This window comes from Megalobrama amblycephala, unplaced genomic scaffold (assembly GCF_018812025.1).
Source record: "Megalobrama amblycephala isolate DHTTF-2021 unplaced genomic scaffold, ASM1881202v1 scaffold548, whole genome shotgun sequence".
Classification (NCBI taxonomy): domain Eukaryota; kingdom Metazoa; phylum Chordata; class Actinopteri; order Cypriniformes; family Xenocyprididae; genus Megalobrama; species Megalobrama amblycephala.
This window is the reverse complement of record NW_025953459.1, coordinates 1-59,881: the sequence shown is the minus strand read 5'-3', so window position 1 is coordinate 59,881 and position 59,881 is coordinate 1. Positions and strand designations below refer to the sequence as shown.

At 39.5% G+C, this 59,881-nt stretch overlaps 2 protein-coding genes across 4 annotated transcripts; both read right to left on the bottom strand.

The window, feature by feature from the left end:
- Positions 1-21,675: 21,675 nt before the first annotated feature.
- Positions 21,676-33,328, bottom strand: LOC125262001 (cytosolic phospholipase A2 gamma-like). 2 transcript variants are annotated; one of them, XM_048180563.1, is made up of 17 exons: positions 33,189-33,328; positions 32,710-32,735; positions 32,411-32,522; positions 29,590-29,732; positions 29,285-29,486; positions 28,029-28,140; positions 27,814-27,954; positions 27,560-27,625; positions 27,438-27,482; positions 26,546-26,803; positions 25,442-25,516; positions 25,388-25,408; positions 23,769-23,810; positions 22,971-23,048; positions 22,752-22,906; positions 22,489-22,654; positions 21,676-22,407 (listed from the first exon to the last, which is right to left on the bottom strand). In XM_048180563.1, exons 2-17 carry the CDS (start codon positions 32,733-32,735, stop codon positions 22,241-22,243), a joined length of 1,809 nt encoding a protein of 602 aa, XP_048036520.1. In that variant the 5' UTR covers positions 33,189-33,328; the 3' UTR covers positions 21,676-22,240. The 2 variants fall into 2 exon arrangements, with proteins under 2 accessions (XP_048036520.1, XP_048036519.1); XM_048180562.1 differs by having other exon boundaries at positions 25,388-25,516.
- Positions 33,329-55,762: 22,434 nt separating this feature from the next.
- Positions 55,763-59,653, bottom strand: LOC125262000 (cytosolic phospholipase A2 gamma-like). 2 transcript variants are annotated; one of them, XM_048180560.1, is made up of 7 exons: positions 59,530-59,653; positions 59,476-59,496; positions 57,857-57,898; positions 57,059-57,136; positions 56,840-56,994; positions 56,577-56,742; positions 55,763-56,495 (listed from the first exon to the last, which is right to left on the bottom strand). In XM_048180560.1, exons 1-7 carry the CDS (start codon positions 59,627-59,629, stop codon positions 56,329-56,331), a joined length of 729 nt encoding a protein of 242 aa, XP_048036517.1. In that variant the 5' UTR covers positions 59,630-59,653; the 3' UTR covers positions 55,763-56,328. The 2 variants fall into 2 exon arrangements, with proteins under 2 accessions (XP_048036517.1, XP_048036516.1); XM_048180559.1 differs by having other exon boundaries at positions 59,476-59,638.
- Positions 59,654-59,881: the final 228 nt, after the last annotated feature.

Below are 59,881 nucleotides of genomic sequence, written 5' to 3'. Positions count from 1 at the left end.
TTGTATCCTATTACACCTGAGCAGCTTCCATAATTTGCGATTAATACTCTTAATGTTTATTGATGGTTCCAGTGCTTGATCCTCTACGTATTCCTGTATTTTCTAATGTACTCAATATTATTTAAGTCTGTTTAGTTTATGTCAGAAATTTCTATTAGGATATTATTACATTTCTTGACCCTTGTGAAATTAATAAGACCATTTCAAACATTAATTTCAATAATATTATATAACAAAGGTAATATATAATATGGATTTTGTCGTGCCATTTCCTGGAGCCATTTAGCCTTAGTGACCGCACGGATCTGCTCCACCAGTTTCATTCTGATGTTTATGATGTTTTTTCCAGCGACCTTCATGAGATCAGTGATCATATATATATATTACCTTATAAAATATATAAGGTACGTGATCTGCAGGTATCCGGCATATTAGAGCTTAGATCGGGCCCAACAAATCGAGCCCGAGCACGTTGTGTCCGAGCCCGGCCCGGCCCGACACGTCCACTGTAATTATGAGCCCGAGCCCGATTTAAACCCGACCATTTTTAATATGTGGGCCGTTATAACCAGGGGCGGCGCCAGAATTTTTTTTTTTTTTTTTTACGCAAGTGCTGCTGTGCTAGATCATTTAGGCTACATGGGGGAGCTGCGCAGTTATATAAATTATATAAATACTATTAATAAATGAGCAAAAATTGGCCACTCAATATTAAATATTAAATTATTTTAATTATCATAATTAAAGTTTTAATTTTATTAAATTGAACAAGCTCAACATTCAGCATTCAATCAAATATTCTTAAAGATTAATTATTATTAATAATGTTACTTCAACATATTGTTATTTCAACATAATATGTGTGTGAGCAACAAGCAAGATGTGCATTTGTAAATTCGGTGACAGCGTGTGTTACGTTTCAAAAGGTGTGTGACCGCGGCGCGCCGGCGCCTCCATGTCATAATTACATTCTGCTATATTGCTTTTTATGTATTAAATCCAGGTAATTGGATGATGAAAAATGTATTAAAATTAAGATACAATTTATACTAAACGAAATTCACTTTAAAGAAAATCTTTCTTCAAAACAAAACTTAACAAACTTGAAACTAAATGTGCTTATTTAATGGCTAAAACACGTAGACTACAGACTCTCTTTTTGTACAAATTGCAGCACATTCATTTAATTCTGAATTTTGCACATGTAAGTTGAAAAGCATTTGTTTGTGCATAGTAAACATATCCGTAACATTTATCAAGTTCATAATTGTGCGTGCATGTATTAATTATTATCTTAATGAATAATACGACAAGGAAGAAGCATGTAAACTGCGTTGTTTATTAAAACTAGTTTAAAATGTTTCCATACCTCCGATTTTCCTCCAGACTTGCTCAAAGTTAATTCTCCTGTTTTAATTTTTTTCTTTGCTTCTTCAAGCTCCATGTTGTACTTAAGCCTCGTTTACACTGTTCGTATGGCTCCGACAAGGTTTTGTTCTGTCCTCTGAGCGGTGTCAACTCACACCAGAAGCATTTCAGAAGCGAAGTTTTCGTGTTTTTAATGGCTAAATGGTTATATTTTGTCCGGTTTGATTGTGTTTATTGCTATGCCATACTTTATTTTGCTGTAGCCATACAGATGAAGTTAACACACTTAAAATTCCAGTTATGGACAACAAAAACAAAGAAATTTCAAGTTTTTCAACTTCGAATCTCTTGTCTTCAGTTTCTGTCATTGTAGTGATGTGAAATATCAGCAGGAGTTTACAGGATTATTTTGACTTTATTTTGTATTTGAGCTGCGAGGCGCCTATCTTTAGCGAAGCGGCGCAGTGAGCCCCTTCTGGGACGCTTCTCAAACGCACCGCGGCGCGGCTGGTGTAAACACGAGCATTGACTAGAGTAGCCGCGAATCAGCTCCGGTAGCCGCGTCGCAGCCGTAACGTGCCGCACACGCGTGCAGTGTAAACGAGGCTTTAAGCTACTGAATAGTACAGCACGCACAGCAGGTGTGATGCGTCACGCGTGCGAGACTGCAAGTGGACGAGACGCTGCGCATGACCACTGGGGGGTCCCCGCAAACATGCAGCTGTATATTAGTATTCTTATGGCTTGATATGATAGAAATATGTGGCTGTGTATTTAGGTCACATCAATTAAAAAAAAAAAAAAAAAAAAAAAAAAAAGGTCGCTTTACAAACAATTTGAAAACTGCTTTAGACTGGATTACTGTAATGCATTACTAGATGTTAGTTTTGCATCCTAGATGAAACATTTACAGTAATCCAAAATGCAGCTGCTAGTGTTCTTACCAGGTCAAGAAAATATGATCATATCACCCCAATTTTATCATCTCTACCTATTGTGTTATATATCGATTGTAAAGTATTGATACTCACTGCTAATGGTCTAGCTCCTTTGTATTTAACCTTCTATACTACAATCCATCAAGGTCACAAAACTCTGGATTAGATACCTAGGATATCTAAATCCACTAAAGGAGGGAGAGCGTGTCTAGATTAAAGTCTTCATCCAAGCATTCTCATAACACATTTCATAACCTTGTTATTAACCCCAGTTATATCTGATGGAATTGTAACAAATGCACATACATGAATACATGACTTTAATTAACCACAAGACCAGTATTATCTTAGAGCTGTTACATTTCTGGCATTTTGACATTACATTCACAGTCACCAATGACTATAACAAATCACTGTTGATTGTAACATAGAAACATGAATTTTCTGTAAATCTGCTCTGAAACGATATTTTGTAAAAGTGTGATACACATAAACATACTGTATGTTCAAAATACAAGAAAAAGTAAAAATGCTAAAAGGTTATAAACAGAAGCTTGTGACTGGAGCTCTGGATTGACCAATCAGCATCCAGGACCAAACCAATCATCAATAATAAGCATTTGTGTTGTTTGCTGTGTGAATTAATGACCAGGACAAAACAGTATTTTTAGAGAACAGTTTAATTAATCGAAATAGAAGCAAAGTAATACAGTGTTTTAATCAGCAATCATGTTTCTAATTCAATCTGAGTTGTTGATTTGATTATTAATGATCAGCTAAAAATTCATGCATGAAGGAACATATTAAAGCATTTATTAAAAGGAATGAGGCGCAAACATGACTAACCTCTGATAACACAAATCACATTTAAAAAAGTAATAATGCTAATAAATGCTAAGTGATGACTAAGACAGAAAAATGTATTATTTTTTTAGTTTAATCTTTAGATTTAGCTTTAGATTGCCATTGGTTGCACATTCATTTTAGTCACAGTGTTGGATTTTGTCGTGCCATTGCCTGGAGCCATTTAGCTTTAGTAACCGCACGGATCTGCTCCACCAGTTTCGCTCTGTTGTTTATGATGTTTCTTCCAGCGACCTTCATGAGATCAGTGATCATCTCAGCGCTGTAAGGACCTCAATTTTATCTGAACAAAACATTAACACACTTAAATCAGAACACAGTTGATATTTCAGTTTCATTCGGGACATTGTAAGACTTTAACTTGCCTCCACAGTTGACCACATTAAAGAGAGGGATGTGGATCACGGTTGGAGTGTTTTGGCCTTTGAACAGGTCTGTCTGAGAGTTCATTGGCTATGTTGGCCTCAGGAAAAGGGATGTTTAGTTTCTTGCACGCCTCATCAGCTTCTTTCACTGTCTGCGGTAGAAAAGCATTGAGCAACATCACTCTATTAAAAGTGTTTGACAGGTATTTCAGCGGACATTGAAGTTGCTATTCACTCGGATCTTCTCCCTAAGGCTATGCTCTTCCACTGGGAATGCTAAGGGATAGCTCTCTAGTAGGGATGTTACATTTGTGACCAAAACAATGTTTTTGAATTAATCTTTTTCTGTGATTAAACTGACTTGGAACTACCTGTGAACTAAACTATTTTTCACCTTCCGGCCAATCAGAATCGGGTATTCAGACCATTATATATCTGTGGTTCTGGAATCACCTTAATCAATACCCCAATATCTCAAAGTGCTTTGAGGGTCATTGGAGGATCAAAAGGGTTATTGTAAGATCTGTAAACATTTAAGTGGTTTCTGAAAGATCTCTGTTGCTGGAGGAACCATGCTGGCATAATTATGACTGCCTTACTTATTAAGATGTTACTTACAAATGTGTATTAGTTATTTATTTATTTATTTTTACATTTATTGCATTTGTACTTTCAATTAACCTATTAACCTGTAAACCTGTTATTAGCAGAAAACTTTTTGGAGATTTTGATATTTTATATATATATAAAGTACATAATAGGACATTTGGGACACCTTTGGTCTTTACAGTGTTGTCAAGTTAAAGGTGATAGAGAGGATTTTTTCGTCGACTGAGAATCCAAAGACTGTTACTGAGTTTTTGAAATGAGCGCATGCGTAAGAACAACCCCCCTCCTTCACGGCTCATTTCAAAGGAACGCCTCCCAAAATTCGTTCACGAGTATTGGAACACGAGTGTTTACCACCGGCATTCGCTGTGTCGTGTTTTTTGGATTTATTATGTCGGACTCACTGCAGGTAACTCATAATCTGCAGTTGTTATTCCTGTCTCCTGACAAAAACATTGCATGCGGCGCCTGTGAAGTGTGGAAAGTTACTAGAGAGCGCAGCTGTCCACGTCTCTCACAAGGAACGTCACGGCAGTGATTGACAAGCCAGATGGCCAATCGTTTACGCGATGATCGCGTAAATGATTGGCTGATGTTTTTAAGGCCCTACCTCGTGCACAGATGATGTATATTAATATTATTACTTTCAGTGCACCTAATAAATAGTCTATTATCAGTTAGTAAAGACAGTTTCAAGTAATATTGCAAAACTTTATTAAAAAAAACATCCTCTTTAGCACCTTTAATGTTGTTGATCATAAGTCAGCCAAGAGTGAATTCCTCTCACTTAACTGTAGGGGGCTCCAAAGTCGCAAAAATACACAAAATTGCAGTTGCTTTGACTATTTAATTTTTATTTAAATTTGAAAATAAAATAATAATTAAAAAGTAATTAGATTAAAGGTACACTATGTAACTTTTTTGTAAAAGTGCATCATTAAAGGGTTAGTTCACTTTAAAGGGTTAGTTCACTCATTTTCAAAAATGAAAATTCTGTCATTTATTACTCGCCCTCATGTCGTTCTACACCCGTAAAACCTTCATTCATCTACAGAATACAAATTAAGATATTTTTGATGAAATCCGAGAGGTATATGACTCGTCCATAGACAGCAATATAATCAAAACTTTCAATATACAAAAAAAGTACTAAAGACATCGTTAAAACTGTGGTTCAATCTTAATGTTATGAAGAGATGAGAATACTTTTTGTGTGCAAAAACAAAACTAAAATAACGACTTTATTCAACAATCTCTTCTCTTCTGTGACATTCTCATACGTTGTTTACGTCCAGCACTTCCAGGTTCTACATCAGAACACCGACTAATTATTGGCCGGCTCCTGCGTCAGCATCACACGCATGTGTCGTGCTGATCACGTGATCTGCATTGGCCAATACTGAGCCAGCATTCTGAGGTAAACACAGAAGCTTCACTGTGCTTACTTCGTCACCTGCGTAAGGATAATGACAGGGAAGAGAAGAGATTGTTGAATAAAGTCCTTAATTTTGTTTTGTTTTTGCACACAAAGAGTATTCTCGTCTCTTAATGTTAAGATTTATATGATTTATGCTCTCATTTGTATTCATTTGTATTTTATTTGTAACTTATTTTCCCAGCTTTGCTTTTTCCCTTGTAACAGGCATTCCAATCACAGTGCGAGTATGTCATGTGACCTAATCATTGATTGAATGATTACACGTGCTTATGATTAATAAAAGTGTGCCAGTCAGAGCGACTGGAGGTATGGGAAAGAGTACACAGTTGTTTGTGTCTTATTTGCGCGTAGCCTACTCTGTTAACAGGTTATGGGCCCAGATAACGTAATATAGTATGATATGGCGTGAAGGTCGCAATGGTTACTGCGTGCACCTGAGTTTAACCCGAGACAAGGCCTACTTACAACATGAGTAGAAGGGAAAAGGAAGCGACCACAACAAGCCGCTGGTCAAGACTTGTCTTCGACGGTGATGAAAAGAATTATGAGTTATGGGAGACGAAATTTTTGGGCCACCTTTGTTTACAAGGATTGAAAGAGACTATTTTAAATGAACCATCTGACGAAGATGAGGAAGATACAGCGAAAAACACCGAAGCCTACGCGGAGCTTATACAGTTTCTGGATGATAAAAGTTTATCGTTGGTCATGAGAGAAGCAGCAGACGACGGACGAGAGGCGCTGAAGATTCTGCGTGAATATTATGCTGGCAAGGGGAAGCCCCGGGTAATAAGTTTGTATACAGAGCTAACTTCACTGCAGAAGTCGCCCAGTGAGAGTGTTACGGAATATGTCATCAGAGCTGAGACTGCAATCACTGCTTTGAGAAATGCAGGTGAGAATCTGAGTGACGGACTTCTAATAGCAATGGTTCTGAAAGGACTTCCAGAGACATTTAAGCCATTTTCTATTCATGTTACTCAGACCGATGATAAAATGACTTTTGCCGAATTTAAGACAAGACTCCGAAGTTATGAGGACATTGAAAATATGCGAACAACTGCATCCGGGGATAACATAATGAAAGCACGAGCGCAGCCTGGAACGAAAACCGCTTCAACTGATTGTGGGGCTACAAGTATTGACATTGTCTGCTACAGGTGTGGGACAAAAGGCCACAAAGCAAGGGCATGCCAACGTAAACAGTGGTGCAGTCAGTGTAAAAGTACCACTCACCGCAATGCAACCTGCAGACGGAGAAAGCAGAGAGACAACGTGAGAAAAGTTTCCGAGGAGGCTGGTGACAAAGAGTATGCTTTTCGGGCAAGCGACGCTGAGGTGTGGGGTCATGATGTCAGAAGGAGAGGCCTAATGGTGGATGCGGGTGCAACTTCACATATCATCACGGACATCGCAAAGTTTCAGAGGTTCGACAGCAGTTTCCAAGCCAGCACACACTGCGTGGAACTGGCTGATGGCACTCGGTGCAACGGGGTCGCCAAACACAGAGGGGACGCGGAAGTATGTTTGATTGACAGCAGAGGACGACGCTTCAAAGCAATGCTACGAAACGCGCTATACATCCCAACATATCCTCAAGACATCTTCTCTGTGAAGGCAGCCACCTCGAACGGAGCAACGGTGATCTTCAGAGAAGGGAAGAACGTTCTGCTACATAGAGACGGTACCAAATTCCCCATACACGTGCACAACAAACTGTACTATTTGCACACAATAGACAATGAATGTGGTGACCAATGTAAGAAGTGTTATGACTTGCAGACGTGGCATGAGATATTAGGTCATTGCAATTATGAAGATATAATTAAACTAGAGAAGGTTGTTGATGGTATGGAAATTAAGAGTAGAGGTGATAAAACTATCCCACTTTGTGAAATTTGCACACAAGGAAAGTTTGTTCAAACTAGGAACAGAGGGCCAGATGCAAGGGCCAAAGCACCTCTAGAAATGGTACACACAGATTTAGCCGGGCCTATAGACCCAGTGTCCAGAGATGGTCATAGGTATGCGTTATCTTTTACAGATGATTATTCTAGTGCTGTGTTTGTATATTTCTTGAAAAATAAGAGTGATACAGTGACAGCCACAGAAAAATTCTTTGCTGACATGGCTCCATATGGAAAGGTTAAGTGCATTAGGTCTGACAATGGTACAGAGTTCACAGGAAGAGAGTACCAAGCATTATTAAGTAGAAGTAGTATTAGACATGAGACCTCAGCACCATACTCGCCACACCAAAACGGCACAGCTGAACGAAATTGGAGAACTTTATTTGACATGGCTAGGTGCATGCTAATAGAAAGTGGATTACCAAAAATGTTGTGGACCTATGCAGTCCAGACAGCTGCTGTAGTGAGAAACAGATGTTTCAACAATCGCACTAAACAGACAGCTTACTTCATGTTAACAGGCAAACAACCTAACATTTCTAGAATGCAGAAATTCGGATCGTCATGTTGCGCTTACAGACATGACAAAGGAAAGTTAGACTCAAGGTGTGAGAAAGGTATTTTTGTTGGTTACGACAAGAATAGTCCAGCATACATGATCTACTATCCTACTAGCAAGAAAATACAGAGAAACAGACTAGTTGAGTTTGTACCCAAAAAGAGTATTGAGGCAGACATATCGATCGATGATGATGATTTTGGGGTTATGTATAATCCTAGAGAATCCAGAAAAAGCCCTGAAGTAAATTTGCAAAGTACACAGGAACAGGTCACAGTAAAAGAACCAGAAGTGTGCAATAACCAAACACAAAAAGATGAAGATGAAGATGAACCTGAACAAAGGAGAAATCCTGCCAGGGAGAGGAAAAGGCCAGGTTATTTAGATGATTATGTTTGTGGTTTTGAAGGTGATGTAACTTACATTGATTATTGTTACAGACTTGTATGTAATGTACCCCAAACATACAGAGAAGCTGTTGCATCAGTGTACGTGAATAACTGGGTTAAAGCGATGGATGAGGAGATGCAATCATTAAAAGAGAATGTGACCTTTACCCTGACCAATCTACCTGAAGATAAAGAATTAGTGGGGGGTAAATGGGTTTATGCAATTAAGAAGAATAGTGATGGATCAGACAAATACAAAGCACGATATGTTGCCAAAGGGTACAGTCAAGAAAGAGGTGTGAACTACGATGAGACTTTTTCTCCAACTGCCAGTATGACTAGCATCAGAGTGTTGATACAAAAAGCAGTGCAGGAAAATTTGATTGTTCATCAGATGGATGTGAAGACAGCATATTTACATGCACCAATAGAATGTGAAATCTATATTGAACAGCCAGAGGGTTATGAGGTAAAATCTAAAGACAATGAAAAACTGGTGTATAAACTGGAGAAATCACTGTATGGACTTAAACAGTCAGGCAGAAATTGGAACAGAATGTTGCATGAGTATTTATGTGAAATCAACTTTGTTCAAAATCCAGCTGATCATTGTGTTTACACAAAGGTTACAGAAACTGAGAAAGTTTTCATAATCATATGGGTTGATGACTTGATTATTGCTGCCAGTGATCTGAATGTGCTTAAAAATGTGAAAGTGATGCTCATGTCAAAGTTTAAAATGAAGGACTTGGGGAAGTTGACACATTTTCTTGGCATTGATTATGTACAAGATGTTGATTGTGTTAAAATGTCACAACATGGGTATATTGAGAATACTTGAGAGATTTGACATGAAAAATTGTAAGTCCAGAGCTACTCCATGCGAACAAACTAGACTATCCTGATGATGCTGAGATAATGAATGATGTCAGAAAATACAGGGAGGCAGTAGGTAGCTTAATCTACCTGGCAACATGTACAAGACCAGACCTAAGTTTTGTAGTAAGTAAACTGTCACAATACTTTACGAAGCCAACCATAGAACAGTGGAATACTGCCAAGCATGTTTTAAGATATTTGAAAGGCACCCAAGACAAAGAACTGTGCTACAGAAAAGGTGCAAATGAGAACTTGATACATGCATATAGTGATGCGAATTGGGCAGCTGATGTAAGTGATAGACGAAGCACTACGGGTTACTGCATTAGCTTAAACAAAAATGGTCCATTGGTCTCATGGAAGACCAAAAGGCAGCCTACTGTTGCACTGTCCACTTGTGAAGCTGAGTATATGGCTTTAGCCGCAACTGTACAGGAGTGTTTATACTTGCAACAATTGCTAGAAAACATTGGTATGAAGTATGAGTCTAGAGTCTATGAAGACAATCAGGGTGCTATAGCTTTAGCAAAAAATCCTGTGCATAGACAGAGATGTAAACATGTGGACATTAAATACCATTTTGTAAGATCGGTGATAAATGAAGGCAGAATTAGTCTGGAGTACTGTCCAACTGATGATATGGTTGCAGATGTACTAACAAAACCAGCAACAAAGCTTAAGTTAATGAAATTGTATTTGTTTATGTTCGGTGTATGAATTGTGTAATTATGTTAAAATGATGAAATGACAAATGTTCGAGCAAGTGGGGGTGTTAAGATTTATATGATTTATGCTCTCATTTGTATTCATTTGTATTTTATTTGTAACTTATTTTCCCAGCTTTGTTTTTTCCCTTGTAACAGGCATTCCAATCACAGTGCGAGTATGTCATGTGACCTAATCATTGATTGAATGATTACATGTGCTTATGATTAATAAAAGTGTGCCAGTCAGAGCGACTGGAGGTATGGGAAAGAGTACACAGTTGTTTGTGTCTTATTTGCGCGTAGCCTACTCTGTTAACACTTAACATTAAGGTTGATCCACTGCAATCACATGACTGTTTTAACGATGTCTTTAGTACCTTTTTTGGACATTGAAAGTGTTGATTATATTGCTGTCAATGGACAAGTCATACACCTCTCAGATTTCATCAAAAACATCTTAATTTGTGCTACAAAGATGAAGGTCTTACGGGTGTGGAACGACATGAGGTTGAGTAATAAATGACAATTTTCATTTTTGGGTGAACTAACCCTTTAATTATTAATGCTAAGTAAATAATACATAAAAAGCATAAGCATGTAGCTTTCAAATAGTTTTCAATTAGGTAAACATTGCCTTAAAGTCAGTATTAAGAAAAAACAAAGAGTGTAGATGTTTATTAAAGCTACGTACTGAGCCAAGACTGATTTATTTAATGCACAGATCTATTTTGAAGTTAGAATTAGTTTTTTTTTTTTTTTTTGTCCATATCCGCTGTCCTATCAAAGCTTCAAAAAACACGTTATAATGCTTACAGGACACATTGGAGCATTTAAAAGCAGCACCAGTCAGCAGATACTGAATAAAGCCAGTACTCAAGACTACCGGTACTGTAGAAAGATTGGTTTCGATATATTTTTAAAGATGTTTTTTGTAGATTTTTTAGAATGTGACACTTAATTTGTCAGTGTGTAGCTTGAACATTTGCTTGGCCATGAAAGATTGATCGACACATTTTAATACATGGAACTTATCAATAAATAAATGCAATACAATTATTAACCTTGCCTCATTTTTTTTTTTAGATTTCTTTTTTATTTCAGCTAGTAAAAGATCTGAAAACAAAATTAAATGGAACCATGAGTTCACATGATATAATAACATAACCTGGAGCAGAATTAAATCCTCAGAACAAGTACACTTGTACCTTTTATCCATTTCCAGAGCTCCTCTTCATCAGCTAAAACGCTGCTACACAAAGCTGCAGAAAACACACAATGACATGTTGAAACTAATTGTATCTCCACAACTTCATGAAACAGCTCACTACTGTACTGTATTTTAGTCTGTACTGTATTTTTTAGACTATAATTTAGGTCAATACAATGTAATGTGTACTAGTAAGTTGATATTACAAATAATATAAACTCTCCTTTGCTACCTTGCAGGTACAGCATGTCAATTTCATCCTGCGGCTTCTTCTTAGAGCCATTGTCAAACTGCCTGCCAAAGCTGGAGGCGTCCACAAACAATTCAGTGAGAGAATAACTAGTTAAATGTCACCATAGGCTGCCATTCAAATTCAATTTTTGATATCAAGAATTGATTTCTTACTAGTTGAAATACCAATTCCACATATCAGAAATACAATTCTTACTAGTAAAAAAATCATAATTTTTGTTATCAATAATTATTTTGTTACTATATAGTGCATATGTAACGGTGTGTAAAAGTGTTAAATTAATGCATAAATGGGGACAGCGCCATCTGTCTGCTACGTGATGGCATATAGCACGTGAAATAGGGACCACCCACAGCAGAGATAATGAGACATGCTGTGGGTAAAGGCAGGCATACACTGTGCGATTTTCGTCCGATTTTGAGCCGAATTCTGACTCGTGCGACTCTTTTTTGAGTCGGGCCGATTTTCAGCTTTGTCGTGTGTCGTTTGTCGTGCAGTGTTCGTGCAGTGTACACGGGGAAACGAGTGGCGATAATCCTCTCCCGACTGGCAATCGCATGGTCGGATGAATTTCTGGCATGTCAGAAATTTTGGTCGCCCCTCGTGAGGATATCGCACAGTTGAAGCAGAGCTACGAACCGACTTGCCTAAACTCTGTGTTTCCCCCCCCACTGCGCCTGCGCGAAAAAAGAAATTAAACCAATATTCAATGCAGCAAGAAAGAAAACGAAAAGAGGGAGATCTTTAAGTTCTGTAGCTATCAAACTAGCTGCAATTTAGCAAAATGTTGCTTACCTCCAGTTCGTGTTGCATGATGGATAAACCCACGTCTTTCAAGCCACCTGGGTGTACATAACCGGTGCCTCTTGTATTAATTTACTTGATCATTAAATTACATGTTTCGCTTTTCACGTTCTATTTACTCATGTAGGCTATTTAATATTCACTTAATTTTATTAAATGCGGAATGTGAGTTGTCCATCATTTGGCAATTGGTGATAAAGAAAAATGTCACGTCGCATATAGGAATTTTTTTCCATTTTAAACCAGGAAGGCGAGTCAGTGTCTAGGCTACTTTATATCACACAAGCAATGTGCAAACTTTGCGCAAGAGTTATGCCGATGAAGACGTCTCAATCCCCTGTCAATTATTCACCAGTCTTTACAAAAAAATAAAAGTAAAACCGACAAGCTTTCGGTGCATATTCTCTCAGAGACAACGAGAGATAAATCCTACTTCAACCTGATAACGGTAGGCTATATGTCTTAATTTATTTTCTTAATATTTCTCTTGTGGCCCATAAACTGTATGTAGTGGGTGAAAAAATGAGAAGAGAAGTATATCGTATTTAACATTGCGTATCGTTATTTGAAGTGAAGCTGCTATTTCATTGACTGATTATTGCAGTCTGCGAACACATAGGCTACTGTTAATAATTTTAATTATATGCCTTTAAATTCATTCTATAAATGTCTTTAAATAATTTTCAGTGAGGAGTAATTATAAGCTAATCAAATCTTTTATTATCCTCGCAGCGCGTCAGTTATGCGGTGATGCGCTATGAAATATTGCGGGCCAAATGAGTTGTAGCTAATATCAATTTAATATTAAATAGGCCTACCCTATACTATTACTACTACTACTACTACTACTACTACTAATAATAATAATAATAATAATAATAATATAGGCTAATTATTATTATTATTATTTAATATATGAATTGGAAATGCTAAATCCTCTTGATATCCATAGCTGATGCTTTTGACAATATCTCTGGAAACATATTGTCTATCGGCGCATCCCAGTACGTGGGTTTCATCGTGCATATTTCAAACGCATAGTGTGAGCAGTCAAGTCACGTCTCGACCATCGGACCGCATGGTGTGAGCACATAAATCGTGCGTTTTGGCTTTCCATCGCACGCGATCTACTCGTACAATGTGAGTTGGTAACCTTGCTGAAATCGCACAGATATCTCACAGTGTATGCTCGCCTTAAGTCGCACATTTTTAGCAGCTGGAGATTTAAAAGTTAAAATGATTAAAAACGCATAACTAACTGCTTTATTGCTGATTTATACTGCAGTGAACTTCTTATACAACTGTTGATATGTGTTTGGCGTCGAATGTGTTGTTTTATGGTGAGTTATTTTTAGTTTGTAATACCAGGCCTACTCGTAATTAATTTGTGCACTGTCTTTGTTTTATGTAGAAGTGATTTTAATTCTCCGTGCTGTTTCCTTTATTTCTACGTGTTCCCCATTGTGCAGGTATGTTGTAAGATGTGTTGTTTTAATGTTTAATGTATTAATTAATAGTTCAAATGCAATTATATAAATTCGCCGCTAGGTGGGGATGTTTACCATTCAAATCCATCTTAATTGAATTGAATTGTTCAGTTTTTCATTTATTTGTGATAAATTCATTGAAAGTCTATTGAAGTTCTCAAATTGAAAATTGTTAACACTATACGATCACAACGCATAAAGATTTAATTGATTTAAAAAGATTTAAAAAAAAGAAAGAACTGTTTTAAATAAAAAGCAGAGATAATGAGACATGCTGTGGAAGTGATTTTAATTCTCCGTGCTGTTTCCTTTATTTCTACGTGTTCCCCATTGTGCAGCAGGAAGACCACCCAGGCAAGACCGTCACACATATATCTATTCTTGATACCAACTATTGAACTGCTACTAGTTTCTGATATCATGAATGTGATTGTTACTAGTAAGAAAGACATTTTAGATATCTGAAATTATATTGATATCAGAAATACATTTTCAATTGAATTGTTGATATAAAGAATTCATGTCCTGAGAATGAATAAAAGACAAAACGGCTTGCCATAGACCTACTTCTAAACGCACATATCCGATTTCCTTTGGACTTCCAAGCAGCACAAGGCGAGGGCGACACGTTTGCTCACTGAAAAGTTGCTTTTATGTTGTATTATGAAGCAAACGTGCCTGTATGCACTCGCAGCTTTATTATTGAGGTGGGAACTTTGTCTATTTTTTTCTTGAAAGAAATTGCGTGCACACGCACACATTAAGCATGATTAACACATGAATTTCAACCTCTGCCCGGTTAATTTGGGGTGCAAACTTGGAGTCACGGTGAATGACATCAACGCCTATAGTGGTGGAAATTTTGATTCATTCATTTGATTCGTTCACTGATTTGTTCGTTCTTCATATTGCATAAATACGCCAGCAGGTGGCGAAAAAGAGTATCTTATGTGTTATGTCTTAATTTAACTAACGTATTAATAAAACTTTTTATTAAAATGTGTGCCTAATCTAGACCCAACTCATTAAATAAATAAAATAAGTTGTTTAGATGACTAAATCACAAGGTTTATGCATAATTAACATTTTAAAAATGGATTTACAAAAACTACATTTACATTTATGCATTTGGCAGATGCTTTTATCCAACGCGTCTTGCAGTGCTGTTATAACAGGGACGATCCCCATGGATCAACCTGGAGTAAAGTGTGTTGCTCAAGGACACACTGGTGGTGACGGCTGCAGAGATCGAACCAGCAACCTTCTGCTTACCAGCTCAGTGGTTTAGCCCACTACACCACAAAAGAAATGAAGTTCCAACTAAAGTGAAAAGCAACTGAATGCTGACATGAATTGTAAAACATTTTAATGTGTTTAATGTTTTACAGGTAGTCATGCTGATGGAGAGCACACGAATGTTTGGCGCAGACACAGCAGCAGTCAGATTGTCCCGTACATCTTCTCCCACTCTTGCTTCAAGGTTGTGGGGTTCAGGGGTCCATCATCATGATCATCAACGATGTCCCCATTGAGAAAAGCAGCAATGCTCGAGTGTAACTGAACTCAGACCACCTCCTCTAGGTAGTCTCGGGTTCACCCCGGTGTTCCCGGTTCCCATGACAGCTTTCACATTAGCGACTTTTCATGAGAAACGCACCCCGTTTCGAACTAAACTGACAGTGTGAAAGCTCCCATAGTCATAATGGTGTCAATATTGTTCTCAGAAGCATGAACTCAAAGAGTAAACTTTTAGTGGAAGCGAGTTACTTTCTGTTTCCAGTGAAGTAGAGTTGCATGATCCAATGACATACATTTTTAAGTCACTTGTCCAGTGCTGATATGATCTTGGTAAGCATGTGATTTAGTTTCCATCTGCGTTTCATCAAATGATGTTTCCCTGAAAGTGTGTCAGTGTGTGGAAACGTCTCTGGTTACTTATGTAACCCTAGTTTCCTGAATAAGGGAACGAGACGCTACGTCATATGACGCTATGGGAACCCATATGACGTAGTGTCTACAGTTCCTATAAAAGGGAACTTCACACGACTGTCCTGACAACCACATTTTTCCTTTTAAGTTTAACAAGTTGCTTGAAAGAAGTGGGCTTATTGCTGAATCAATAGGTAAAACAAAACTTTAGAAAACAAAAGCAATTCAAATCTGAACCTTTAAATTTAGTAGGCCTGTATACACACACACACACTACCGTTCAAAAGTTTGGGATCAGTAACATTTATAATGTTTTATAAAGAAGTTTCGTCTGCTCACCGAGGCTGCATTTATTTAATTAAAAATACAGTAAAAACAGTAATATTGTGACATATTATTACAATTCTAAAATAACTGTTTTCTATTGGAATATAATGTAAAATGTAATTTATTTCTGTGTTGGAAAAGCTGAATTTTCAGCATCATTACTCCAGTCTTCAGAAGAAATAATTTTAATATGCTGATTTGCTGCTCAAGAAACATTTATTGTGTACAGATGTACAAAATATTTGTGTACAATATTTTTTTTCAGGATTCTTTGATGAATAGAAAGTTCAAACGAACAGCGTTTATTTGAAATATAATCCGTTGTTACATTTTAAATGTCTTTACTGTCACTTTTGATTGATTTTAATGCATCCTTGCTGAAAAAAAAAAAAATTAATTTCTTTAAAATTCTTCTCAAAAAAATAAAAATAAAAATTCCTACTGACCCCAAACTTTTGAACCGTAATGTATAATGTTACAAAAGCTTTGTATTTCAGATAAATGCTGTTCTTTTGAACTTTCTATTCATCAAGGAATCCTGAAAAAAAGTATACAACTGTTTTTAATATTGATAATAATCATAAATGTTTCTTGAGCAGCAAATCATCATATTAGAATGATTTCTGAAGGATCATGTGACACTGAAGAACTGGAGTAATGATGCTGAAAACGTCTTCGGTTATGTATATAACCTTAGTTCCCTGAATAGGGAACGAGACGCTGCGTTGCCGCTATGGGAACGCCTTCTGCGTGATGTTGTCGTGAAGCACGTATGCAATCTGACCGATAAGGGAGACGGTACGTCATAGGCGGGTGACGTCACCGACCAGGAACCATAAAGCCGCCCTAAACACACTCGCATTCAGCTTCTGAAAAAGGTCTGAAGCAAGTCGCTTACGGGACATGCAGGGAGTATGGCATAGCAATGCAGCGTCTCTTTCCCGATTCAGGGAACTAAGGTTATATACATAACCGAGACGTTTCCTTTCAAGGGAACTCGCGCTGCATTGCATACATACGCTGCATTGCATACATACATCCCCATATGAGCAAGTGACCGTACGTGTGAAGCCGAGGCGCACACATTACAGAAACACCTGCACCCCTAGAGCGGAGCCTGAGGTCTAGTTCATAGAACCTCATGAATGTATGCGGCAAGTAACCAACCTGGTACATCACAGATGTCAGATAGGGAAACCCCAGAAATAAAAGCCTTAGAGGCAGCCATACTCCTTGTTAAGTGAGCCCCAACAGCCAATGGTGAAGGCTGTCCAACCGACTCATAAGCAAGTGATATGGCCTCGACCATACACTGCTCATTCTCTGCTTAGATGCTGGGAGACCTTTCTTAGGTGCACCAAAAAACAAACAGCTTAACAGCCTTTATCCACATGACAGGTCTGTGGACATATGCATCTAGTGCCCAAACTGGACACAGCAGATTAGCTTTTCCTGGTCCGATGACTTAAATGGAGGACAGAAGGCCTGCAGTATAGGTCTCGCAGTATTAGTTCACACACATTTTCACACACATTTATTTGTATAGCGCTTTTCACGATACATATCATTTCAAAGCAGCTTTACAGAGAATGCATGTCAACGTTACAATTTAAAGAATGCAGTTAGCAAATAATGTAATAATTTAGGCAATTAATTTACAATCACTGTTAGCAGTTTAACTGAACGTAGAAGCAATGAGTTCCTGGAAAAATGAATTACATATTAACAATAATTAGGATGTAGAAATTGTGCAATGTTCATGTTGATCCAGATGATTGCGTCTTCTGAAATCCTCGCAGGAGTTGGCGCCGTCTCTTCATAGGTGTTGATCATCTGAGGTCTTCTTAAGAGGCTGGATCCAAACTGAAGCTGAAGTCCTCTCTAGTCACCTTGGGACGGGCGTCCCGAGGCAAAACAGAAAAGCAAATGTAGAATAATTAGCGTAGCTGCTGTTCATACCGTCTCGATCAGGCTCCTGAAGTCCTGCTTCAGCACCTCCGTCTCCCGCAGCCTGGTGTCGTTCACCCCCGCGTGCAGCACTACAGCTCCGATGGTCTCAGCACCGTTGAGGATCGCGGGAACCTGCGCAGCGACATCGAGAACACCGAGCACCAGGAGAACAGTGACTGCGCACCTTACCTTTGGCTGTGGTAGCGTGGACGTGGCGGACGATGGAGTCTCCGATGACCACGGCGTCGCGTTCCGCCTCGTGAAGAGGGGAGAAGCGGTTCCGCGTCGAGACCTCGAAGATCGGGGGCGGCGGAGGAGGAGAGGTCCTGGTCCGAGGCCTGGCTCGCGCCTTCCGCTGCTGAAGAACCCAAGGTCCCTGGTGTGACGGCGCCGGAGTGAACGAGGGCTGGGATGAACGCGTTCTGGGTGCTCGGGCCCTGTGCAGAGAAACACACGGCGTAGAGGAAGCAGGAGTGTTAATATCGCTCTGCAAACTTACCAAGGAGCGGTGAGCATCAGCACGGGAAGCGCTGTCTGCCGCTCGCGTAGCTCGGCCTGCTTCTCGAGAAGGGTCCGAATCTGTCGCTCCACGTCCTCCAGTTCCAACTGCACCACATGCAGCTCAAACGTGTCCTCACCTGCACACAAAGGTAGAGAAACATCCGATACACTCGCCATTAGAATAGATGAACAATAATATAGTGAGAGAAGAGCACAAACGCTAGACTAGAGTGACCACGCCGCTATTGCTAACGGGCTAAGGCTAATAACGAATGTTCGGGAAGTCGGATAAAACTAGCGATATCAAGGTAATCCGAGTGTTTTTATGTAAAATATTGTTGGTGATGTGTTCCCCTGCCGAAAAAGAAAGCGTGATATGTTATAAGTTTGATTTTAAGAGACAAAAACAAGCAATTAGGAATCAGCTCGACGGAGCTCTAGCTCAAACAGCGCGGCAGCAACAAACAGGAGTTCAAGGTGAGAACCTTAGGAATGTATCCCGGACTGGGATGGAGGAAAACCTTTACAGGCGCAAATTAGAGGCACGATGGAGAAACCGACAGGGCTTGAATGTATCCAGTTCTCTTGAGAGACAAAAAAGTTAATAGGAACACTATCTTAAGTGTTAAACTTTTCTGACACTACTTCGAAGGGTTCGAAGGGAGTCATAGAAAAAGGCCTTGAAGGACAACGGCCAAATCCCAGGTCGGAACTCTCATGCATACTGCAGGTCTAAGCCTCAAAGTGCCACAGAGGAAACGGTAATAAACGGGTGTCCCCAAAGATACCCCACTTAAAGGAGCGTGGTAAACAGCTAAGGCCGCCACGTACACCTTCAGCGTGGAGGGGGATAACCCTAACGAAAATCTGTCCTGCAGGAACTCTAGTACTGCGCTAACTGGGCAGTTGACTGGACCCCACTGGTGATTTTCGCAGCAAGAAGTGAATAATCTCCACTTTAGTGCATATAGTTTCCTCATGGAGGGAGCTCTGGACTGGAGTATGGTCTCAACAACCTCAGTTGAGAGACTGGAGTGTATGAGACGTGCCCCCTCAGAGGCTACGCCCACAGTCTCCATAACTCCGTGCGGGGATGCAGTATTAGACCGCCCGCCTGAGAGAGAAGGTCCTTCCTGATCAGAATTTCCAATGGAAACCCGTCTAGGAGAGAGACCAGGTCCGAGAAGATACTCTGGTCGGCCAGTACGGGGCTACTTAGTAAGAGGGCCCTGTCCTGGTGAACTCTCTCCAGAACACCCGGAAGCAGAGCAATCGGGGGAAATTCGTACAGCGGTAGCCTCAACTACGGCTGTACTCTAGGCCTATTTTTCTGTTGGAGGTCCTGGACATCTTATTCAGATACATGGTATCATGGATTCTATCAAATACCAACAGATAAAAAATCAAAACCTGATCGCTTCTGCTAGAAATCTGCTATAATGGGCTGTTGATGAATCTTCCATCAGGACAATGATCCAAAACAAACATCATAACCAACACAAAAATGTGTCATGAAGCTTCTGCCATGACCATCCCAGTCCCCTGACCTGAACCCTAAAGAAAATGAGTGGAATGAACTGAAGAGAAGAAGCACTAGCATGGAGCTGGAATCTGAAGGATCTGGAGAGATTCATGAAGGAATGATCTCTGATCTCTCGTCAGGTGTTCTTCAAACTCATCAGGCATTATAGGTGAAGACTCAGAGCTGTTATCTTGGCAAAAGGAGGTTGCAAAAACTATTGAATAAAAGGGTGCCAATAATTGTGGCCAACGTGTTTTGGATATAAACATTTATTTCATAATGTGATTTTCCTCTCACTTTCAATTCTTTTCCTTCAATGAAAGGTTAGATTTTTGGTAATTGTATGAATTAAAGATCAAAAGGATAAACAATGCAGATTTATTTTTACAGTCATCTTTGATTATATTAACCAAGGGTGCCAATAATTCTGACCACTACTATTTTTTTTAAATACAGAGATAGTATATTAAAAGCACATTTAAGTGTCATGGTGTCACTTAGATGTTCTTAAGATGAAGTACTAAAGAAGAATTTTTAGTATATTAAGTACAAAATTAGTGCGCGAAAATAGAGCACTTTAAGTACATTATTGAAATGTACTTTTTTTTCACCTGGGTTACAAGGTAGTTTGTGGCGTCACATAGCCTGGGTGCCAGCCCGAACCCCGCCCACAACATTTTTTGGACGGGAAGTTCGGTCTGGACTCGATCCATTGTGGAGTAATTATGCTCGGCTCCCAGAAGGCCGAGCCAATCAAATTGCCAGGGCGGGCTTTAATCGATGATGGACAGGCTATCTGCGGTTCCACGTCATCAAAGAGCGCTTGGGTTGAATTGGTTTTCACCAACGATGACTGCAGCTGGAGAAGTAAGATGTTTAGATTCCGCTATCACGTCTGTAATAAAAGAAATCGACAGCGCATTAATTTTAAAAGACGAACAAAGAACCACAATCAAGGCATTTGTCGATGGGAAAGATGTGTTTGCCATCCTTCCAACAGGATTCGGCAAAAGTTTAAGTACAAGTTCAACATACGTCACTTACTGCGTTGCTCTGGTTGTAGGTCTATCCAATTGAGTGCAGAGTTTTTTTTTTTTTTACTGGTTCGGTTAAGACACGCCCCATAATTCAAGTGCAATGGAGCAGTATCAGACTCACATTCTGCCCTAGAATATGAGTATGACGAAGTCAGGCTAGGTGTCACACACACCAGCGATTTCAAATCGTGTTTTTTTCATTTCAGATTTAAGGACAAAATTCTCAGCAATGGTGTTGACTGATGAATTTGCACATGGTTTGTCTTAAAGCATATTAAAAACACCACATAGATTTACATTAGATTTACATTAACATTAAGAACTTTATAAAAACTTTAACTGATTCAATTTGATAGTTTTCACAAATGGGCTGGTTTATACTGATTATAAGGAATCAAATACAGTAGATGCATTTTTGAAAATATGATTACTAAACTAAAATCAAATAGATGCAAATACTTAACTTTTTTAGTGTATTTAACTGTTAAGGGCATGGAAGAAATTTCTTGGAAATTTAATTATCACACTGTGTTTAGGGAAACCAAAATCCTAACCCTTTTGGAATTAATAAGAACCCATTTTAAATACTGTATGTCCAAAATACCAGGGGGGGGGGGGATGATGAAACTCTGAATTGACCAGTCAGCATTCAGGACCAAAACTCTGTTTTATTATAATCAGCTGGCATAATGATGAAACATTGAAACATGCAGAAACATATTAAACAGAATTAGCAGGAAAAAAAGCATTTTGCAGAAGAAAAAAAATGCTGACAGAAAAATAAATTAAACTGACTGAAATAAATTAAAAATAAATTAAAATGACTGATATGCAGTGTTGGGGAAAGTTACTTTGGAAATGAACGCATTACCGCCATAAAAAGTCACTATTGCATTACTTAGTTACTTTTTAAGGAAAGTAATGTGTTACGTTCCACACATCCTCTCAACATGGCGACAGGAGAGGCGTATATAATAATAATAAATAATAATAATAAATAATAAATAACAAAGTAACTTGTGCTACTTATTTGAAAAAGTAACTCAGATATTACAATGCACATTTAAAAGTAATGCATTACTTTACTAGTTACTTGAAAAAAAGTAATCTGATTACATAACTCATGTTACTTATAATGCGTTTCCCCCAACACTGCTGATATGCAAATCAGTTTAGTCTATATTCAGATTTTAAACATTAACGCCTGGATCCTTTTTGCCCAACGGCCGCACGGATCTGCTCCACCAGTTTTCCTCTGTTGTTTGTGATGTTTTTTCCAGCGACCTCCATGAGATCAGTGATCATCTCAGCGCTGTAAGGACCTTGAAAGGTCTTATAACTTTTCCTCTTGGCCTCAATTTTATCTGAAGAAACATGAACACACTTAAATCAGAACACAGTTGATATTTCAGTTTTATTCAGGACATTGTAAGACTTTAACTTGCCTCCACAGTTGACCATATTAAAGAGAGGGATGTGGATCACAGTTGGAGTGTTTTTGCCTTTGAACACATAGAAGTCCTTCGGTTTCTGTAAGTCCTCACTGGGAATGTTGACCTCAGGGAAAGGGATGTTTAGTTCCTTGCACATCTTGGCAGCTTCCTTCACTGTCTGCAGTGGAAAAGCATCACAATTGCTCTTATTTTTTTTAAATCACTAACATTTTCTTTTGAGTGAAACTGTAGAGAATGAAAAATGTGTATAATACCATGAAAGGATCACCCTCACTGAAATCCAGTGAAATGATGAGGTCGATGTCTCTCTCTTTTCTCAGCACTGAGAAGTAGGGTGAGTTCAGCAACAGTCCGGCATCTTCATAGTCTCTCGTCTCAGTTTCCTGAAGAGTGGAGGGCACTGCTTCACCTGAGGGATCACAGCATTATTATATTATTCACACAGAATTTCCAGTCAGCAGGTCTGTTCTTACCTGTCATGTCGTGGAGGAAGTTATAATTCCTGCCCCAGGTCCAGTGATTCATGCATTTAATAATGCTCGTCCAAGCACCTGAAAACAAATGCACTCTTATTAATTAAGGTCTTCAGTTTTCAGGCTGAGTAAATAGTTCTTTTGGCCTTCTAGTGGTTGAAGCATAAGTTTCCTGCCACTTGTTTGTCTCCTTGGTTACAGATTGATTAGTGTTTGAGTTCAGCTGTGTCTTGTTAATTACTATAGAGGGTATGCATTGACCGGAACGCGCTCCCTCAGCTGGACTGAGTGGCAGAAGAACCTGCTGCGTGACTGGATTTAATAGGGGGAACTGCGAAAACGCGAGTAAAACAAACGATTACACTAAAGGTTGGGCTCGAAAGTGTTCTTTATGACATGTCAAATAAACCTAATCCATGGATATTGACATGCAGCCAGGAGTCGTGTTTCCTGACATTTATATGTGCCTGATTTCGATGCCGGGGAAATGCATTATATGCTTTATATAAATACAATGTAGTTAGGTTTAAATCCGAGTAATCACTTATATCAATTTTATATATATATTATACATATACAGGGATGGGCAGTATTTGATACATGTATTTCAAATACAAAATAATATTTTTGTATTTGATAGGGTTGATGAAAATGGCTTTGTGTTTTGTATCACTTTATACTTTAGTGTTTTGTATCACTTTATACTTTAGTGTTTTGTATTTTTAAAATACTGTAAAATACTTTGTAAGAAGTCTACATGATGACATCATGAAAATGCAGCCTCTGATTGGTGCTTACTTAACCGTGGAAACTCCACATGACTTTGGCCTCCAGAGAGCTCTGTAAAAAGACGGGACATGTACATGTTAGTGAGTTCTTCTTATTCTAGTATGCATCTTTTTTGTTTCATGGTTTGATTTTCATAATTGTTTTAAAAGATTGCCAAATAGATACTGTAATACATTTTTAAAATTAAAAGATAATCGTGGAAACTATAACTCATGCTGCGTTCCAGATGAGGTTGGATGAAATGAAATGTCCCACTTCAGACCTCAGTGAGTTCCAGTCACTCATACGTCACATTCACATGTTGACCACATGACACAATGAGAGCATATTGCGTATTTGTGTTGATTATGGCAAAATAGAATAAAAATGACATAAAATCGCTTTGAAAACTGCTGACGAAAAGCAAAATGAAGGTAACATTACACAAACTTAATGTCTAATGTTAAAGTTTGTTTTTACATTCATATCCATTGGCGTCAGGACACAACATCTTGGAATTGACTCAAAATGACACATGTCGCTGAGGTCGGGGTTGATCGATGTACCCCGAGTTCACGCAAAATGGCTGACTTTGAGTGGCGTTCCAGACGTTATTTCCTAGAAGGAGGTGAGAAAAATCTAAAATATGATCTATCTGGAATATAGCGCAAGTAAGGATATTTATAGGCAAATACTCAAAACTGGTTTAGAGATTGTTACCAGCATAAAGATTGTTTTCTGAACTTAAGAAAGAACTGCTACTCTAATTATGTTGATTCATGTTTTATTACTGGTTCTCTCTCTTTCACTTTTTGCTTGTAAACTCATTTAGTTTCAATGTTCATTTGTCGTGGATTCAAGCTATTATGACACCTTCCACTGCATATAGTAGCCTGAACTTCTTTCATTTATTTATAGATAGACATAAACACAGAAGTAAGCAGTTTCATGCAAAATCCATATCAACAGCTTAAATATAAATAGGCTGATTATTATAGGTTTACGACAGTGATTTGGGGCAAGGCAAAAACACGGTTTGACAGTTGGATTTGTAATATATTCCCTTGTTATTTTGTTCATTTTGACAGTGTAGTTTTGATTTTGAGTTCTTATCGAGAACAATGTTGGCTGTATAGACTTCTTGACTACATGTTTCATTACAGGGTCAGACAAGTATTTTGTCTTTTAATAGAACTAACTGGTTTTCAAAAGAACTAGAGGATAAAAATATCTGAATCTTGAATCTTAAATATCTAAAATATTAAATGTACAGTGGTATACGTATCAATCTTGCTATAAAATCAAAAATTGCATTTAAAATTTCCATCCATTTGAATTATACAGTTTTAACACAAACTAATAAACTTAATGTAATGCATATTTGTCAGTCGTACATGAATGAATCAGTTTTCTATAATAGTGCTAAAGTGTTTTTTTCTTAATTCACAATAACCAGGTTGAAACAGGTTCTGATCTGTTTTATTGATGTGTGACTGACAAATATGCATCACATTACGTTTATTAGTTTGTTAAAATAATAGATGGAAATTTTGGTAACACTAAGGTACACTAAGGTGTAAATCAGCATCCCCACAACTCTAGAAAAGTGGTGTGGAGAATGGATGGATATTAGAAACAGTTCAACCTACCAAATGGCCAACCAATCCGACCTCTAAAATTGTTGATTACATCCATGGTGTAACTCTTCATATTCAGTTTTTCTGCTTTTTTATCAGAAATTCTCAGGCTTTCCACACGAATTTTGCCTCCAGAGAGGTCTGTAAAAAGACGGGACATGTACATTAGTGAGTTCTTATTCTAGTATGTGTATCTTTTTTTTTTTTTTTTGGTTTGGTTTGATTTTTCATAATTGTTTTAAAATTTTGCCAAAGAGCAAAAATTGACTAATACATTTTTTTAAATTACATTTAATCATAAACAGATGCTTTTATCCAAAGCGAAACTTACAAATGACACATTTTAAACACAGATATGATATGAAATATGGCCTTTTGTGTTTTTACAGTATTTCATTTTTTTTTTTTTTTAAGTTTCCTTCTCAAATCTGTCTCAAAGGCCCGTTATAACGATACTATTACGTATCGTTATAACGAACTATATAACGAACTATAACGATAACTATTTTAGCGTTCACATCGTCCACACCAATCCACAATATCATTCTGTTTATTAAAGGGTTAGTTCACCCAAAAATGAAAATTCTTGTTCTAAACCTGTATGAATTTCATTATTTTGAACACAAAAGAAGATGAAGAATGTCTGTAACCAAACTGTTGATGGACCCCACTGACTATATATATATATATTTTTTTTTTTCCTATGGAAGTCAATGTCCATCAAATGTTTAGTTACACACAATCTTTCAAATATCATCTTTTATGTACAAAAGAAAGAAACTAATTGAGGGTAATTGTTATTTACTTTATTTACAAAATATTAATCTTGATATTAATATTAATATTTTTAGGTGAACTAACCCTTTAAGCACAAGATGCAGTTTTGTCATCTGTCACTTTAAATGCTTGAGCTCTTTAAGCAGGATGGATTCTGATTGGCTGTCAATGTTTCTATTGTTCATCAGCTGGAAAAAATCATTCTGAAAGTGATTCCAATGATATTGTTTCTCTGCGCCGTTACAGTTGTGGTGTGGACTCTGCTATTCTTTTATATTTAGAGCGATTTTAGAACTATATCTAGTTATCATCCCTGGTGCAAATGGGCCCTAAAACTTTAAGACGTGAACACAAGGCTGTGATGGACATACAGACCAATCAGTGGCTTGTTACCGTTCAGTGATGTCCTGATGGATTCATCAAAAGCAGAAGGATCTTTGCCAGTCAAAACAGAGAGATTCATGTCCACGAGGTTCATGAGCACCTGGTAACACTCTTCTGTAGCTGGAGCGTTTGGATCTTGTTGTCTGCGCTCTGATAGAGGGTGCAGTAGCACTTCTCGCGTCCCGGGTTTGAATCCCGCTGCAAAGACTTCTTCCGACCCTGTTCCGCTCTCTCTTGCCAATGCTTCCAGTCTCCTCTCATGCGGTTCTATAGATTAAATTTACATTTTCAGCATCACTTCAGTGTCACATGATCCTTCAGAAATCATTCGAATATGTTGATTTGCTGCTCAAGAAACATTTCTGATTATTATTGATGTTGAAAACAGTTTTGCTGCTTCGTATTTTTGTGGAAACTGTTGATGCACTACTATTCAAAAGTTTGGGGTAAGGTAAAAATAAATTTATTCAACAAAGACACATTAAATTAATCAAGTGACAGTAAAGACATTTATAAAGATTTCTTGTTCAAATAAATGCTGTTCTGTTGAACTTTCTATTCATCAAAAATCCTGAAAAAGTATCATGTGTCATTTCAACATTGATAATAATCATAAATGTTTCTTTAGCAGCAAATCATCATATTAGAATGATTTCTGAAGGATCATGTGACACTGAAGACTGGAGTAATGATGCTGAAAATTCAGCTTTGATCACAGGAATAAATTACACTTTACTAAATATTCACATAGAAAACAGTTATTTTAGGTTGTAGTAATATTTCACATTATTACTGTTTTTGCTATATTTTTGATCAGATATGCCTCATGGGAAGAAGAGACTTCTTTAAAAACATCAAATCAGGGCTGTTAAATAGTTTTAAAACTTAAGAAATGCTTTACCCTTTCCCATGTCCTTAAGTATTGTTTCCTTGTGTTGAAAGAAATCTGAAAAACAAAAACAAAAAAATCAAATGGATGGTAATTAAATAACTGGTAAACTTAAGTCAAATTAAGGTCAGAACCTTTTATCTTTTGCCAGAGAAGTTTCTTAATCTCCACTTCATCAGCTAAAGCGCTTCCGCATAGAGCTGCAGAAAAACAGACAGTAAAACACTGGACACAGGTACAACATAACACCCTAACACAACATAAATAGCACATATTATTACGCAATAAGCTAATACAGACCTGAAATTTAGGTAAATTTTGTACAGTGTGCGATGTAGAATATAAACTGATATTACAAATATTAAACTCCCCTTTAAGAGTTTGTTACCTTGCAGGTACAGCATGTCAAATTCATCCTGCTGATTTTTCTTGGAGCCTTTGTGAAACTTGCTGCCAAAGTTGGAGGCGTCCACAAACGCTCCAGTGAGAGAATAACCTGCTTCATGAGGAGTGATCTCAAACCAGGGGTCTGCAGACAGAAACACGTCTATATAACAGCTGAAACAAACACATTATCTCTCTCTCTTTCAGACAAACACAGACCTCCGATATTGCGTTGTTTGCACTTCTTGTCGATCACGGTGTAGATGGGAAACGGGACTTTACCGTCTTTACTCTGCTGGCTCCACTGCTCTGTGAGTGTGTGTTCGTCGATCTACAGAGAACACAGTATTCACAGCTTCATGTTATTGTAGAGACCGGGGACAAATACATTCAATTTCTTCAATCACCAACAAGTTCAACTTAAAACATGTGCAACAACAGTCCTCTTGACTCAAAGCCTCAAGTATCTTTACATTTATGCAGTGAGAGACTTTATAAAGAGAATTTTACTGAGAAAATTAGTAAATTTCATCATTTCATTCATGCTTGAGATAAAGAAATATGACTGCTGAAGTACAAAAGTCATTTTGGAGATTTTACTTTTCATGTCAGTTTTATCTCTGATGTTGGTTCAAACGAGTGAATATGCTTTACACTGTCTGTATTTTCAGATATAGTCGATGTAAGCCAGATTTTATTAACAATTTACGTACAAATCACTCTTATGAAACTGTTCTTTGTAGTGAGTCAAAAACACACAGAGGGAGCAACATGTGCATAGACCAATTCATGAACAAATGACTCTTATGAACCGGTTCTTTTTAGTGAGTCAATACACAATACACCCGATTCAGTGGACCGCTTTTAAATCACTTAGTAAACTGCAAGATATCAATAACATGTTCTCTGTAAAAATGCTACTTTTCCCTGAGTAGTTTCGAGAAATATTTATTTCCTGTTTTTTTTTTTCCTCTTCACACAACCCCTGAAGAACTTGGTCTTACTTCCGACGAGCTGCTTTAAAACGATATGTGTATTGTGAAAAGCGCAAATTTGACTTGATTTACTTAATATTATACATATTGTTAATAAATCACATAAGTCTTATTTCAGTGGATTCATTATTCATAACATCATGTTAATTTTATCACCTATCTGTGTATTAATTTTGTGTTATATTCTCTATGTAGTAGTCTAGACCTATCCCTATAAGATCAGAGATGTTTAGAATAAATTGATATGCTTAATAGAAAATGTCTGTTATTTGATTTTTATTTTTTAAAGTAAGATGATTACTTTGTGGTCCCTCTAAAGGAATGCAACTGTTTTGCATATTAATATACTCAAATGTCCATAAATCCACAAGAAATATGAATAACTGCTTGCTTTGGTGTTGTCACTCCTCATAGTCCTCGTGCCATCCTATAAATAATTTTCTAGATCTGTCCCGGGTCACGAATAGGCTATTTACAGACCTCTTTCACATATGACGTGATGACCATCACTGCCCAGATGTCAGTCAGACTGAAGTGGTCTTTCCCATAATAATATTTTTTCAGTTTGGCAAATGCTTCTTTCCAGCTGACTTCAGGACCGCTGAGTCTCTTGATGATCTTGTTTTTCACAGTCTCTAGTTTGGTGGACCAGTCTGGTTCCTGATATACGGAGGCCATACACCTTCAGAGGAAGAATATATGCTCTTATTTTTGGCATTCAACCTGTGTGTGTGTGTGTGTGTGTGTGTGTGTGTGTATATGTGTGTGTTTCTCAGTGTTCATACCAGGTGGATCCAGAGACTCCGCTCAGATAAAGGATGGAGTCCAGAAGACCTGTTTTCTGGAGCTGAACCAGGGATCCCAGCAATCCCACCATGGCTCGTTGTCCTCCTCCAGAACCCAGTAAGGCAATGTTTGGCACCTCATCCTGAAACACACACACCATTCAAAGCATTAGATTTATCCACCTTATTTTTAAAGTAAGAGCCCAGCTAACAGAAAGAATAAAAGATTCTTAGAACATACATTGGTTTGTTTGCTAGCAGGAGCCTGTTACTTTGTAGTTCATCAGATCTCACTCACCATGTAAAGAGAGTCAGGAGAGATGGCTGATAGGACAATGGTGAATAGTTTGCAGTTCCTGAGCATCACTGTCAAATATCCAATCTTGTGAAATGTGTAGTAAGTACTGACACTCCCTAGTATAGAGGGTATGCACGTGACGTCACCGTCGACCGTTACGACTGCGGCCACGCCCACTGAGTGGCAAAAGACTGAATGGGCTCGCACACCGGACGCGAAGCTCAGCGCCTCGCCACGTCTTTAAAATTCGAACGCATTGTTACACTGGCGGCGACATTCGGCGCCTGTCCGCGGCGCCCAGCTACGACTCAGAAAAAATATAAAACAATGCGTTCGAATTTGAAAGACGTGTCGCGGCGCAGCGCGGCGCTGAGCTTCGCGTCCGGTGTGCGAACCCCTTGAGCGGCAGCATTGGTTTTCAGCGTGAATGTCGTGAAAAACACACAAAACACATCCAAAACGGGAAAGAGCTTTGTGATTGACTGTACAAATAGCTTTGATACAAAACCTGAGGTATATATTTAAAAACTGCATAAAGCAACGACTCCAGGCAGAGAAACGTGGATTTGCAGTTATCATTTTGTGTCAAATTGTTGCATTTTGAGGTAAAATCATACCGTATATTGTATTGTTATATATTGTGTTGACAACTGATCAATTAAATATTTTCCATCTTATATTCTGCATAATTGGGTGTTTTTCAATAAACAACAACACTGACAAAAACTATACTATAAAACTATATATGTTTTAGGGCTGGACAAAATGACGATATAACATTGATATAAGTGATTACGCGGATTTAAACCTACCTATATTGTAGTTATATAAAATATTCACAGGCAGATTTGCTTTATGTATTTCCCCACCGTCGAAATCAGGCACATATATAAATGTCAGGAAACACAACTCCTGGCTGCATGTCAGTATCCATGGATTAGGTTTATTTGACAAGTTGTAACACATTCAATTCCAACCTTTAGTGTAATTCGTTAGTTTTACTCGCATTTTCGCAGTTTCCCCTGTTAAATCCAGTCATGCAGCAGGTTCTTTTGCCACTCAGTCCAGCTGAGGGAGCGTGCTTTCGGTGGGAAAGTGACGTCGATGCATGCATACCCTCTATACACACAGCATGTGTGATTGCAATCTCGAAAGGGAAAATGAAAGCGATTTCAATAGAGGGTATGCATCGACGTCACTTTCCCGCCGGAACGCGCTCCCTCAGCTGGACTGAGTGGCAAAATAACCTGCTGCATGACTGGATTTAAGAGGGGAAACTGCGAAAATGCGAGTAAAACAAATTACACTAAAGGTTGGACTCGAAAGTGTTTCTTACAACTTGTCAAATAAACCTAATCCATGGATATTATGGACATGCAGCCAGGAGTCGTGTTTCCTGACATTTATATGTGCCTGATTTGACGCCGGGGAAATACATAAAAATATGCCATAAAATACATAAATCTGCCTGTGAATATTTTATATAACTACAATATCGGTAGGTAATTAGAATTAAATACAATTTCTGTAGCTGAAAATCTCCTGCTTAAACCTACATAAACCTGAAAAGCACCATTTATTTCATTTATGATCTGTTGTATTTGTGCCATTACTTGTATTTTGATTATTTGTTCTCGTTTTATTACTGTTTAACTTACTTACATTTTAAATATGAGTAATCTAGTAGCTTTTGGTTTTCCTTATTTATTAAGGATACATGTATCAAAAACAACAAAAACAATAATTAGGCTTATTTTATAGGCTCATTTTCTTTTCTATTACTTTATAATTTTTTTTTGTTGTGGGGCCAGTGAAAATTTTGGCAGGGCAAGTAAAATTAACCACCAGCTCAACTGGGCCAGCAGAAAAAACTCCTTAGCATTGAGCCCTGAGTATGCATTAAGCAATCCACATATGTCCTGTGTTTCCTTTAATTATAAAACACTCAATTTATAATTTGTCTAGTTTTAAACACGATGCGTAACTAGTGTCAAACCCTATAAAAGACAGCTGTGAAAAATGTTGGCAATGGCTTATCTTGCATTATTGGAAGACTTGGCAAACAATGCGCTCTGCAGAGTGCAAAATGTAATTAAACCATTAAAATAGAATCCAGAAAATTAAAACACAAAACAGAATTTGGTAAAACAAATAAAAAAATAAAACTTTTAAAAAATAAAAAATAAAAAAATTGAGGGGAAAGAATAAAATGTATATCATAGGGCCCTAAAAATGTTTTTTTTTTTTTTTTTTTTTGTTAAAATTTTAATAGTTGGTAAATTGGATAAGTTTCATTATTTCAGTTAATTAGACATACTTTTATGATTGCTAAAATTTAATTTAACCATTAAAATGGAGTCTAAAAAAAAACTGAAAAAAAAAAAAAAACGGAATTTGGGGAAAAAATAAAACGGATTTCATAGGGCCCTAAAATATGAAGTGACTTAACATTTGATGTTCATCGGCCACAGCACCATTCACAGGTCATCTCAGATATATGAAGTATAAAATAAGAAGCTTTACCTGACTGCACTTTATCTGAAGCTTCTTCAGGCTTTGTAGAACAGATTTTCTCCTTCCGTCTATAAACTCTGCTTCATTCTTATTCAGAGAGGGTTCGATTCGCACCTCACCGCTGCAGCGACAGATAGAAAAGTCCTGAATTTAACTTATTTGATATTTAGATATTGAATATTCTAGATTTCAATGCAATTAAGTCTGCCGTTTATTTTGAACAGTTATTCTCAGTTAGAATTTAATTGTGTAAGTAATAGTACAAAACTTATTTTAATGCTTCCATGAATCTGAGCAGGATTACATACCTTTCCTGGGGTTTGGATGCACTCATCTGTAAAACAATAGAGTCCACAGTTTCTGTTATTTGAGATTATATATATATTATATATATATTACTGTCTATAATACAGCTGATTGTTTGGGACGTCATGCAAATTTACATCCTTTAGTTTTTATTCTTATACAGTCAGATAAATAACATGTATGGATCAAAATAGCAGCACTGTAAAGTTTTTTTTTTTTTTTTTTCCTTTTAACTTAAATTAAACTGACTTAAAGTTTGTTCCAAACATACAATTATTTATTGTATATTTAAAGAACATTACACAGATTTTGATGCATAGAAAATTGAAAACTTTGTCATTGAAATACGATAATTGACTGTTTAAATTGGTTTTAAAGCAAATTACAGAAACATAGAATTTATAATGCCGTGAAACCTTTTAACTGCATTGCTATTGCTGAAATGACATTATATATTTTTAAGCTTAAAGTAAATACTTACTATTCCTGTATATCCTGAATCTTCACCAGCAACACCACAGCAGCTGTTATCTTGACATCTGGACAGAAGATGCTCTTTATATGGCTCTGAAACTACACTGCAAGTCTAGACATAATCATGACGGTGAGGTTGTGAATGATAAATTATACAATCATTCACAGTAATACCACATTTTGATATTTCCTTGTAATTTTTTTTTAGTTTTAGTTTTAGTTTTAGTTTTTGTGGCAGGCAACAGGTTGATCTTATTGAACATTTTTATCTAAGGCTCTTTTTACAAAGAAAAGGCAAAAGACTTCAGACACATTACCAGGGATAGGGATGCTTGCACATGTTAAATTAATAATGTTGTGTGATGTTTAATTTATGTTTGTTTCTTTAACACACATTGACATTATCATGTAGGGATATTCTAGAAAGTAATTCATAGATGTGAGTCAGTATAATGATCCATATATACGGGCAAGCAGATGTGCCTAGAATATGAACACACTCGCTAAATTGTATGTTACGATTTTTCCATATAAAGAATATGCTGCTAAATGCATTAAGACGGTGATTTTGGAGGACCAAATTCCATTCCAAAAATGGCTCTTCTGTGGTATCGCTGCAAAAAACAAACTTTTGGAACCTTTATTTTTAAGAGTATAATGTAAAAATATTGTCTTCAATGTCATTGTCTTAGCAGTAGATAGACCTAGTGTTTTTGACATGAGAAATTAGTTTTTGCTGTATGTTGTTTTAGAACATTTGGTCATGTTAAGAAACCAGGTTGATCTGGTCTGGCTGGTTTTAGGAGGGCACCGCCTTCAAAGATGTCCTCTTTTGAACACAAAACCACAGTAACTTTAGAATACTGATCCTTCATTTAATGAATAACTACACAGGAACAAATGTGTAATGCATTATTAATACTCTAGTAAATACTATAAACTAACAATTGATGAATTAGTAAGTAATAGTGCTCAGTTGAAGGTGGTAGTTCACTATTAGCTAATCAGTAACTACTATTTTCTTTCATACCTCCCAGAGAACTACAAAGAATTATATAGGCTCATAATTAACATGAATGATGCATGTATAAATAATTATAAAATGATGTAATGACTGAAGTATTACCAAATCCTTCAGAAGAAATTCCTGTTCAAAACTGTACAAAAACCTCAAAAAAATGACTTCAGTAGTTTCTAGAGAGCTATCATGTTTTTCCCTTTATAACACTAGGGGTTACCATGACCTTTACTTTTGAATTAATTACACATTATGCATCATTCATGTCAATTATGAATCTGTATATAGTAGATCTTAGTAGTTCTCTGGGAGGAATGAAAAAACAGTAGTTACTGAACTACCACCTTCAGCTGAGCACTGTTACTAATTCACTCATCAGAGTTTCTTGTTAATAGTGGTTACTAGAGTGTAATTAATGCATTACTCATTTGTTCCTGTGTAGTTATTCATTAATGAAGAATCAGTATTTTAAACTGTTACCAAAACCACTCTCAGTGTGATTCATTTCCACTGATTGTTGGTAAATATCTTCATCCTCCATTTCAGGAGCTTCAAATGGAAAATAAAAAATAATGGACACAGCTAACTAAAAACTGCATCGCTCATGTGAGAGATAAAACCACTGTAATAGCAGTCTGGGATTATCAGAAATAGAGATGTGTTACAGTTCACAGGTTACTGTACTGCAAATTACAAATCCAGCTTTGTTGGCATCTAATGGGGACATTTTGGTACTGTGCCCAAACAAAATCTTACTGAAAGCTCATTTTTTGAAATATCAACCTCAAATTTGGAACACAACTTTATGGCTTTGATTTTCTAGCAGTTTTAGAGTTTCATAAAATTTAGATTTTTATATAAAACAATGTTCATAAATCATTTTCATAAACTCCTCTATAACTTTTTACTTATTTTATTTTTTAAACTTTTTTTTTTTTTTTTTTTCCAACAATCTGCTAAGGGTCTTCTTTAGAATTAAACATCACACACATGCATCGTTGTCACGATTCCTGACATTTCCCAGACTCAAATTCCCATAATCCTCCCTGCCAGTCACCTGCACACACTCCACACCAATCACCAATTACCACATACAGCTGAAGCTCATTAACTGGACTATTTAATACTCACACACACTTACACCACCACGTTGCGAAGTCTTGTTTCACCCTTGTGTACAATTCTGAGCGTTGTTATCCTGTCTGCCTGTCTGCTACCGATCCTGTCTGTTATCCGTTTACGATTACGAATATTATTTCTTTTATTTTGTTACAATTTTTCACATTTTCACAGATTCTGCAAGGGGTTCACAAACTTTCAAGTGACAATGTATATGGCCTTAACTTAAAAGCAAAAAAAGCAAGCAAATAACAACATTGAAATGGGTAAATAGCAATATCAATCTCAATATCCAAAACAACGTGTACAGCATCAGCCAATACTGAGCCAGCATTCTGATACAGAACCTGGAAGAGCTGCACTGTTACTATGTCAACAGCACAGGAGACTGACAGAGAAGAGAAGAAATTGCTGTATAAAGTTGTTATTTTTTTGTTTTGGCGCACAAAAAGTATTCTTGTTGCTTCATAACATTCAAGGTTAAACCACTGTCACATTAACTATTTCAACAATGTCTTTCAAAAAACACACCTTTCCTTCCCCCTGACTCAAGTCATTGAAAGTTCTTCAGGAAAGCATATTCTATGTATAATGTAACTTGTGTATCTATTAGTTTTTTCTTTCATGTTTGGTATCATTTTAAATGTCTCAGTGTGATTGGTAAAATGGTCTCAATTTCACAGCCGTCACTAGTATTATGCAGAAGATTGAAAACTAAGGAGAATTCTGTCCTCCTTTTGGGTGTTGAAACACCCACTCCTCTTCCCCAAAACAGGTGTTGGTGTAATAAATATTTACAATTCTTTTGTTCTGGTCTGTATATAAGGTAAAGTGCAAAGCAGTCAGGCGGGATCTTCTGTAGCCAGAGGCCCCCACACGGTGATGGACAAGTGTCTTAAAACACAAATCCACCACTGTGTGCATGTGCATTTCAACTGATGTTATGCATTTATTATTTATGAATTAGCTTCTAATTGTCCAACTATGAAATTGACATGATACATTTTTACTTGACAAATAAAATGTTATATTTGATTTACTCTGCAATCATTATGACCTGTAGATTATTGAAGTCTATATTTCCGCAAATCTGCGTCAGGATAGATTAAAACTAAAGGCTCAATGAAAGGAGCATGTTGCACATCATGGGACTTTTTGAATGGCATAATATGACGTTTACCCTCAGCGATCCTTCAAATACGTGAGCAGAAGTTGTTGAAATGCCGTGAATTTCAGTTTATCCTTCATTTGCCTCACGTAGCTAACGGTAAAATAAGTTTCTATTAAATACAATAGCCTACTACTTAATCATGAAAATGTTTTTATATGTAAATAAATGAATAAGGATCAATAAATAAATACTGATACAAAAAAACATAAGAAATGACATTATTGATTATGATAGATTTTACTTGACATGCACCACACGGAGTGATGGGACCGATGCACACAGCGGCGCACTGTTTAGGACGGGTTTGTGTTGAAGAGTGGCTAACAAAGTAATCTTTTCACATAATGTTCTCTCTCTCAAAATGTAAGCGAGTGTAAATGTCAGCAGCATCATAACGTTATATGTCTGAAGTCTGTCAGGTAAAACAAGAGCTTATTGATGCAGTTCAGTCAGTTTGCTATTTTATTCTAACCGTTACTCCTGATAGGAGGCTTCTGTAAATATTTAGTGTATACGTAGAGTTACGCTTCAACTAAGTTTAATGGTGCAACACAAAAATATTTAGTAGTGCGTAAGTTGTAACTTAGTGCCCATTTATGTCAAAACTAGGCTACGTTGTATGTTACGCAGAGCTGGTGCCTCTCAGGAACCTGATGATCAGGTCGGGCTTTCCCACAGGCCTACCGTCTATTGCATTGTGATGTGTTGCTATGGTGGCAACACCATATTTATTAGTCGCTTCCACGGATCCATGCGAACTTGAATCATTTTGATAACGTTTTATCTATACACAGGGAAAGGAAAGGGAAGGAGGCCTTCGCAGGGGATAGTTTAGTTGACACTTCAGGGCTGCGTTGTCGTCGTGTCTAGGCGCAGGTCTTCCATCTCATCTGGATACGGCCTGGATCTGGCAGACTACGGTAAACCTCAGGATAAACAGACGCTTCTTCTTATGATGTAGCGAGTACATCAGGTGTTATGGGAAGTGTTCCTGGTATAATTCATGCAGCCTAACAATTTACATGATTTGAATTATAGAAGTAGATAATATGTTATGTGTGTGCCAGAAGTTATGTAGATAAATATTGATTAATAACTTGATTATACATCACTCAAAAGATATACATTGAAGTGTTGAATAAACTAGTGGTGGAAATGTTGATTCTTCCAAGAGATTCGTTCATTTTCATGACGTCAATATTGTTCTCAGAAGCAAGAACTCAAAGAGGAAACGTTCAGTGGAAGCGAGTTACTTTCTGTTTCTAGTAGAGTTGCATGATCCAGTGACATACATTTTTAAGTCACTTGTCTAGTGCTGATATGATCTTGGTAAGCATGTGATTTAGTTTCCATCTGCGTTTCCTCAAATGATGTTTTCCTGAAAGTGTGTCAGTGTGTGGAAACGTCTCGGGTTACTTATATAACCCTAGTTTTTTTTTTTTTTTTTTTTTATTGCAAGATTGAACAAGAACAACTTAATCATATCAATATAACAATGGATGACATCAATCATAAATAATAAGGAAGACAAATACATTAAGTAGTGAAAGGAAAGCAATCAAAAAAAAATAAAAAAATACAGAGGTAATAAAACAAATTATGTAACATTCATCAGATCATTATACAGATTTATAAGTTTGACACTTTTTTTGTTATTAATCTTTTTTAGTGTTATAATTAAATAGTTAAGGTCACAGAGAAAGTGGTTTAATTTGGGCACTGTTGAAGAAAATTTACATTTATGAATGTAATATTTTGCAAACAAAATAACTAAATTTCCTATATATTCTATATTTTGTTTACAATGTGAAAAATAACAAAATACATCGCACATATTTAAATCAATGACCAAATTAGATTTCGAAGCCAAAAAATTTGCCAGATCGGACCAAAATTCTTTAACAAGGGGGCATTTGAAGAAAAGATGATCAATTGACTCAATACCAGATTTACAAAAATTACAATTTAAACTAGTGTTACTAAATTTAGAAATCATTTCATTAGTGGGGTATATATTGTGCAAAATTTTTAAATGTACTTCTTTGACTTTATTAGAGACACAAAATTTATAGGGTAAGAGCCATGCTTTTTTCCAATTAATCTTATCTATTAAAGAATTCCAGAAAAATTTTCCCCTCGGAATAATTCTTTTTCTAGACTGAAATACATCTCTTATCATTTTGTTACTACATTTTGGGTCATAAATACTCCTGGCTTCAACCAAAAATTTCTGTTCACTCTTTACAATCTCTTTAAATGATAAATGACATCTCATTAAATGAACAAGGCCATTTGGTATAGCTTTTACCATTGTAAAAAATTCTTTATGAACCACTGGAAAATTATGTTTAGACATGAAATCATAATAAGAAAGAACATTCCCATGTGGATCTAGCATATCACATCGATAATCGATACCTTTCTCATGCCAGTTCTTAAAAAAAATTGACTTGTTCTTACTTAGAATGCTTTCGTTGTTCCACAGTTTCACTTTATGTGGAGAAAAATTGTGAACAAAGCAAAGTTTCCATGCCAACAAAGCCTGTTCATGAAATTTAGAGAGTTTTATAGGTAGTTTGGAAGGGGAGAAGTTACAAGTTAACAAAAATTTAAGTCCACCCACTTTTTTATAGATGTTGTGTGGAATAAAGTACCCATTTTTTTACCCAATTTACTTTGAAGGTATGATTTACGTCAAAAAAATCAAACATGTCAAAACCCCCATCAGATTTCTTACCACAAATAACACGTCTTTTCAAATGCTGATGTTTGTTTTTCCAAAAGAATTTAAACAATAAACTATTGATTTGTTTACAAGAATTATCATGGACAAATAATGAGAAAGATGGGTATATAAAGTGAGATAGTCCTTCAGCTTTTATTAAAAGAACTCTGCCAAGAAAGGATAAATCTCTTTGAAGCCAATTGTTGAATATTAGTTTTGCCTTTTTAATTTTAGGAAGGAAATTCATTTCTTGCCTAAGTGAAATTTTCTTGACAATATAAATACCGAGATATTTCACATTATCCTTAATAGGTATACCATTTACAGAAGTCTCAAGGCTATCATATAGACAAAGAATTTCAGATTTGGGAATATTTAATTTTAGACCAGAAGCCTGTGTAAAGGTATCTATAGTTTCAAGAACCCCAGCAATCTGACTAGTATTTTCTAAAAACAAGGTTGTATCGTCCGCAAGTTGCGAAATTCTAATCTCACGGTCGAAAATTGACAACCCTTTAATATCAGGATTATTTCGAATATTCAAAGACAGTAGTTCCACAACTAACAGGAACAAAAAAGGGGAAATTCCACAACCTTGCCTAACTCCCCTGTTAATAGGAAATCTTGTAGAAGTATCAAAATGTAAGAGAACTGAACTATTAATATCTTTATATATCATTTTAACCTTCTTTATAAATGTCTCTCCAAAACCAAACAATTCTAGCGTAGAAAATATAAAGTTATGTTCGATGGTATCGAACGCTTTGTAGAAGTCTAGAAACAATATGACTGCTTCTGATTTAACATGAGCGGCATAATCTATAAGATCTAAAATTAACCTAATATTACAACTTATATGTCTTTTAGGCATAAAACCTGTTTGAGTTTCATTAATTATTTCACATAGACCAGATTTTAATCTTTTTGCAAAAACTAATGATAAAATTTTATAATCTACATTTAATAGTCAAGGGTGAGAAGATCTTTACCTGGTTTAGGTATCAGGGTAATAAGGCCTTGTTTCATAGAGGTGCATAATTCTTCATTAATTAAACATTCATTATACATTTTAAGTAATGGTCTCTTAATTATTTCCCAAAAGTGTTCATAAAACTCAATAGTAAGGCCATCTGAGCCAGGGGATTTACCTTTCTTCATAGATTGCATTGCTTTGGTAAGTTCTTCTAAAGAAAGGTCATTATCACAGACTGCTTTAAATTCACTTGAGATCAATGGAATATAAGGTTTGATTTTTTGTAAAAATGATCTTGCATAGTTTTTATTATAATTTGAGCAGTATAGTTTGTTAAAAAAAAGAATATACATATTTATTAATTTGACTAGGGTTTTCAAAGCTGTTAGACAATTCCTTTTAATATTTCTCTTTTCCAGAGCAAAAAAATAACGTCTCGGTTACAAAGGTAACCCTCGTTCCCTGAAGGAGGGAACGGAGACGTACGTCGGATGACCGACGAATAGGAATCTCGCTAGAGAGGCCAATCTACTTCGAGTGTAACTAAACGAGCCAATGCACATTGGCATGCAATCATATGCATCAGCTGCTCGCCTCGCAGCGCGGGTATATAATGAGCAGCAGGTGCGTTGCATCTTCAGGTTTTCGCTGAGGAGCCGAACCCAGCAGGTGGCAGCATCAGCAGGACAGCGCCTGTGGCGACGGGACGTACGTCTCCGTTCCCTCCTTCAGGGAACGAGGGTTACCTTTGTAACCGAGACGTTCCCATTCAGTCGGTCACTTCGACGTACGTCGGATGACCGACGAATAGGAATCCCTACCAAAGCGCCACAGGAGGTGCCCTCTTCCAGTGCTCTGTTGTGAGCCACCTGAACCCCCTTGCCTAAGGACGGTGGGACCGGGCTCACACAGAGAGGGTCGATCACTGTTGTTCCCAAAACCCACTCAGTGAGACTATAGATACCATGGGAGCGTAACCTTACGTCAGATAAGGAACGCTGCGGAAGCCATATCCTTCCCCGAAGGAGTTATATGGATAAGTACATATGGACTAACCTTGTAGGTTGTACAACATATGGAAGAACTGGGGTGACTCCAACTTGGTGGGTTCTCCCAGAGGGAAAGACACGGGCTTCGATTAGGAGCAACCGTGGAAAGCCGCATATGGGATCCCCGTAGGGTCACACATATGGAACCCAGCCTAAATCCGGTTCTCAAGGATTCAACGGAGTAAGGCCTGGCGACCGACGCTCCGCCACGTCGGCTGCCGAAGGATTCGGAGGACTCGAAGGGTCTGCCTTGTAGGGACTCTCTGGAGAAAAGAAGCGCATGTCGCGCAGCAAGCGGACACTAAGCCGGGGCCTCTCCGTGCCTCTGACCTGAGGCGAGAACACGGGAGGAGACCGGCTCCACACGAAGGCTATAGTACCTAGCGAACGTGTTAGGTGTCGCCCAGCCCGCAGCTCTACAAATGTCTGTCAGCGAGGCGCCACGAGCCAGCGCCCAGGAGGATGCTACACCTCTCGTGGAGTGAGCATGCAACCTGAGCGGGCAGGGCACGCCCTGAGCTTGATAAGCCAGGGCGATGGCATCCACTATCCAGTGGGCCATCCTCTGCTTGGAGACAGCCTTTCCCTTCTGCTGGCCTCCGTAACAGACAAAGAGCTGGTCTGAGGTCCTGAAGCTTCGAGTTCTGTCTATGTACCGTCGCAAAGCGCGGACTGGACAGAGCAAAGCCAGGGCTGGGTCTGCCTCCTCCGAGGGCAGCGCTTGCAGGCTCACCACCTGGTCCCTGAAGGGAGTGGTGGGAACCTTGGGCACGTAGCCAGGCCGGGGTCTCAGTACCACGTGGCTGTCGCCCGGCCCGAACTCCAGGCACGATTCGTCGACCGAAAATGACTGCAGGTCCCCTACCCTCTTGATGGAGGCCAATGCAACCAGCAGCAAAGTCTTCATAGACAGAATCTTTAAGTCTGCTGATTGCAAAGGCTCAAAGGGAGCAATCTGGAGTGCTCTTAGCACCAGAGCGAGGTCCCAAGAGGGTTGGAGGGAGGTCGAGGAGGATTTAACCGTCTCGCCCCCCTAAGGAACCTGATGACCAGGTCGTGCTGACCAACAGATTTGCCATCTATGTGGTCGTGGTAAGCGGAGATAGCAGCAGTCTGGACTTTGAGGGTGGAGGGGGACAGCCTACGCTCCAACCCTTGCTGCAAGAAGGAAAGCACGACTCCGATCGAGCATCTTCGGGGGTCTTCTCGGCGAGAAGAGCACCACTCGACGAACAGGTTCCACTTCGAGGCGTAAGCACGTCTTGTAGACGGTGCACGTGCCGAAGTGATGGTGTTAAGTACCTCAGGGGGTAAGTCACCTAGAACCTCCGCGTCCCGTCCAGGGGCCAGACATGGAGTTTCCAGAGGTCTGGACGCGGGTGCCAGAGAGTGCCCCGTCTCTGAGAAAGAAGGTCCTTCCTCAGAGGGATGGGCCAGGGAGGGGCTGTCGCGAGGAGAGAGAGTTCTGGGAACCAGGTCCGGTTGGGCCAGTAGGGCGCAACTAGCAAGACCTGCTCCTCGTCCTCCCTGACTTTGCACAGTGTCTGTGCAAGTAGGCTCACTGGGGGAAACGCATATTTGCGCAGGCCCCGGGGCCAGCTGTGTGCCAGTGCGTCTGTCCCGAGTGTTCCCTCGGTCAGAGAGTAAAACAACTGGCAGTGGGAGGTCTCTAGAGAGGCATACAGGTCTACCTGAGCCTCTCCGAACTCTTTCCAGATCAGCTGAACCACCTGGGGGTGGAGTCGCCACTCTCCTGGCAGCGCAGCTCGTGACAGCTCGTCGGCCACACGGTTGAGCACACCGGGAACATGAATGGCGCGAAGCGACCTCAGATGCTTCTGACTCCAGAGGAGGAGATGGCGGGCGAGTTGCGACATGCGACGGGAGCGTAGACCACCTTGATGGTTGATGTACGCAACGGTCGCAGTGTTGTCCGTACGGACCAGTACATGCTTGCCCCGTAGCAGGCCTTTGAGGCGGCCCAGAGCAAGACGTACTGCCAGCAACTCGAGGCAGTTGATGTGCCAATGCAGATGGGGTCCCGTCCAAACCCCTGACACTGCATGCCCGTTGTACGTGGCACCCCAGCCGGTGGCCGAAGCATCTGTGAATACCACAGCATGCCGGGACACTTGTTCTAGGGGCACTCCTGCCCGAAGAAACAAAGGGTCCGACCACGGGCTGAAGGCTTGGCGGCACTCCTGAGTGATTGGCACCCGGAACGTGCCGTGTAGCCACGCCCATCTCGGGACTCGGCCGTGAAGCCAGTGCTGAAGCGGTCTCATATGAAGCAGACCGAGCGGTGTTACAGCCGCTGCGGCCGCCATATGCCCCAGGAGCCTCTGAAAAAATTTCAGTGGGACCGCTGTCCTGCCGTTGAAAGTATTCAGGCAGTTCAACACCGACCGAGCACGTTCCTCTGTGAGGCGTGCTATCTGTTCGACCGAATCCAACTCCATACCGAGAAAAGAGATCCTCTGCACTGGGGCGAGTTTGCTCTTTTCCCAGTTGACCTGAAGCCCCAACTGGCTGAGGTGACTGAGCACCCAGTCCCTGTGTTCGCACAACTGATCCCGAGACTGTGCTAGGATAAGCCAGTCGTCTAGATAGTTGAGGATGCGAACACCCTGTTCTCTCATGGGAACAAGGGCTCCCTCCACGACTTTCGTGAAGACGCGGGGAGACAGGGCGAGCCCGAAGGGTAGGACCCTGTACTGGTATGCTCGACCTTCGAACGCGAACCTCAGGAATGGCCTGTGTCGCGGAAGAATCGAAACATGAAAGTACGCGTCCTTCAGGTCGATCGCTGCAAACCAATCTCGGGGACGGATGCATTCGAAAATGCGTTTCTGCGTGAGCATTTTGAACGGTAGCTTGTGGAGGCTCCGATTCAAAAGACGCAGGTCCAAGATCGGTCGTAACCCGCCGCTTTTCTTGGGTACAATGAAGTAGGGACTGTAGAACCCTGACCTCATATCGGCTGGAGGGACCGGCTCGATCGCGTCCTTCGCCAGTAGGACTGCGATCTCCGCACGCAGGACAGGGGCATCGGCAGCTTTCACTGTAGTGAAGAGGATGCCCCTGAACTTGGGGGGGCGCCGGGCGAACTGAATCGCATAGCCGAGCCTGATGGTCCGAAGGAGCCAGCGAGACGGACTGGGGAGCGCTAGCCAGGCTCCCAGAGACCGAGCAAGCGGCACCAAGGGGACCACCGGCGTACCCGCCGCGGGGCAGCGAGGTGGAACGCAGGGACGCGGCCCGGGGGGCTCTCTGTATGAGGCGGCCCGAAGCGGGGTCACAGTGTGCTGTGCAACACTTACCTGCTTCCACAGGTGGACAGAGGGAGCAGTCGAGGTTTTGTCTGCCTGCTGCTCGCTGCTGTCCGCTGGCGACAGAAGAGGTGGATGAGAGTGGTGAGGTTCTTGCCCTCCCACTGCCCTCCGAGCCCTCTTCGGACCCGGAGATAGAGGAAACTGCTCTTTTATTGAAAATTTGGGTACCGCTGGTCGTTGGGCCAGCGGCGGAACAAAAAGGGGAAACAAAAGATTCTCCACCCGGCCCTCCTCCGGGGGAAGGAGCGGTGCGGTCACCACCTCCTGAAGAGCAGTCCCATCCATCTCCGGGTCGCCCGTCCTAGGGCCGCTTGGACTTGGCCTTGCCACCCTTCTTTTTAGGGGGTGGCGGGACGGGCTGGGCACCCCGCCCGCGACCGGCTCCACGACGCCGCTTGGATGGAGGCTGCTGCTGCGGCGTGGGAGCGGGGGCGGCCGCAGGGGGGCGCCCTCGGCGACGGGCAGACTGAGGTGCCGCCGGCGGTGGGGGTGCAGCAGCTGACCGCCTCGGCAGGATGTGACTAATGGCCTCAGACTGCTTTTGTACAGCCGAGAACTGTTGGGCAAAGTTCTCGACCGCGTCGCCGAAGAGGCCGGTCTGGGACACGGGGGAATTAAGAAACCTGACCTTGTCGGTATCCCTCATGTCCGCGAGACACAGCCAGAGATGGCGTTCCTGGACCACCATGGTGGACATCGCACGACCCACTGACCGCGCCGTAACCTTCGTCGCACGAAGCGCGAGGTCCGTCGCGGTACGAAGTTCTTGTAGAACTTGCGGATCATGACCACCCTCGTGTAGGTCCTTCAGTGCCTTGGCCTGATGGACCTGCAACAACGCCATAGCGTGTAAGGCAGAAGCGGCTTCCCCACAGGCCTGATAAGCCTTGCCGGTAAGATCCGACGAGTGCTTACAGGCCCGGGAAGGGAGAGACGGCTCCCCCCGCCAGGTGGAGTTAGGGCACAGTTGCATAGCAACGGCCCGTTCCACAGGGGGTATGCGCGCATAACCCTTCGCCGCTCCGCCATCAAGGGTGGTGAGGGAGGAGGACCCACCGACACGGTTTCGGGCAGTAAAAGGTGCCGTCCATGTGCCAGTGAGTTCTTCATGCACCTCCGGGAAGAAAGGCACTGGGGTGGGGGACTGAGAACCAGCCCTTGCCACCCCGAGAAACCAATCGTCCAACCGCGAGGGCTCGGGACACGGTGGAGGATTCCACACGAGCCCGACCCTGTTGGCGGCCCGGGAAAGCATAGCCATCATTTCCGGGTCTGAATCGGACACAGATGTCACTCCCGAAGGAGGCAGCTGCGCCGAATCGTCATCCCCGAAAGTATCAGGCTCACCCTCCGATGCAGCGATCGACATCTGGTCGTCATGGGGAGCTCCGAAGGATACGGATGGTACACACCTCTGGGGTGGTCCACCGCGTTCCCCCGGCAGCTCTACTGGCTGCGGAGTGCACGAGGGATGAGGGTTCCTAGGGGGTTGGTTCCCCGAAGGAAGCGCGCTCACCATGATCCTCAAGTCACCAGTCCCAGCGCCCGAAGCAACCCTCTGAGGAGGATTGGAACGAGGCGCCGGGACCGGGACTCCACCCCTTTGCAGGAAGTGGAGTCTCGACCGCAACTCGCGACGGTCATCATCCCACAATGGGTGCATGACTCGTCCACAAACGCCGCCTCAGCGTGCCTTAAGCCCAAGCACGTGATACAGCGCTGGTGACCATCCCGAGGCGCCAGGTAACGACCGCATCCAGAAACACACAAGTAGAACGACATCTTTAAAAAGACGCGAACTACTCGTGTAAGCTCTTTCAGGAACTGCTCTTTCAAGTGCCGAAGCACGCAGGGGAAAGCCGCTGCAGCACAGACAGGGAAATGTGCAGCCTGTCGTGTGCACTCTCTTTGGAGATGCCGCTCTTACCAGCCGTGAAAACAGCTTTTCAGCGCTCTTTAAAGCGCACCGTACCAGCCGTAAGAACGGCTTTCACAGCTGACACACAGCTTTCTTTGCTCAGTGGGCAAAAAAAGAAAATAAACAAAAGGAGAGAATCGGCCCCGCTGCTGTGCTGTTCCACCTGCACCAGACGAGAGAGCAGTAGAGAGAGCTGGCTTGTTCCTTTCACACTCGCTCGTAGATACTACCATGTGTAGTTCGGCTCCGAAGCGAAAAGCTGAAGATGCAACGCACCTGCTGCTCATTATATACCCGCGCTGCGAGGCGAGCAGCTGATGCATATGATTGCATGCCAATGTGCATTGGCTCGTTTAGTTACACTCGAAGTAGATTGGCCTCTCTAGCGAGATTCCTATTCGTCGGTCATCCGACGTACGTCGAAGTGACCGACTGAATGGGAACTGGTGTTTTTCTCTCCCATTTCCAACCATTTAGCCCTAGATCTTATAAATGCACCCCTAACTAATTCTAAGTAATGATCGTCTATTTCGTTTCTCAGACTAGCCAATAAATTTTCCTCCTCTGTATTAAGAGTGTTTTTAGATAATAACTTGTCAAGCTCGTTGAGAATCTCATGACATCTTTTAGAATTTGCCACTTTAAGTTCTTTACCACGACGCATTGCCAATTGTCTGACTTTGAATTAAAAAAATTCCCATCTTTGAATCTGACTCATTGATTTATCATCTAAAACATAAGCAGTTTTTTTTGACAGAATCCACAAATTTTTCATCTAAAAGTAGTTTATTATTGAATTTCCAATATCCATGAATTCTTTTACAACTGTCTGCCTTACCAATCAAAGAAACTGAAATGAATCTATGATCTGATAAAGGTGAGTAACCGATTGAGGTATCTGAAACAAATTGAATTGCATTAGTAGATAAGAGCCAAAAATCAATTCGTGACTTGCGTGTCATATCATTATTTGTCCATGTATAATCTTTATCATAAGGATGTAAGAAACACCAAACGTCAGTAACTTGTAAATTATCACATAGCAGATCAAAAATTTTAGATGTACTGTTCTTTGGAGGGATTCTATCTATGGAATCATTGGGAGTTTCATTGAAGTCACCTCCAATCAACAGATAAGCATCTAAGTATTTTCTTTTTAAATCTAGTAATAACTGGCTAAGTTTTTTAAACATACATGCATTTAAAGAGCTATTATTGTGTCCATACACATTGCAAATGATACATTTCGTATCATCTGTGTTTAAAATTATAATAATCCACCTCCCTTCTCCAGAATAAATTGTTTCTACTACATCTCCCTTCAATTTGTTTAATAAAACAGCGACCCCCGCAGAATGATTTGTTCCATGACAGAAGAATAAAGAATCGCCCCACTGCGATTTCCAAAACTTTAGGTCACTATCACAAGAATGTGTTTCCTGGAAAAAAATAATTTGAGCTTCTCTGTGTTTAATAAAAAGAAAAAGTGCTTTCCTTTTATCTATATTCCTTAAACCTATGACATTAAGAGAAATAAAGTCTAATTTCCCAAAATAATGAATCTGTCATCCAAAAGATAAAGAAAACAAAGACAAAATACAGACAAAGAACAACAAGGAACACGACCTCCTAAATTAACTTAAGCTATTTGTTACGATGAAAACAAATAGACCCATCAGGATCTCACATGTAACAAGAAGTCAACCAATATTACAAGTCCACATTGTAAGATTATAGGGACAATAAAATTGTCTGTGTGTCCTTTATTCACTCAAGGTTAACTAAATGTCAATATTCCCTTTTTTACCTTCGATGTAAGCGAAAGCACCGATGAAAGACGCTCTTTTGCCTTCTTCTCTGGCTTTTTGAACCAACGGCCATGCCTTGGCCCGTGCTGCTCTTTCCTCAGGTGACAGGTCTTCTTTTAAACGAAGATGGGCTTCCTCTAGGAATTTCGAGCCTCTTGCATCCCTCCATACAATATCCCGAAAGTGCCGCATGCTGAATTGAATAATTATACTTCTCGCTGAGTTTCCGTCTTTCTTCTTTCCAATTCTGTGCACAGAATCCACCACCTCCGGTAATGTTCCAACAATTTTCGGGGAAATCTTGCGAGAGATTACATTTGCATTTTCAATCAGTCCGTCTGCTGATTGAGCAGGTGTCTTATGAAGCATAATTTCACAAAGCTAAAATTAGACCATGCTGTTCTTGCTGTTAATCTTGAAATTATACAGTCATTTAAATAAAAAAACAACTGCTTATGTGCATAACATCTTTGTTGGGATTGTGATGAAAATGCAGTTTTTGCCTCTAATATCAAAGGGCTACACATTTTTGTTATAAGGCCAGTTTGGCCTGTGAAAGCATTAACAACAAATAGATTTGCTTTAAAAAAATATCTAAAAATTGGAATTGGCCATGAAAAATAAAAATTGGTGCTAATAAAAATATTAAATAAAGCATTATTTAAATAAATCTAACAGACGTTTTGCTGTAAAAACAAATGCTGCAGTTTTAAAGAGCATGTACTAGTTCTCTCACAAATTAATTTGTTGTTTATATGGTTAATATTAATGCAACTATAAGCGCAATAAGTTTAAAAAGAAAAAAAATGGTCATTCTGCCGCACAATTGTTAATTTTTTTCTAATCCGGCCATCAACCTAAAATGAGTACGATTTAAATTAATAATTAAAAATAAGTAGGCCTATAATATAATTAGTATTAGCAATATATTATAAATAAAAAGTAGAATGTAATAATAATACAATAGGTAGGCTAAAAAAAAATCAGTATTCTTTAAAAAAATGTGAAATTTGAATTTAAAAAAGTTGAAATGATGCAAACTGATGACTTTAACAAACGCACAGACTATTGATTAACATCCTCTGATAGTTACAGTAGGACTGTCTTAATTTATTTTGTTTTCAGTTTTCATACAAAAATTAGGCTAATTTCCCTATGGAGAACATTAAATGCTCTGAAAATAGTGTAAGTTATGATTTTTCCCATTTGGTTTAGTCTAGTTAGTTTTGTATCAAATAAAATGTGATTTTCGTTGATCGAGATCTGGCAGCAGCTCATTTTTCGTCTTGGGCGAGCGATTCGATCACAGCTTATCTTTCCCATGTAAACTCGCGTAGACCAGCAAACTAATGAGAACGCGGGACAATGATGACGCTCCATAACGAAAGCGCGAAGCCGCAAAAGCTGCCGTAGATCAGCTTACCCAACTGGCAGATTTAAAGAAAATCACGTCGTTTGGCAAATAAATAACTTACAGACAGTTGCATACGCATTGCCAATCGTGTAGGCTTTATGGTACACATCAAACAAGGGATTTATTAATAATTAGTAGTAAATAGTAATTTTAATATTTTTTGCCGAGTCCGCGAATGGTTTGGGTATGCAGAGCATTCGCAGCTTATGGACCGCACGCCACTGATATATATATATATATATATATATATATATATATATATATATATATATATATATATATATATATATATACAGTGGCATGAAAAAGTATGTGAACCCCTTGCAGAATCTGTGAAAATGAGAATTATTTTAATAAAATAAGAGGGATAATAAAAAATGCATGTTATTTTTTGTTTAGTACTGTCCTGAGTAAGATATTTTACATAAAAGATGTTTGCATTTAGTTCACAAGACAAAACAATAGCTGAATTTATTAAAATAACCCCATTCATAAGTATGTGAACCATTGATTCTCAATACTGTGTGCGGTTACCTGATGATCCACCACTGTTTGTTTGTTTTGTGATGGTTGTTCATGATTCTCTTGTTTGTTCTGAACAGTTAAACTGAGCTCTGTTCTTCAGAAAAATCCTCCAGCTCCTGCAGATTCTTCAGTTTTCAAGCATTTTTGCATATTTGAACCCTTTCCAGCAGTGACTGTAGGATTTTGAGATCTGTGTTTTCATACTGAGGACAACTGAGGGACTCAAACACAACTATTTAAAAAGTTTCAAACATTCACTGATGCTCCAGAAGGAAACACGATGCATTAAGAGTCGGGGGGTGAAAACTTTTGAACAGGATGAAGATGTCACAATTTTTCTTATTTTGTTTAAATATCATTGTTTTTCATTTAGTACTGCCCTTCGGAACCAACAGAAGATACTTGCATGTTTCCCAGTAGAAAAATTAAGTACAATTTACCTTGATATTTGAATTCAAAAGTTTTCACCCCCTGGCTCTCAATGCATCGTGTTTCCTTCTGGAGCATCAGTGAATGTTTGAACCTTTTTTAAGAATAACATTTCTATGCTTGATCCTTTACTGCTTGTAGTTTCTAAACTATTACTTCATACATATTAGACCTGTATTTTATGTGTTTTAATTTCATGTAAAATTTCCATACGTTTGATTACAGTTTTGATAAACTACTAGTAATAAACATTTGTTACATATTTGTCAGTCATGGATAAATGAAACACAAATAAGATTTGTGCTGTACAGTATTTAAATGCACAATTTCCAGGGTTAGGGTTAGGGATATTTTATCCCTAATCAAATCAGAGTTAGACATCTGCCTTCTAACAATCAGTCTCCTTACAAACACTTTAAACATCACTGGAGGAAGCACGCATTGCGGTTTCTTACGCTCTGGTAGATACAGTCACGCTGATGGCGTCTAGTTCTGAGGAGCTGGATGTTGTCAGCGTGGCAACGGGAGATTCTGAAGACTCGCCACTTCAATCTCCCGCGAGTGAGGAGCTCATGGAGGTGCTTTCTCGTGCTGTTGCCAAGTTACACATCGACTGGCCAGCCGAGAAGCAAGAGCAGCATGTTAGGAGTAAACTAGACAAACGCTTCTTACCGTCTAGATCTGCTCAGCCTCCACGTCGGGCTTTACCGTTTTTCCACACTGAGGTGTCGAGGTCGTGGAAGAGACCAGTGTCTACCCATGTTTACACTCCTCAGACCTCCCTTAAAGCCCCGACGTTGCCCACTAAGCCACTGAAAACGACATCAGCGCTAGTGGGCAAAGCGTACTCGGCAGCAGGTCAGGCTGCAGCGTGCTTGCATACTATGTCCATCATGCAAGCATACCAAGCTGACCTGCTGAAGGACTTGGGAGAAAGTGATGAGGTGGGGGCAGATCTCATTCAGAAGTTATGTCTTAAGCCGTGCACACACACTTAACGATTGTAAGGCCGATTATGAATGTAAATTGATACTTATGACTGATCATGCTCAAACGCGTCCAGTCAGAGCCAGTTGCCTTCAGTCTGCGATTACAGTCGGTGTTCAAATTCCATGTGTAAGTATTTAAATCTGCTTCATTCGCAGGAAACAATCGCTGTGTGTTGAGCACAGTCTTAGAATGTTTTAACTAGTCGTTAAATGTGTGCCCGGTTTTACTGCCAATCTAGCCCTCCATGCCACCAAGGAGAAGGCCAAGTCAGTGGGCCATTCTATGGCAGCCCTGGTGGCCACGGAGCGGCATTTGTGGCTTAATCTCACTGAGATTAAGGACAAAGACAAGACGTTTCTCCTGGATGCCCCACTAAATCCTTCCAACCTTTTCGGTGACGCTATTACGTCAGTCACCGAAAGGTTCCAAGAGGCCAAGAAACAGTCTGCCGCATTGCAGCAGTTTCTGCCTTGACGGGCCCAAGTCCCTTCTGCTGCCGGGCGGGAGCAGCAGAAGCCGAGTACGAGCTCCTTGCACTACAGGCAACATCAGAAGCAGAGCGTTGCTACCCTTACTCCCCCTCTGAGGAGTTGGGATGCGGGGCAATGCTCTCAGGCGAAGCCTTCAAAGGGCAAGATGGATCTGAGGGCCGTCATTGCTGCTAAGAGGGCTTCGTCTAAGAAATCCTGACACCAGAGCAGTCAGGATCCTGAGGGTGGTCCCCTCCGGAGGCAAACCGCGTTCACCTCTCTCTACGGTGCCCATTTGCCATGTGTCACCCGAGGGTGGCGCTCTCTCTCTGAAGCCATGTCAGTTGTTCCCTGCCGGGGCTCCGCTTCAGGGCACTGTGCTGGCTGCCCATATTCCACCAGAGACCAGCCTCAAGAGGCTGGTTCCCTTAGTACATTTTTTGTCAGAGTGGAAAAATCTGTCAAAAGTATCTCAATGGGTCCTGCACAGAGTAGAAAAGGGGTATGTGATTCAGTTCAGATCACGCCCCCCCCCGATTCAACGGGGTCTTGACCACTGTGGTAGACCCCGAGCAGGCTCTGTTGATGGCACAAGAAGTAGAGACGCTCTTGCGAAAGGAGGCTATAGAGAGGGTTCCTCCTCCCAGCAGGGAGTTCGGGTTTTACAGCCGTTATTTCATTGTGCCAAAGAAAGAAAGGGATTGCGTCCGAGATCTGCGTCAGTTAAATCGAACGGTAGCAAGGCTCAAGGTCAAGATGCTGAAAATAAAGCATATTGTGTCACAAATCAGGTCTGAGGACTGGTTTGTGACAATAGATCTGAAAGACGCATACTTCCATGTATCAATCCTCCCGCATCACAGGAAGTTCCTAAGGTTTGCTTTCGGGGGGCGAAGCATTCCAATATCAGGTTCTTCCCTTCGGCCTAGCATTGTCACCCCGTACTTTCACCAAATGTGTAGACGCGGCTCTGACGCCCTTGCGTATGCAGGGCATCCGCATTCTAAACTACATAGACGATTGGTTGATTCTCGCTCAATCAGAGCAGATGGCGGTTCAACATCGAGATGTTGTTCTCGCTCACATGAGAAGGTTGGGGTTGAGACTAAACGCAAAGAAAAGTGTGCTTTCTCCAGCTCAGAGGACCACTTATCTAGGCGTGGTATGGGATTCGGTGACTATGCGCGCCCGTTTATTTCCGGCTCGTATATCATCAATCCTCACTACCGTCTCAGACATAAAGCTAGGCCAGTCACTCACTGTCAAACAGTTTCAGAGACTGTTAGGTCTTATGGCAGCAGCGCCCAATGTGATACCTTCTGGCCTGCTGAACACGAGACCACTTCAGTGGTGGCTCAAAACCAAGGGGTTCTCACCGAGGGAGAATCTGTTTCGTATGATCAGAGTCACGTGGCGTTGCTTACGTGCTCTAGTCATAGGGAAGCAGCCAACTCGAGGTCTGTGGCAGGACCATCATCTTTCGTGGCACATAAATTGCCTGGAGATGATGGCGGTATTTCTAGCATTGAAATATTTCCTTCCAGATCTCAGGGACCATCATGTGTTAGTCCGTTCAGACAACACATCGGTGGTCTCATATATAAATCATCAGGGGGGTCTGAGATCACGCCTGCTCTACAAACTGGCGAATCAGATCCTCCTGTGGTACCAAGGGAAACTGCTTTCCCTCAGAGCAGTTTACATCCCGGGGAAAAGCTGAACAGCTATTTGTATGTTTCGGAGCACCTAGGAAAGGTCTCCCGGCATCCAAGCAGAGAATGAGCAAGTGGGTGGTCGAGGCCATCTCACTTGCTTATGAGTCAGTTGGACAGCCTTCACCATTGGCTGTCAGGGCTCATTCAACCCGGAGTATGGCTGCCTCCAAGACTTTGATTTCAGGGGTTTCCCTAAGTGACATTTGTGATGCGGCAGCCTGGTCCTCACTGCATACATTTGTGAGGATTTATGAACTTGACCTCGGCTCCACTCCAGGGGCACAGGTGTTACTGTGAGTTCTTCGGCTTCACACGAACGGTCACTTGCTCATATGGCGACGTTTGGATTATCGTTCCCATAGCAACTACGCAGCGCGAGTTCCCTTGAAAGGGAACGTCTCGGTTATGTATATAACCTTAGTTCCCTGAATAGGGAACGAGACGCTGCGTCGCCCTGCCATACTCCCGGCATGCCCGTAAGCGACTTGCTTCAGGTTTCAGAAGCTGAATGTGAGTGTTTTCGGGCTGGCTTTATGGTTCCTGGTCAGTAACGTCACCCGCCTATGACGTACTGTCTCCTGATTGGACAGATTTCATACGTGCTTTATGACGACATCACACAGAGGCACTCCGATAGCGACTACGCAGCGTCTCGTTCCCTATTCAGGGAACTAAGGTTATATGCATAACCGAGACGTTTTTTAAATACAGAGATAGTATATTAAAAGCACATTTAAGTGTCATGGTGTCACTTAGATGTTCTTAAGATGAAGTACTAAAGAAGAATTTTTAGTATATTAAGTACAAAATTAGTGCGCGAAAATAGAGCACTTTAAGTACATTATTGAAATGTACTTTTTTTTCACCTGGGTTACAAGGTAGTTTGTGGCGTCACATAGCCTGGGTGCCAGCCCGAACCCCGCCCACAACATTTTTTGGACGGGAAGTTCGGTCTGGACTCGATCCATTGTGGAGTAATTATGCTCGGCTCCCAGAAGGCCGAGCCAATCAAATTGCCAGGGCGGGCTTTAATCGATGATGGACAGGCTATCTGCGGTTCCACGTCATCAAAGAGCGCTTGGGTTGAATTGGTTTTCACCAACGATGACTGCAGCTGGAGAAGTAAGATGTTTAGATTCCGCTATCACGTCTGTAATAAAAGAAATCGACAGCGCATTAATTTTAAAAGACGAACAAAGAACCACAATCAAGGCATTTGTCGATGGGAAAGATGTGTTTGCCATCCTTCCAACAGGATTCGGCAAAAGTTTAAGTACAAGTTCAACATACGTCACTTACTGCGTTGCTCTGGTTGTAGGTCTATCCAATTGAGTGCAGAGTTTTTTTTTTTTTTTTACTGGTTCGGTTAAGACACGCCCCATAATTCAAGTGCAATGGAGCAGTATCAGACTCACATTCTGCCCTAGAATATGAGTATGACGAAGTCAGGCTAGGTGTCACACACACCAGCGATTTCAAATCGTGTTTTTTTCATTTCAGATTTAAGGACAAAATTCTCAGCAATGGTGTTGACTGATGAATTTGCACATGGTTTGTCTTAAAGCATATTAAAAACACCACATAGATTTACATTAGATTTACATTAACATTAAGAACTTTATAAAAACTTTAACTGATTCAATTTGATAGTTTTCACAAATGGGCTGGTTTATACTGATTATAAGGAATCAAATACAGTAGATGCATTTTTGAAAATATGATTACTAAACTAAAATCAAATAGATGCAAATACTTAACTTTTTTAGTGTATTTAACTGTTAAGGGCATGGAAGAAATTTCTTGGAAATTTAATTATCACACTGTGTTTAGGGAAACCAAAATCCTAACCCTTTTGGAATTAATAAGAACCCATTTTAAATACTGTATGTCCAAAATACCAGGGGGGGGGGGGATGATGAAACTCTGAATTGACCAGTCAGCATTCAGGACCAAAACTCTGTTTTATTATAATCAGCTGGCATAATGATGAAACATTGAAACATGCAGAAACATATTAAACAGAATTAGCAGGAAAAAAAGCATTTTGCAGAAGAAAAAAAATGCTGACAGAAAAATAAATTAAACTGACTGAAATAAATTAAAAATAAATTAAAATGACTGATATGCAGTGTTGGGGAAAGTTACTTTGGAAATGAACGCATTACCGCCATAAAAAGTCACTATTGCATTACTTAGTTACTTTTTAAGGAAAGTAATGTGTTACGTTCCACACATCCTCTCAACATGGCGACAGGAGAGGCGTATATAATAATAATAAATAATAATAATAAATAATAAATAACAAAGTAACTTGTGCTACTTATTTGAAAAAGTAACTCAGATATTACAATGCACATTTAAAAGTAATGCATTACTTTACTAGTTACTTGAAAAAAAGTAATCTGATTACATAACTCATGTTACTTATAATGCGTTTCCCCCAACACTGCTGATATGCAAATCAGTTTAGTCTATATTCAGATTTTAAACATTAACGCCTGGATCCTTTTTGCCCAACGGCCGCACGGATCTGCTCCACCAGTTTTCCTCTGTTGTTTGTGATGTTTTTTCCAGCGACCTCCATGAGATCAGTGATCATCTCAGCGCTGTAAGGACCTTGAAAGGTCTTATAACTTTTCCTCTTGGCCTCAATTTTATCTGAAGAAACATGAACACACTTAAATCAGAACACAGTTGATATTTCAGTTTTATTCAGGACATTGTAAGACTTTAACTTGCCTCCACAGTTGACCATATTAAAGAGAGGGATGTGGATCACAGTTGGAGTGTTTTTGCCTTTGAACACATAGAAGTCCTTCGGTTTCTGTAAGTCCTCACTGGGAATGTTGACCTCAGGGAAAGGGATGTTTAGTTCCTTGCACATCTTGGCAGCTTCCTTCACTGTCTGCAGTGGAAAAGCATCACAATTGCTCTTATTTTTTTTAAATCACTAACATTTTCTTTTGAGTGAAACTGTAGAGAATGAAAAATGTGTATAATACCATGAAAGGATCACCCTCACTGAAATCCAGTGAAATGATGAGGTCGATGTCTCTCTCTTTTCTCAGCACTGAGAAGTAGGGTGAGTTCAGCAACAGTCCGGCATCTTCATAGTCTCTCGTCTCAGTTTCCTGAAGAGTGGAGGGCACTGCTTCACCTGAGGGATCACAGCATTATTATATTATTCACACAGAATTTCCAGTCAGCAGGTCTGTTCTTACCTGTCATGTCGTGGAGGAAGTTATAATTCCTGCCCCAGGTCCAGTGATTCATGCATTTAATAATGCTCGTCCAAGCACCTGAAAACAAATGCACTCTTATTAATTAAGGTCTTCAGTTTTCAGGCTGAGTAAATAGTTCTTTTGGCCTTCTAGTGGTTGAAGCATAAGTTTCCTGCCACTTGTTTGTCTCCTTGGTTACAGATTGATTAGTGTTTGAGTTCAGCTGTGTCTTGTTAATTACTATAGAGGGTATGCATTGACCGGAACGCGCTCCCTCAGCTGGACTGAGTGGCAGAAGAACCTGCTGCGTGACTGGATTTAATAGGGGGAACTGCGAAAACGCGAGTAAAACAAACGATTACACTAAAGGTTGGGCTCGAAAGTGTTCTTTATGACATGTCAAATAAACCTAATCCATGGATATTGACATGCAGCCAGGAGTCGTGTTTCCTGACATTTATATGTGCCTGATTTCGATGCCGGGGAAATGCATTATATGCTTTATATAAATACAATGTAGTTAGGTTTAAATCCGAGTAATCACTTATATCAATTTTATATATATATTATACATATACAGGGATGGGCAGTATTTGATACATGTATTTCAAATACAAAATAATATTTTTGTATTTGATAGGGTTGATGAAAATGGCTTTGTGTTTTGTATCACTTTATACTTTAGTGTTTTGTATCACTTTATACTTTAGTGTTTTGTATTTTTAAAATACTGTAAAATACTTTGTAAGAAGTCTACATGATGACATCATGAAAATGCAGCCTCTGATTGGTGCTTACTTAACCGTGGAAACTCCACATGACTTTGGCCTCCAGAGAGCTCTGTAAAAAGACGGGACATGTACATGTTAGTGAGTTCTTCTTATTCTAGTATGCATCTTTTTTGTTTCATGGTTTGATTTTCATAATTGTTTTAAAAGATTGCCAAATAGATACTGTAATACATTTTTAAAATTAAAAGATAATCGTGGAAACTATAACTCATGCTGCGTTCCAGATGAGGTTGGATGAAATGAAATGTCCCACTTCAGACCTCAGTGAGTTCCAGTCACTCATACGTCACATTCACATGTTGACCACATGACACAATGAGAGCATATTGCGTATTTGTGTTGATTATGGCAAAATAGAATAAAAATGACATAAAATCGCTTTGAAAACTGCTGACGAAAAGCAAAATGAAGGTAACATTACACAAACTTAATGTCTAATGTTAAAGTTTGTTTTTACATTCATATCCATTGGCGTCAGGACACAACATCTTGGAATTGACTCAAAATGACACATGTCGCTGAGGTCGGGGTTGATCGATGTACCCCGAGTTCACGCAAAATGGCTGACTTTGAGTGGCGTTCCAGACGTTATTTCCTAGAAGGAGGTGAGAAAAATCTAAAATATGATCTATCTGGAATATAGCGCAAGTAAGGATATTTATAGGCAAATACTCAAAACTGGTTTAGAGATTGTTACCAGCATAAAGATTGTTTTCTGAACTTAAGAAAGAACTGCTACTCTAATTATGTTGATTCATGTTTTATTACTGGTTCTCTCTCTTTCACTTTTTGCTTGTAAACTCATTTAGTTTCAATGTTCATTTGTCGTGGATTCAAGCTATTATGACACCTTCCACTGCATATAGTAGCCTGAACTTCTTTCATTTATTTATAGATAGACATAAACACAGAAGTAAGCAGTTTCATGCAAAATCCATATCAACAGCTTAAATATAAATAGGCTGATTATTATAGGTTTACGACAGTGATTTGGGGCAAGGCAAAAACACGGTTTGACAGTTGGATTTGTAATATATTCCCTTGTTATTTTGTTCATTTTGACAGTGTAGTTTTGATTTTGAGTTCTTATCGAGAACAATGTTGGCTGTATAGACTTCTTGACTACATGTTTCATTACAGGGTCAGACAAGTATTTTGTCTTTTAATAGAACTAACTGGTTTTCAAAAGAACTAGAGGATAAAAATATCTGAATCTTGAATCTTAAATATCTAAAATATTAAATGTACAGTGGTATACGTATCAATCTTGCTATAAAATCAAAAATTGCATTTAAAATTTCCATCCATTTGAATTATACAGTTTTAACACAAACTAATAAACTTAATGTAATGCATATTTGTCAGTCGTACATGAATGAATCAGTTTTCTATAATAGTGCTAAAGTGTTTTTTTCTTAATTCACAATAACCAGGTTGAAACAGGTTCTGATCTGTTTTATTGATGTGTGACTGACAAATATGCATCACATTACGTTTATTAGTTTGTTAAAATAATAGATGGAAATTTTGGTAACACTAAGGTACACTAAGGTGTAAATCAGCATCCCCACAACTCTAGAAAAGTGGTGTGGAGAATGGATGGATATTAGAAACAGTTCAACCTACCAAATGGCCAACCAATCCGACCTCTAAAATTGTTGATTACATCCATGGTGTAACTCTTCATATTCAGTTTTTCTGCTTTTTTATCAGAAATTCTCAGGCTTTCCACACGAATTTTGCCTCCAGAGAGGTCTGTAAAAAGACGGGACATGTACATTAGTGAGTTCTTATTCTAGTATGTGTATCTTTTTTTTTTTTTTTTGGTTTGGTTTGATTTTTCATAATTGTTTTAAAATTTTGCCAAAGAGCAAAAATTGACTAATACATTTTTTTAAATTACATTTAATCATAAACAGATGCTTTTATCCAAAGCGAAACTTACAAATGACACATTTTAAACACAGATATGATATGAAATATGGCCTTTTGTGTTTTTACAGTATTTCATTTTTTTTTTTTTTTAAGTTTC

Bases quoted from the DNA above. Each gene is read 5' to 3' on its own strand.
- LOC125262000 (XM_048180559.1), bottom strand. From the start codon at position 59,629: ATGTACATGTCCCGTCTTTTTACAGACCTCTCTGGAGGCAAAATTCGT. The intron at 57,137-57,856 runs GTAAGCACCAAT...ATTTGTTTTCAG, and splicing joins TGTGGAGTTTCCACGGTTAA to GTGCTTGGACGAGCATTATT. The intron at 56,496-56,576 runs GCAAGTTAAAGT...ATGTTTCTTCAG, and splicing joins TAATATGGTCAACTGTGGAG to ATAAAATTGAGGCCAAGAGG.
- LOC125262001 (XM_048180562.1), bottom strand. From the start codon at position 32,735: ATGAGTGCATCCAAACCCCAGGAAAG. The intron at 29,733-32,410 runs GTAAAGCTTCTT...TGTGTGTTTCAG, and splicing joins TTCAGATAAAGTGCAGTCAG to GATGAGGTGCCAAACATTGC. The intron at 22,907-22,970 runs GTAAGAACAGAC...GTGATCCCTCAG, and splicing joins CTTCCTCCACGACATGACAG to GTGAAGCAGTGCCCTCCACT.